This window comes from Oratosquilla oratoria, chromosome 7, assembly GCF_046742065.1.
Source record: "Oratosquilla oratoria isolate Oo_2021 chromosome 7, ASM4674206v1, whole genome shotgun sequence".
NCBI classification, from domain to species: domain Eukaryota; kingdom Metazoa; phylum Arthropoda; class Malacostraca; order Stomatopoda; family Squillidae; genus Oratosquilla; species Oratosquilla oratoria.
The window spans coordinates 35,317,675-35,379,448 of NC_134783.1; the positions used below are offsets into that span (position 1 = coordinate 35,317,675).

General features: G+C 39.5%; 4 protein-coding genes across 6 annotated transcripts in view; all 4 read left to right on the top strand.

Moving 5' to 3' along the window:
* The window catches only part of mwh (multiple wing hairs), an 88,328-nt gene extending 74,528 nt beyond the window's left edge, over positions 1-13,800 (top strand). For both annotated transcript variants that reach the window (XM_076187958.1, XM_076187957.1), the window contains exons 2-9: positions 3,677-3,860; positions 5,074-5,204; positions 5,333-5,427; positions 5,885-6,087; positions 6,748-6,887; positions 7,226-7,349; positions 10,346-10,522; positions 10,627-13,800. In XM_076187958.1, coding sequence (XP_076044073.1) covers positions 3,677-3,860; positions 5,074-5,204; positions 5,333-5,427; positions 5,885-6,087; positions 6,748-6,887; positions 7,226-7,349; positions 10,346-10,522; positions 10,627-13,365 — 3,793 coding nt within the window. In that variant the 3' untranslated portion in view covers positions 13,366-13,800. The remainder of the gene's footprint in view (positions 1-3,676; positions 3,861-5,073; positions 5,205-5,332; positions 5,428-5,884; positions 6,088-6,747; positions 6,888-7,225; positions 7,350-10,345; positions 10,523-10,626) is intronic.
* Positions 13,801-36,054: 22,254 nt separating this feature from the next.
* LOC143027063 (cx9C motif-containing protein 4-like) lies at positions 36,055-44,406 on the top strand. 2 transcript variants are annotated; one of them, XM_076187962.1, is made up of 3 exons: positions 36,055-36,334; positions 42,240-42,388; positions 42,485-42,618. In XM_076187962.1, the coding sequence occupies exons 1-3, from the start codon at positions 36,280-36,282 to the stop codon at positions 42,491-42,493; spliced, it is 213 nt and encodes a 70-aa protein (XP_076044077.1). In that variant the 5' UTR covers positions 36,055-36,279; the 3' UTR covers positions 42,494-42,618. The 2 variants fall into 2 exon arrangements, with proteins under 2 accessions (XP_076044077.1, XP_076044075.1); XM_076187960.1 differs by lacking the exon at positions 36,055-36,334 and adding an exon at positions 44,119-44,406.
* A 274-nt stretch (positions 44,407-44,680) lies between these two features.
* On the top strand, positions 44,681-48,879 carry PIG-M (Phosphatidylinositol glycan anchor biosynthesis class M). The gene has a single exon (XM_076187959.1). It carries the CDS (start codon positions 44,681-44,683, stop codon positions 45,914-45,916), a length of 1,236 nt encoding a protein of 411 aa, XP_076044074.1. The 3' UTR covers positions 45,917-48,879.
* A 5,281-nt stretch (positions 48,880-54,160) lies between these two features.
* LOC143026786 (uncharacterized) lies at positions 54,161-55,840 on the top strand. Its single transcript, XM_076187560.1, has 3 exons — positions 54,161-54,518; positions 54,681-55,338; positions 55,585-55,840. The coding sequence occupies exons 1-3, from the start codon at positions 54,161-54,163 to the stop codon at positions 55,838-55,840; spliced, it is 1,272 nt and encodes a 423-aa protein (XP_076043675.1).
* Positions 55,841-61,774: the final 5,934 nt, after the last annotated feature.

Here is a 61,774-nt window from a genome sequence, read left to right on the forward strand (position 1 = left end):
AGGCTTCGGTGAACCAAGAGAGATGATTCGTCTTTTCAGTGGCGGGGGCGGGGGCGGGAGGGGGTTGGTGGTAGGGTCAACGGACGGGAGGCGCACTCGTCAAGCCATGTCATCTTCCACGCCATTTCCCGTAGATATCATCGAGTCTACGTCTATTATTCTCGGTGTGTTCGTTACATGTATGCTCCAAGCTACCTCTTCATAGTACTTCCCTGTCCCGGATTGGAGAGCTATTTCTGTTCATATTTCTCATTTGCCCTGTCCCCGGTAAACGCTCAATAAAAACACCACCAGATCGCTCGCTCTGCAGTATTGCAACTGGCCACTCTTATAACCCCACTCCCACCCCACCCACCCACATACCTCCCCCAACCCCACCCCACGTTCCCACTCCCGAGTCATCAGTGGTGCAGCCAGTCTTGCGTTTGCCCTGGTCCATCGTTCACAACAGTGAAGCTCCCTCGCGCTTCCAGCACCTCCTCTCCCCTCCGCCCTCCCTCTTCCGACGTTCGCCATGCCACGGAAGACCCACAGGATCGCCAACAGCAGTTTCTACCCTGGAGCTGCGCTTCGCCCAGCTGTCGTCACTGTGGGTGTCCGGTTTATCGTTGCCTCACAAGGTGGTGGTGTGGCGGCGCGGAGGGACGGGACGGGGGGAAGGGGGAGGGCTGCGGGCGCCGCCAGGAAGAAGGCAGACGGCTGGCAAAGGAACCGCTATACTGTACATCCTGTCCCCCCACCCCCAAGACACACACACACACACACACACACACACACACACACACACACACACACACACACACACACACACACACACACACACACACACACACACACACACACACACACACATACACACACACACACACACACACCATCAAACATCGTCTCCACAACACAAGACGCGATGACCAATCAGCAAATACCTCAGAGAACCATTCATCAGATTCAACTGAAATGACAAGGGAATAAGATTATTTAGCATACGTGTGTATACATATTTACATGGACCTATATGGTTGATGGTGTACGTATGAGGACCACTCTACTATCACATATTCTAATTTGGGGCCGAGCTATTCTCTGTCTCACTCTTTCTCTTCTTCTTTCTCTCTCTCTCTTTCTCTTTCTCTTGCTCTCTCCCTTTCATTCCCTCTCTTTCTCTTTCTCTCTTTCAATGTATTGAAATAGAAAAGAAGGCACAAAGGTTAAGTTACATCAGAAGACTGTTTCGTTACCGAAACCATGAAATAATCTTGACACTGCAATTCTCTAGTTTGCCCCCATCTGGAATACGTCCAGTTCTGGTCGCCGAACTTGAGGATGGACGTGCAGAGGCTAGAACGAGTTCAGGCACGAGCAACGAAACTTATTCCCGCCATTAGACACATGGGCTACCAGAGGCGTCTCAAGGCTTTGGGGCTCTTTTCTCTAGAAACCAGGAGATTGCGAGGACAGTTAATAGAGGTTTTCAAAATACTTCAAGGATTTGATAACATTGACTATCGACATCTCTTTAGCTTGAACGTGAATGCCACTCGCAATCATGGGTGGAAGCTCAATCCCCCTCGTTACTCTTGTGACAAGGTTGGTGACTTTTTTACCTATAAAATCTGCAACACTTGGAACAGACTGCCAAAGGACGTGGTAAACAGTTCCTCTGTTGAGCAGTTCAAAAGTCGATTAGACAAGGTGCTACAAACATTAGTGTAAGTACTAGTGTGAATCCCCGGTAACCTTTTAACGGTACCTCCTCGGTATGGGTTGTAAAACCTTTTGAGGTACTGAGATTCCTTGTAACTCCTTGTAACTCTCTCTCTCTCTCTCTCTTCCTCTACCTCTTTCTCTCTCTCTCTCTCTCTCTCTCTCTCTCTATATATATATATATATATATATATATATATATATATATATATATATATGTGTGTGTGTGTGTGTGCGTGTGTGTCATTTTCTCTCTTTATCTCTCTCGCTATCTCTCTTTATCTCTCTCTATTTTGTCTCTATTTCTCTCTCTCTCTTGTCCATGTAGTGAAAAGCCAGTCTTACGCTTTGAAGGATTCATATGCACATCCAACATTTTCACGCTCGTTGCGGGTGACAAATTCTCCATGACCAGAACCCGGAAGTCCTTTCCCCTCACCTGTTGATGTGATTGATTTATTTCCCATCGAGTAATTCAGTAATAGTCTCATCTTATTTTTACGCATTTCCTTTTTTCCCATTTGAATTTGTTTTCCAGACTTGGACCCAAGTCCAGCCTAGATGTTCCTGCAGCAATGTGCAACCTTCCTCATTTTGTTTTCATGATCTAAGTATTGTCTGCAAATAGATTGGTGTAACTAATGGTCCCATCCATTGTGTCATTTACGCCTAACTGTAGCATCACGGATGCCAGTACTGAGCCCTGTGGGACTCCCCTAATTACTTCCCTTCATTCTGACTTCCTGTCTTTCAAAACTTTCATCATGAATCAATCATCAAATCTGGTACACTTCAGCAGTTTTCCTTTAAGTCTTGTATATTCCAGATTTCTTTTTTCAACGTTTGTGTGGTACTGTATCAAAAGTTTTCTCCTGATCCAAGCATCTTTCATATAAAACATCAATTTTTTTTAGTAAAACTTAACAAAATAGAGACGTATGACTCTTTAATATGAATTGGTTATCTGCTAAGATATTCATCTCCAGATATGTTATTCATTTGTCTTTCACAATTCTCTCTCACGGTTTAGCTATCATCCTGGCCATAGACCAGTATCGTTGTTGACTGCGTTTCTTATGCAATCTATATTCTAGGGCCCTTTGTGACATACCTACGGAGCAAGTCAATCAGAGTTCTTTAATAACTGAAGACTAAGAAAAAAAAATGCAGATTACTTTTATTTTCTACCATTCTTCCATTCTGCCAGTATCTTCCTTAGATCTTTCCACAATGACAACGCCTCTCAGGTGCGATGCCGTTCCCAAGGATAGAAGCGCTGTTCATCGGTGGCATACAGGGGATCATCTTTCTTCCTTTATCAATTGGAACCACATTGGCCATTTTTCGTTCTCGAGACACTCTTCCCTCTTCTTAACACACAATGACCTCATGAACCTTGTTCAGCAGCTGTTCTCTGCGTTCTTTGAGTATCCGATTAAAGATACCGTCAGCCTCTAGGCTTTTTCTTGCATGTAGGGTCTTTAGCAATTTACATAACCTCTGCACTTCCACTTCTTTGCTATCTAACACAATGTTTCTAGTTGATTCCAATGTTGCAAGTAGTTTCCCTTAGAATACATTGATTAGAATTCTTTTATTCGTTATTTCAGCTTGGGTTTTTACATCATCATAGACATTTCCAGCAACTTCCACTTTAGTGACTCCAATGTCTCAATCGTTAAAAATTATAGAACATTTTAGGTTCGTTCATCAGTTATACTTCAAAGCTTTGGTCTTCCTTATCGGATTGGTACACATTCATTTCTAATTCTCTTGCAGTCTCCCTGTGTTCTAATGTCTGCCCTGATACCGTTGCTAGAATGCACAATGAAAAAAAGTTGGTCAAATGAATGACTTGCTCTTACCTGTTCTCCCCTCGAATCATAATATATTATCATATTGAGGCGTGGCATTAATTTGCCCTATTTCGGCTTATTTATTTTTATCAGTAACTTAATCTCTTTCATTCCAGTGTGGAGGACGAAGTGGAGATGCGTATGTCTGAGGATGAGGGGGTGGTGGAGCCAGAGGATGCCTCGTTGCCTCTTCCACACCATCGGCCACCGTTGTACAACACCGAGGACTACGCTCACGCACTCTACAACTACTCCAGGATGACGCACTTGTACCTGCCAGAACCAGTCAAGGACAAAAAGGTAAAATTAAAAGTGTTTTGCTTTTTGGATCATCCCACTGGACAGTCGTACATGTTAAGATGATAATGGATCATAATAGTAACTGAGATAACAATTGACTGGGACAACACCAAGAAAATGCCAGATACATCATTGAACCTTCTTACTTTAAGAAATATTTTATCACAGTGTCAGCATGGGATTGAGTTCTGTGTGTGACCTCCCCATGTTCATTTAATGTTCTCTTGTCTATAGATTGTTTATCAATTTATTTATAATATGTCTATGTTCTCTGAATATATCAATATAGACAAATGTTTGAACTACGTCTGGTATTTCACACCGGTTTTCAGAAAATTTTACATTTTCTTTAGTGCACACGCAGTTGTACACAACAACATTTTCACAATTATTCATCTTCTTCCACACCATTAAGTGTATCCTGCGGACAGCTGTGTAGAGATGAAGAGGCTGAAGACCTGGAGGTTCTTGTAATGGTAGAATAAAACTCCAGGCTGTAGAAATAGGTTCATTCTAGCTCAGTCATTACATACCCATAGAGATGTCAACTGTACACAACCCAGTCGGCTACTGAGGAAATTAAACCGTTCTCACCTGGTATTCTCGCCTGGTAGGGCCACTAATCAGCCAAATGAGGCTCTGATGAGCAACCCAGTTTGGAAAAAGGCACACCATCTAGATTTATAAAAATGTAGTAAATAAGAACTGTAATCAGGCTGGTTTTTGTGCCAAACGTGAAGTTGAACATATACATTCTCGTGTTTTTTTAAAGCTCAATAGAAATGTACTCCATGAAGGAACTGAGTCTAGATTTAAATTTCTAAAGTAAGAACACTTCGACAACATCATTTGGCACGGCGTCCCAAGTAGAGTATGGAGCGTGAGAGAATATGGGCCCATGTAATGTTGTCATACAGATAGCATTGCATAAATGGACATCAAACATATAACTGAAGAGAGATGCATGCACGGTACTTGACATAGTAATATTACACTGGCACACAACACACTATGGTACAATATCATTTATCCACAATCTGGAAGGGGTTCCAGTGGTACGTGTATGCCACTGATATCGCTGGGCAGTTTGGGAGGTAGTAGCTCTACGTGAAAGTAAACGTGTTGCAAGGTTATGTCGCTACCACCTACTGCTTGCACTATCTCACGCCAAAGACACCACTCCGACTGTCTGAAACTGAACTTATCGTTTCAGGCAAGAGGTAGGGAGAAAGAGAAGAACAGCGGTGTTCGAGAGGCAGTGCCGGAAATGTCGATGAAACAGTTCAATTCCCTTCCTGAACTACTCCGAAAACTTCGAGAAGACCTCAAGATGTCCTATCTTAGGTAAGTGACGCTCTTGCATGAGCGAGCCTCCCTCTCACATTTTTCTAATGTATAATTTTGTTATATTTGTGTACGAGAGACTGTCCTGCGGTAACAAGGTGTATGTATGTGTGTGTTTTTTATCGCAGTTTTGTCAAGGAGTTAGTGCGAGATCCTCATGATGGTGTGACGCTACTTCTCGACGTGCTGAAGATGATACAGCTTTCCCAGACTGACATCTCAGGTGAAAATCGAACTTCTTTCTAAACATGAACAATGTACAATAAGCGTTGGATATTTGGGTCTTGTTTCCATTCATGTTCTGTCATTTATTCTCACTGCAACAACCTACCATGTATTGAACTCATTGTAATATACGGGACAGGAAGGAAGCTAAACTTGTGGGGTCCTTTTTTTCCTTTCTCCAACTGACATGCCTAGTCTTGATTTCACTTGTGCTTTTAGCTTGGGCTACACCAACTATTCCAGGAATTGATGCATCTGTATGAAAAAATGTATTAACATTTTTGAGACTTTTTTTATGACATCATGATTCTCCTGTCCCAGACCAACAAAATTTGACAGTTTTATTTATTCCCTTCGGTGACCTCTTTCTATTCTTTCTCTGGGTGATGGTAGGTCCACAGCTTTCATTATTCTTTCATGCGGTTTGTGTAACCAATGCCTCATTCACTCCCCAGCTCTTGGCCTGCACCATAGCCGCGAGCACCAGACGGCTCTCCGCCGCGCTCTCATCGACGAGCACGAGTGTTTGTCCTGCCTGAGGTACTGCCTCCGCTCCACCGACGCGGCCCTCAAGGTGGCTCACTATCCGCACGGCCTTTACACACTCGCTGTGGCCACCATGAGCAACCTGGCCAGGAGCAGGACCCTAGCCTTGCAGGTGAGTACTTCTAATACACCGTCTGTAGATACCTAAATCCGAATAACTTTGGAAACCTTTCTGATATGTCATGTCATGTTATATCCAGAAAGATTTGGTTGTACCATAAATTTGTCTCTGCACTCGCTGTTGAGCAAAGTCAATGTGTCCGATGGTCATGCATTTTCGAAGATGTCCGTGTTTCTGATGACAAGTACAATTTATCCTGATCTTAAGGGGCATATGTAAGAACGGTTTTAATTGTGAGTCAGTCATGATTTTAGACAAACCCGAGCTTTTAATCATGAGTTGATTTTTATTGAACCTAGATATCTCAATTTTACCAATAGTGGTTGTAACTACAGTTGCTCTAACCTGGAAACGTGTTTATCCAGGAATGACTATGTTCCTTAATTTTTCACAAGGGTGTTGATATTAAATATCAGAGAATGTGGGTTTCTTTCACATTCTCCCTTCAGTCACTTCTATCTTTTGCACCCCCTCTTTCTTGCTCAACAAAAAATACATGAATAAGCAGATAGATAAGAAAACCTACTCTGACCCGTTCAGAAGTGTTGTCGCACGGCTGTCACCAAATAATATCATATGGCGTGAAGAAAAATCCATTATTCAAAGGATTAAGATGCAAATTATAGCGAAAACTGTCGACATTTCTTGCAGTTGCTCACCCGAGCTTGTGAGACGTCCCCAAGAGGACACCGGCAAGTCGTGGAGGCCCTCGCCACTTTAAGACTTCGCTTTGCAGAACCTGTCAAATGCAAGTTTCTTGTGTCGATGATGCACTCCCATCCACACCCAAGGTAAGTTTGTTTATATTCCCTTGATAAAATTGTATTCGTCTCTTAGGTATGATGATACACAAAATCTGGTGAAGTGGATTAAATGGCCATTTACAAGAAGTAGTAACCAACTGAAATATAGAACTATTTATATCTGGAACTAGTTTTCATCTCGTCCATCTGATGTAACTGATACCACCCAACGGTTCAGTCGCTTCAATTTCTTGCCGTTCCAGGGCTTAGCAGGACCAGTGTTCTAGCCATCTTCTTTACATATGTCAGTTACACCTCACCTTTTTAAAAGTTTCCTTTTTGAGAAACAGCACATGTAGTGATGTAATCATCTTATTTTTTCACAGCTTTCAAATGTGGGCACTTCGGTTCCTCAACGCTCTTCTCTTGTCTTGTGAGACACTGAGAGAGAAAGTGTATCTCCAAGAGGAAATGGTGGAGGCAGGCTTCGATCCGAACGCTCTGAGAAAGGTATTTTTCTATTCTACTTTATTTATCTATTTATTTATTTATTCATTCATTCATTTATTTCTTTATCTATTTATTAATTGATCTACATATTTGTTTATTTATCTGCTTTTCTGTTTATGTATTCATTTATTCGTATATTTATTTATCTATTTGTCAGTTTGTTTGTCCTTGGGGACGATATCGCAGTTAAGAGGTGGATTCGTAAAAAATTCAAAAGAAAGATTACGGATTACGGCAGAACAGGAGGATTGTAGAGCTTAGGAGATTTCAGCATTCTTATTTTGAGAGGAGATTTGTCTCCAGTTATAAAATATTGCTAAGTGACTCTGGTCACTTAGCAATATTGACTGCATGAAACTTGCAGTCAGTACCCAATACAGCAATGGGTCATAAGCTTTTAATACAGCAACCAAACATCCTGTCCAAATCGACCATGACGAGCCATACCCTCATAAACATTTTGTTTGATTAAAAATTCAAAATAACTTATTCTAGAAATGCGTGACAGTAAAAAAATAGAATAAAGGGATTTTAATTATTGCCCATGGATATTAGTGATTTAGGTATTCTGATACAGAATAATTACTTATAATGATATTCTTAATAGGTATACTGGGAAAATAAAACCACAAATCCTTAGCGACCCAACTTTGGGTCGTGACTCAGAGGTTAAGATCCAGTGTAGCCTAGAAATCACAACTTGTGTCACGAAGCTATAGTCTAGTCATTATCAGGTCTTGTATTTATCATAACCGTATTGCAACCTCTTGAGCAACTGTTTTATTTGAGTTATAACAAAGATAATTCTGAACACAAAGGGTGCTGTTGTTACTATCCCTTGCTGTGTTTGGTTAAAAAGAATACACGTACAGCGAAACGTAATTATGAAATTATGGTTGCTAGTCAAGCAAGATCCAACCCAAAGGGTTTCTTTCATCTCTATAGAACAAAAAATAATGAAAGAATAGGATAAATTAAAAACGATGAAAATGTCATGATAGAATCGGAGGAAAAATTAATGAGGAGTTTAACAATTATTTTCTTTCGGTGTTTACTAGTGAGAGGTTAGATAAAGTACCTCACTGTGATCCGATTTTCAGAGGGGATGAAGAAAGTAGTCTATCTAATATCAGCATTAGTAAAGAAGAAGTAGTCAAGCAGATTGAAAGACTTAAAGCTACAAAATCCCCGGGACCAGACGAAATTTTTCCGAGAATGCTTAAGGAGTGTAAATTTGAAATCTGCGACCAGTTAACTGAAATATTTAATAAATCGGTAGACACTGGTTTTGTGCCTATTGCTTGGAGGCAGGCAAACGTTGTTCCTGTTTTTAAGAAGGGAGATAGATCGTCTATATGCAACTACAGGCCAATCAGTTTGACATCGGTTATAGGAAAAATGCTTGAATCAGTAATAGTAAATAGACTCAGAGAACACATCGAAAGACATAATTTAATTCGCGATTCACAGCATGGTTTCTCCAAGGGTAAGTCATGTGTGACTAATCTTCTATCCTTTTACACTAAAGTATATAAGGCGTCAGATAACAATGATAATTACGATGTTATTTACCTTGACTTTAGCAAAGCGTTCGATAAGGTGCCACACCAGAGACTACTAAATAAAATCAAAGCCCATGGCATAGGAGGAAAAGTGTTAGAATGGATTAGAGCTTGGATTAGTAACAGAAAACAGCGAGTTACCATTAATGGAGTAAAATCTAGGTGGGACAATGTTACTAGTGAGGTCCCCCAGTGCTCGATTTTGGATTCCTTGTTGTTCATTATGTACCTAAACGACTTAGACGCTGGGATAAATAGTGATGTTAGTAAGTTTGCGGACAACACTAAAATAGGACGCCAAATTAGGTTAGGAGACGACGCAGAGATTCTGCAGGATGATCTTAACAAATTGTACACATGGTCGGTAAAATGGCAAATGAACTTCAATATCTCTAAATGTAGCGTGTTAAACGTAGGGCTACATAATCCCGAAAATAGATACAGCTTAACACGCTTTTAGAGAAAACTGAGTGCGAGAGAGACTTGGGAGTTCTAGTGAGTCCGGACCTCAAAACCAGGAAACAGTGCATTAGCGCCAGGAATAAAGCAAACAGAGCATTATGTTTAATAGCTAGGACGGTAACAAATAGGAGTGCAGAGGTAATTATTAAACTCTGTCTTGCGATAGTTAGACCCATCCTTGACTATGCGGTACAGTTTTGGTCTCCGTCCTACAGAATGGACATAGATTCACTAGAATCAGTACAGAGAAGAATGACCAAAATGATACATGAACTCAAAAATTTGCCTTACGAAGAGAGGCTTAGGCACCTTAACTTATACTCTCTGGAAAGACGCAGAGTGCGGGGTGATCTAATAGAGGTGTTCAAGTGGATCAAAGGCTTTAACAGGGGTGATGCAAACAAGGTCATCCTATTAAAACAACAGGGCAGGACTCGCAGTAATGGTTTTAAACTGGACAAATTTAGATTTAAGAAGGAAATAGGCAAAAATTGGTTTACTAATAGGGTGGTCAACGAATGGAATAGACTTAGTAACCATGTAGTAAGCGCTGAAACTATCAGTTGTTTTAAGAAACGATTAGACAACTTTATGGATGGGGATGACAGGTGGTGATGGATACGGAGCTGCCTAGTGTAGGCCTTATGGTCTTTTGCGGTCTCCTTCATTCTTATGTTCTTGTGTATGTTCTTATGTTCTAAATAAAATAGCTCAAAGCGAAATATTATGTGAATCATGTGCTAGGTCGAGGTGAAATCTACTCCCATTAATAAATATGACCAAAGAGAACATTGAAACATATGTACAAGCTCAAAGTTGATAAAACGCCATGGCCTAATGATTAAATATTTATATATGCATATAGTTATTTTAACAGCCAATATATACATGCATTGTGTACACGTTTTTATTGTAGTATAACATATTTTGAGCTGCAGTTTTTCAGTCTACTGACTCAACAAATCTTTTAAGGTAATGGAACGTGGAGGTGTAGGTGGATCAATGGACACACAGGAGGCCATGAAGGAATTAGACCGCTGGGTTATGGGCTACGTAGACCTCAATTCTATGGATAATGAGATGCGGGCACTCAAACACTCTAATACTAACCTTCACGACGAACTAAAAAACCTCCGAGAAGCTAATATGGTGAGTAAACTAGAGTAAATTGTCTGTGAATTTGTGTTGATCACTTCTTTCTGAGAAAGGAACGGCATTTGTAAAGAATAATGACTAATTCGTTTTCTTTCCAGAAACTTTTGGAGGAGAATGTGATTTTGAAAGCTGTTGGTGGTGAGGTGGAAGAGCGCTGTGTAGCCCTTCAGCGTCGCTTGGAAGTGAATGGACTCCCCACTGCACCCTCCCCCGCTCCCTCCACAACAGACTCCGACTTCTCCTCCTTCAGTACCATCAGGAATCTAAATGACAACAGACCCTCTTCTGTTTCCTCAAACAGTCTTATCACCGGACCTACCATATCACCTCAACGTAAGATATCTTCCACGTCTTCAGAAACACCACCAGAAGTACCACCTCGCACAACTTCAATGATCCAGGCGTCAGAAAATATAAGTTCTCATCTGTTAACCCATAACTCTACTACTCCAGAAGGATCCCAAGGTCTTTCTGCTGGAGGTCGACGACATGGTCTTCCTCTCAATACTCCTCCACCTATCCAGCAGGCGTCACAAGATCCCACTCATGATGATCAAGAACAGATTGTTGGAGTTCCAGATGCAATTAAGGTAGCTCCTGAATACGAGAACAATAGAGTATTTTCATCTTCTGAAGATCGGTACAATGAACATATGCCGGTAACACATATTGATATGACCTTCCGGAACGATAGTGATCGACATCGTTCCCTATCGCCAGAGTCACATAAGACTTCACGATCCGATAGCCAACTGGACGAGAGGGAAAGTCGTTCTTCGTCAAGAGACTCCCGACTTTCTGTCAACAACGACAAGCAGAATATTACTGGCCATCCAGACAGGATGAACCGCCACAACAGGGATAAGAGTAGGTCCTCGCATCGAGACACAAGTAGCAGTGGTAACTCGAGCAGCTCCACCTCGACCTCGAGGTCGCCATCATCCAAGGCCGTTTCACCTTCCACCGTCAAGAGGAAGGCTCCCAAGTCGTCACCACCTTCTGGATCAAACAACTCTTTCTCCTCCTCTTCCACTTCCTCCCTTTCCTCGTCATCCTCCACCTCCTCCACAGGAGGGGAACGGAAGGACCCGGAATACATGAACGTGCCACGTAGTAAATCTCGGAATGGAAGCGGTGAGGACGGCGAACTGGACTACGAGAGGGATATGATTGTGTATGAGGCCATAACACTTGGTAATGATACTATAGTTATTGATAAGTCGGCAACTAATAGCTCCAAATCATCTGATAAAAGTGTTGAGACAATCATCGATTTGAGAGAAGCCACAAAGACAAACAGTCGTAATGAAGGTCCATCAGTTAGAAAGTCTGTCCAGCACTACGAGAATCTTGTAGTCATGAATGAACAGCACGAGGCCAAGGAGGAACATTGGTATGACGGCGAAATGTCTGCTGATAGCTTAAGTGACATAGAAAATCGCAAGAGATCCAATGGAGACTACCAAGAGGTTAGTGAAAGGGAAGTAGAGGCTGTCATGTCAGGGTTGGAAAACGTCCTTCGAAGTGCAGAGTCGTCCCTCAGCTTGGCGTCTCAAGAAACTGTCAAGGAAAATCCTTTGCTCTCAAAAGAAAAGTTTGAGGACAGAGCAAGCCCAGATCGCCAAGCCGACGATGAAATCGAGATTGTACCTACCCGAGTTCCACAGCTCCCGGCCAAAAATAGATCTAGAACTTCATCCAACCATCCCCCTCCTCCACTGAAAGACCCCGTCCTTTTCCTCGAATATGAGTCACCTGCAGAGACGAGTGATACTGAAAGTATCTTGCGCAGTAACCAACCTCTTTCAAGTCCACGCACTATTGAAACCGAGTCCACAAAGTCCTTTGGGTTTGTCCGCCCTGACAAATCCATTCGCCGCCACGAGACATTTATGGAACGGGGACACAGCGCAGAAAAAGATCTGAGGGAGGAACGGCGTCGCGGCCTGAGAAGGAGCGAAAGCTTCCAGATGGGGAAGAAGACAGATTACAACAGCCACCGCTCCTACTCACCGCGACGGAGAGGTTCCATGGAGGTGCTCGTTCCAATGGAGGAAAGGGAAGTGCACATCAGTGGACGAATCTACACTAAGCACACACCGCACGAAGTTGAAAGAAGAAATCGTGTTAATGAACTTATAACAGCGGAGTTGAACAGAAGAAAGAATCGTAGCATGGAGGAGCGCCTTGACGAGTGGTTCGATGGCCAAGGTGATGATGAGTGGACCCTTAAATGGAAATATCCTGTGGTGAACTTGGAAAATGGAATAGTCTTTGACGAGTCAAAGTTGAAGAAGGGTAAATCAAAACAGCAGGAAAGGCGTTCCTCTCGAAGAAAGCACGAGAGCAGGTTACCTGAAGAAAACGATCGTAAGTCACCCAGGCATCCTGATGGAAAATCAGTTATTTCATCTTCTTCGTCGTCGTCCACTAAATACGTGGAAGCTGGTAGGCCTGTGTCCAAGCCCACTCGACCCTCCACGTCGACCAAAACTTCGAAGTTTACTCCACAGGAGATAACTGCCTTCGGTGGCTTTAAGAATCCCAATGGTTTTCGGGAAAGTGATTATGGTCCAAATTTCATGCTCAACAAGCCAAGCAACCGTTTAGGTGACTTCGGTGACTTTGCTGATTACGGAGGACCCGACTACCAATCACCTAGAAAGACTCGAGGAAGTGAAAACGGGGGGCGTGATAAAAGATTAGGGAGGGAGAAAAGGAAAGAAATGGTTGATCCAGATATTCCTACTCCTGACTATTCCTCAACTCCTGCAGGTACTCTCACGAACAACGCCTCTGCAAAACATATTCTGGACATGCCCTCGGGACTCTACTAGTAGTTGATGGATTTGGTGTAATGTCGCGAACTCCTCCAATCAAGAGGTTTGGACGGTGCACCTTGCAGAGGACTTTGTAGTGTGGAATTTAATGAACAATGCCCTTGGCCCAACTCATTGGTGGCAGGGGTCGAACCGCCGTCACCTCAACCTCCGCCGCAAGTAGTGACGCTCTAATCTGCTCGACTAGGGATCATCCTGTACGAGTAGAACCTCTGAGAAAGATGGAAAACTCCCTTTTTATGCATACATTGCCTGGATAAAATCAATTATTTTTCCTTGCCTCGGGGCTTATACTCATTTAACCTATACCACAGAAGCCCCACTTCATCATTCAGTCATTATATGACTGTCATCCTTCATATATGAAAGAACCAGAAATAGATATAGTGAATTTAGTTACAATGAAAACAAATAATGAAAAAGCTTGTATTTTCCACGTTTTTTCTTTCTCCCCTCTGTCTTGTGATCTTGGTCATAACAGCTTGATAAGTTGGAAATCAAAACCTGCAGGACAGAAGTGACACAATGATTTAGTTTGATCTGTCATGAAACTTTGTATAGCACCTTACTTATAAGTCATTCATGTAGCTTTGATTTATGATCCAAACAAGATATGGTCCCAGTGCCTGGCCGTCGGCCAAAAACTCATAAATCAATCAATCAATCCAAACAAGATATTATTCACGTCGAGCAAAACCAGCAGATTGGTCGATATCCGGCTTCATAATGAAGTGTGGCAAGGTTGGATGGGTGATGATACATGTGGCAGGATGATCTAATCTCTTCTTGGAAACATCTCCAGTTGCAGTTGAACTTGTTTCACCCTGACTGAATAAATATCACAGGTGTGATCCATTAATTTTTAAATGGTTGTACATTTTACTAAATTACTCTACATCATATATGATGTAGTCATGGGGCTGTGGGATAGTAGAAAATGAAAGTTAACTGTTGATTTCGTGATTTCAATGTGCTGATGTCTTGCTGAATTACTTCTGACCCAGGCATGGGCAGGAGACCGGGATGACCTTTCAGCCATTAGGAGCTAAGATGAGAGGGCAATAAATGATTGGTGGTTAGTGGCGGATCAGGAAGAGGTGGCTGAGGGTGTTGAACCCACTCCTATTACATATGTACACACACACACTTATTATGTACAACGACTGCTACTCATGAACCCATCTTTACCGCACCACACTTAGCAACACACCATAATAGCTTTCACAGCAGATTAAACCTACTGTCAGTGTACACCTAGACCCTTCCCAAATTAAGAACACCCTAACACAAAACAATCATAATCTAAACACACTAAAATAAGCATAAATGGAATCACAAACAAATAGAACTATACCCCAAAACGAGGGCTTACAATGAAGCTAATTACCAGAAAACTTTATCAGACACGTCTATCCTAATACAAATATTAATGAACAAAGTGAAAATAAAGTTCTTGTGGGAGACTTTAATTGCAAAGAGGTCAATTGAGAAGAATGGGAAGCATGTGGTTATGAGGATCCCTTGGGAAATACACTGTTGAATATTACAATGGACAACACAATGGCCCATTGTGTAAAAGGCATGATTTGTGTAAGAGGAAGTGGCACTCCAGTGAGACTAAACTTACTTCTAATGTTCCTTATAAAAGGACTAGACATTATTGGCTCCATGAAATACCTTTGTCTTATAGGAAAATTAACCATGTATCACTTGAATTCCATTTGAAAGTTCGGGTAATATAGCTTAGGAATGAGTTGTACAAGCAAGGCAGACCCATTTTTCAAAAGATTAACTTCTCTGGTTTGATAAGATACTTTGAGGAAGCTAATTGGAATAAATTCATGAATACTCTCAACACTGAAAGTTAATGGTAAATATTTTAATACCTTTACAACTTGGAAGTAAATGACCATTTGCTGAGGATTGGTGGGAGAAAAACGTAAAAATGGCTGGTCTAGTAAATAATGAAATAACTATAGAATCCAGAGACAAGGCTTGGGATAAATGGAGGAAAAAGAAACCAATAGGGCAAAGGAAGAATACAAACAAGCTAGAAATTATTACACAACCCAGAGAGAGGTAGGAAAAAAGTTTGAAATGTGTATTATTGATAAATGCGAAGATGAACAAAAACTCCTCTTTATTTTTGATAATGATAATCTGAGGCATAAGAAAGAAATCTCCATGCTGATGGTGAGTAATAAGGTTTTTGAAGATCCATCAACGCAATCTGAAATAATGAATGCATGTCTCCAATCTGGTTTAACTAAGGAGAGTGATTTTGTAGATATGTGAAGTAATAGTTGGTTCTATATAAATGCGTGAAGTAAAGGAAGTGTGAATACTCTAGAAATCGCTGGATGTGAGAATCTTAGGGCACTATGGGATCTCAAACTTAATACTTAGAGGATGCAGAGAGTAATTGGAAGATGACGTTAAGAGTGGTACACTGCCAATCCATGAAGGAGGAAATAAAATTATAAACTATGAGACCGGTGTCCCTGACCAGCACGATAGTGAAATTATGCTCCAGACTAGGAGTGTTGAACCTTTTAAATTTTTACGGTTGGATGGATTGTATGTACTTAGATCTAGAGAAAGCCTTTGACAAAGTACCTCACTCATGGAATAACTTAAATGATATAGCACAAGCTGAAACTAAACATGAATTTAAAGGAGTGAGGGTTTCCCTAATTGTTGTGAGTCTTGTTTCAAGGCTTTGTAGCCCTCCGTTTCGTCTCGTAGCTAATAAGAGGGAAGCAAGATCTCTGGGCGGAATTGCTGCATCACCGCCAACTTCCTTTGGTGCCCCCGGGTTCGACTCCCAACTGGGACTTGATGTCGAGAATGAGGCAGTGACTGAATGCATGTCTCCAATCCCCACAATGTTTCTCCCGCTAAATAACAACAATTTAATTCTTTCGACTAACAATCAAAAGTCCCTCGGAGAAGACACATGGCGGGTACAAGATATGGTGATTTCAAGTTTTCAGTCACAAACCACACAGCAGCTGGTGTAGGCCCAGTAGTAGTCGCCTTGTGATAGACCTGGAGAGGTGTTCCTGTTGTATGTGGAATCCTTCCGAGGCGTAGAGTTGTAGGCATGTGGCATTCCAGGGCTATTGCAATGAATTGCAGGCTGGCAAAACATTGTAAGGCCAATGGATGGGCATTTGTCGACAGCTAGGACCGCACAGGTAGTGCAATGTAGTTCAGTTCGAAGCTTTAAGAATCAGTTAGATAAATACCTAAGATGCTGTAATGATTATAATTTATCTTATATTATTTGTTTTTGTTTTGTTATCATTTGTCTGTCTGATTTTCATTTATTATTAGTTATATGTCAATTTATTGTTATTTACTATTTACCTGTTTGTTTATTATTTAACTATACCTATGCATTTATTTATGTATTTTATTTGTTATTTACATTATTATAGTTTTTATTTATTGTTTTATTATTAATATGATTTTTTTTCGCATCCGACCTAGATATGGATCAAAAGGTCTCCTGTCGGCATGCTCCGCCTTTGTAATCCTTTGTGATCCTTTTACGGTAGGAATCATCTATATACAAGAGACGGGGTGCACTTGTCGCCCAGAGGATTTCGGCTCCTTGCTGAATCCCTTGATCGAGAAGTAGGCATCCTTCAGGAATTTTTCGGGTAGATTACGTGGGAGCAGGGGGGTGGAAATATCGGAATATAGTTTAGGCAATAGAAACAACTTAGAGAGGGACTGTGAAAAGAATCACCAAAGCAGGTAGAGGGAAGATAAAGTTAAAGTTTACTATACAAATAGCAGAAGCATAATTAACAAAATTGATTTGCTGCGAGGTAAAGCATGCGTAGAGAACTTTCATGTTATAGCTATTACTGAGTCCTGGATCAACATGGCTGATAAACATTTCCTTCCGGAAATCGAAATAAAAGGATACAAAAAAAAAAAAAAAAAATCACAAGGATGGGGTTGGCAAGAGTAGGGGAGGTGTAGCACTTTTCGTTGAAAATACAATAAACTGTATTATCAACAATTCGATTAAGGAAGAGGATTGTACGCAATCCATTTGGGTAGAGATTATAGGCAAGAATAAGGAAGCTATTATTTGCGTCTTGTACAGACCTCCTAACCTCAGCATTGAGCAGAATGATCCCCTGATTCATGAAATTTACAGAGCGTCCCAGTACAAAACCGTTGTGATCACGGGAGATAAAAATATTGACTGGGAAACTTGAATAGGTCAGGAAACAAAGAAATTCCTAGATATGGTGCAGGATAATTTCCTAAAACAAGTGATTACCGATCCAACGAGGGGAGTAAATACCCTGGACTTAGTTTTAACTAATACTGAGCACCTAATGAGTAACGTAAAAGTGGGAGATAGTCTAGGCTCTAGCGATCATCAAGAAATAAGATTTAATATTATTTGGGAAGAATTAAAAAGTACGAATAACATACAAGTACCAGACTTCAGGAGAGCAAACTTTGACAATATAAAAACCTATTTGAAATTGAATATGAAATGTCATGCGGACGTTTCGGACATTGTCGAGTCTCGGTGCGTGACCGGGGGTCAGGTCATGCCCAGAGGTCGGGTCACGGAGGGTAATATGCATACCTTGGGTCAGGTCATTTGGAGGCGAGGGCTCAACAGACAGGTCAGCGATTTGGATTAAATGTATAGCAATCTAACTGATTTAATTATCAATGCACAAAATACATTTATCCCCCTGAAGTCAATACGGAAAAATAATAATACTCACTAATGGATGATGGACAGATTGAAACATGAGATCGGAATGAAAAGAGGACTTTACGTAAAAATAAAAAAACGGGGAAACGATTTGGATTAAATGTATAGCAATCTAACTGATTTAATTATCAATGCACAAAATACATTTATCCCCCTGAAGTCAGTATGGAAAAATAATAATACTCCCTAATGGATGATGGACAAATTGAAACATGAGATCGGAATGAAAAGAGGACTTTACGTAAAAATAAAAGAACGGGGAAACACCCCTTAGATCAAGATATAATAAAATGGCAAAGCTGGTTAAAAAGAATACGCGTACAGAGAAACGTAATTACGAAATTAAGGTTGCCAGTCAAGCAAGATCCCACCCAAAGGGTTTATTTCATCTCTATAGAACAAAGAATAAAGAAAGAATAGGACCAATTAAAAACGATGAAAATGTCATGATAGAATCGGAGGAAAAAATGAGTGAGGAGTTTAACAATTATTTTCTTTCGGTGTTTACTAATGAGAGGTTAGATTAAGTACCTGACTGCGATCAGATTTTCAGAGGGGATGAAGAAAGTAGTCTATCTAATATCAGCATTAGTAAAGAAGAAGTAGTCAAGCAGATTGAAAGACTTAAAGCTACAAAATCCCCGGGACCAGACGAAATTTTTCCGAGAATGCTTAAGGAGTGTAAATTTGAAATCTGCGACCAATTAACTGAAATATTTGATAAATCAGTAGACACTGGTTTTGTGACTACTGCTTGGAGGCAAGCAAACGTTGTTCCTGTTTTTAAAAAGGGAGATAGATCGTCTATATGCAACTACAGGCCAATCAGTTTGACATCGGTTATAGGAAAAATGCTTGAATCAGTAATAGTAAATAGACTCACAGAACACATCGAAAGACATAATTTAATTCATGATTCACAGCATGGTTTCTCCAAGGGTAAGTCATGTGTGACTAATCTTCTATCCTTTTACACTAAAGTATATAAGGCGTCAGATAACAATGATAATTACGATATTATTTACCTTGACTTTAGCAAAGCGTTCGACAAGGTGCCACACCAGAGACTACTAAATAAAATCAAAGCGCACGGCATAGGAGGAAAAGTGTTAGAATGGATTAGAGCTTGGATTAGTAACAGAAAACAGCGGGTCACCATAAATGGAGTAAAATCTAAGTGGGGCAATGTTACTAGTGGGGTCCCCCAGTGCTCGGTTTTGGGTCCCTTGTTGTTCATTATGTTTATAAACGACTTAGACGATGGGATAAATAGTGATGTTAGTAAGTTTGCGGACGACACTAAAATAGGACGCCTAATTAGTTCACAAGACGACGCAGAGATTCTGCAGGATGATCTTAACAAATTGTTCACATGGTCGGTGAAATGGCAAATGAACTTCAATATCTCTAAATGTAGCATGTTAAACGTAGGGCTACACAATCCCGAAAATAGATACAGCTTAGATAATACGCTTTTAGAGAAAACTGAGTGCGAGAGAGACTTGGAAGTTCTAGTGAGTCAGGACCTTAAAACCAGGAAACAGGGCATTAGAGCCAGGAATAAAGCTAACAGAGCATTAGGTTTCATCGCTAGGACGGTAACGAATAGAAGTGCAGAGGTAATTATTAAACTCTATCTAGCGATAGTTAGACCCATCCTTGACTATGCGGTACAGTTTTGGTCTCCGTCCTACAGAATGGACATTAATTCACTAGAATCAGTACAGAGAAGAATGACCAAAATGACACATGGACTCAGAAATTTGCCTTACGAAGAGAGGCTTAGGCACCTTAACTTATACTCTTTGGAAAGACGCAGAGTGCGGGGTGATCTAATAGAGGTGTTCAAGTGGATCAAAGGCTTTAACAGGGGTGATGCAAAACAACACTATTAAAACAACAGGACAGGACTCGCAGTAATGTTTATAAACTGGATAAATTTAGATTTAAGAAGGAAACAGGCAAGAATTGGTTTACTAATAGGGTGGTTGGCGAATGGAATAAACTTAGTAACCATGTAGTAAGCGCTGAAACTATCAGTTGTTTTAAGAAACGATTAGACAACTTTATGGATGGGGATGATAGGTGGTGATGGATACGAAGCTGCCTAGTGTAGGCCTTATGGTCTCTTGCAGTCTCCTTCATTATGTTCTTATGCTCTTATATTCAGTTCAGTTCGGCAGCAGCCTACATGACTGAGCGGCCCTATACAGGATGATCATTGCTCACCCAACACGGAGAAGAGGCTAGAAGACGTACTCCAAACACAACTTTTCCAAATCTAAACTGACTGAGAAGCCACTCCCTGTAGATTACCTGAATGTGATATGAATGATAATAATAACCAAACAACAACAACAACAACAGGGAAGGAGCATCGGCCCACCCAAAACCAAAGTCCCCCTGTTACACTCCCGCCCTGTCCCACTACACCTCCCTGGGAATAGAACGACACCCTTACCTCCCCAGACTTGGGAACAATCTACAGTGGTAATTCTAGGGTAATTTCTCATCTTTCCAGAGAAGACAAAAATCGTCGTTGTCGACGTTATCAACAAACCCAAGCATCCCAAGCAATCACTGTAACCTAGGCGACCCGTATAAGCAACAATGCAACCCTGAAACATCGCCTTGTCCCATACCTTGTCTTGTTTACATATCTATATATATCATCCTCTGTGCCCTGAAAATGAAATAGACGAAAATTTGCCCTCAGCCAGGCCCACGTCCCCTACATTCCTGAAAATACGAGTATACATATATATATATATATATATATATATATATATATATATATATATATATATATACATATACCAAAGGTTCTTTACCCCTTACAAGGGAGGTAGCCAAAAACAAAGGCATAAAATCCACTCCCACCCATTCCATCCTCACATACTCCACTCCCATTCATCACCCCTACCTACCTCTGCTCCTCCTGGATGATGGGTCATCCCTGCATCTCGCCCACTACCCTGGGTAAAAAGCAATGTAGCAATACACGGCACATCTACAGCATGGCCGATTCATTTAATCAGCGACCCCCTCTCTCCGTCCCCTCATGCGAAGAAAAACAAAACAAAACGGAAGACGGGAAGAAATCCCTTTGGACTACGTCAAAATATCATTTACACATCCTCCCTCACCCCCCATCCCCTACCCACTCCTTTCTATGCATCATAGCATCATCCATACACAACCATTCTCCACTCACCATTATCTTCTGTCTTCTCCCGTCCTTCCTCAACAGACACCCTATTTCTTAATGCCCCTTTTACCCCATCCATCTATCTTATACTTGGTCACCCCCTCATGTTCACTCCTTCCACACCTCTTTTACTAATCTTCACTCATTCTTTCTATGTGTCCAATCCATCCCAAGACCCTTTCATCACCCTATCTCCCAGCTCCCTCTCCACCCAAGCTCTCCTCCTTACCTCCTCGTTTCTCACTCTATCCAACCTAGTAACTCCTACCATACTTTTCATGCATTTCATCTCAAACACATTTAAACTCTTCCTCTCTTCCTCGCTTATGTTCCAGGTTTCTACCCCATACAGTGCTGTTGGCACAATCATTCCTTCATGCAATCTCCTCTTAGCATCCATTACCAAATGTCTAATTCTAATTACACTCTTTAATCCTCCCAGGCACATTTAGTTGCTTCTCTCAATCTAATAAAGCTATCCACTTCCTCCAGTCTCTCTCCCTTAATACTCACTTCCAGTTTGTTGCCACATTCTCCCCTTGCAATCTCATCACCTTAGTTTGAACCACATTTACCTTCAGCTTCCTTCTTTCGCAAACACCTTCCCAAACTCCGTCACTAACTTCCTCAATCCCTCCTCTGATCCTGCAATATATATATATAAGCAATATATATATATATATATATATATATATATATATATATATATATATATAATATATATATATATATATGTATATACATGTGTATATATATATATGTATATATAATGCATATATATGTATATATATAAATATATATATGTATGTATATATATAAATATATATATGTATGTATATATATAAATATATGTATGTATATATAAATATACATATATATATATATATATATGTATAGATGAATAGATAGATGGAGATATATATTCGTATATTTGGGTCATTATGACATATGGAGCTGTATTGCATAAAAAAATGATACAATACAGTACATACTGTGTCATGCGAGCGCCCCCCAGTGGAACAATCAGGCCGTGAACTAAGTCACTCAGGCGAGGGCTCGAATCCTAGTATATATATATACATATATATATATATATATATATATTTATATATATATATATATATATATGTAAGTATATGTATATATATGTATGACAAAAGAAACAATATAGATTTAATATATCTAGACTTTGCAAAAGCTTTTGATACCGTCCCACACGAAAGACTACTTACTAAATTAGCTTTGCATGGAATAAGTGGTAGCCTATTAGGTTGGACTAGTAATTGGTTGAATGGTCGAAAACAGAGAGTTGTTTTAAATGGAAAAACTTCTGGATGGAAAAGTGTTGCAAGTGGAGTTCCTCAGGGTTCCGTTCTTGGGCCACTTCTATTCATAGTATATATAAATGATATAGACCATGGACTAAAATCTACTGTTTCCAAATTTGCTGATGATACAAAACTGTGCGGAGTGGCAAATTATCACTCAAACCAATTAGATATTCAAGAAGATTTAGATCAATTACAGCAATGGTCTGAAAAGTGGCTAATGAAATTTAACACAAGTAAATGCAAGGTAATGCACATAGGTAAAAATAACAGTAAGTACGATTACAAGTTATTTGGAAATTCGTTAACAAAAGTGGATAGTGAAAAAGATCTCGGCGTAATTATCAGTAACGACCTCAAATCATCCAAGCAATGTATTTCAGCCTCTGAGAAAGCAAATAAGATTCTAGGACTGATCGCTCGATCTTTTGATTTCAAAAGTCCATCACTCATTAACAAGCTATATAAATCGTTAGTTCGTCCACATCTGGAATATGCTGTTTCCGTATGGTCACCGAATCTCATTAAAGACATTGACAGACTGGAAAAAGTACAACGGCGAGCCACAAAACTGATTCCAAATATAAAAAATAAATCATACGAAAATCGACTAAAACACATGAATCTGTTTTCCCTAAAAAAGCGTAGACTCAGAGGTGACTTGATACAGGTCTTTAAGATTTTAAAGGGAATTGACAACATCAAAAGTGACCAAATTTTCACATTGAATGAGAATCAGACAAGAAACAATGGTCTCAAACTGTCCGGAAATAGATTCAATTTGGAAGTAGGTAGAAACAACTTTGCCAACCGTGTAGTTAATGAATGGAATAAACTTCCTGCACAGGTAGTGCAATGTAGTTCAGTTCGAAGCTTTAAGAATCATTTAGATAAATACTTAAGTAAGATGCTGTAATGATTATGATTTATCTTATATTATTTGTTTTTGTTTTGTTATCATTTGTCTGTCTGATTTTCATTTATTATTAGTTATATGTAAATCTATTATTTAGTATTTACCTGTTTGTTTATCATTTTAACTATACCTATGCATTTATTTATGTATTTTATTTGTTATTTGCATTATAATTTCTATTTTTTATTTTATTAATATGATTTTTTTTTTTTTTTTTTTGCATCCGACCTAGATATGGATCAAAAGGTCTCCTGTCGGCATGCTCCGCCTTTGTAATACATGCACACACACATACATACATATATATATATATGTGTGTGTGTGTGTGTGTGTGTGTGTGTGTGTGTGTGTGTGTGTGTGTGTGTGTGTGTGTGTGTGTGTGTGTGGCGCGCGCGTGTGTGTGTGTGTTTTTTACCTAGTTGTATTTTGCAGGAAGGGAGCTGTGCTCGTGGTGTCCCGCCTTTGTACCTCGCAGTGTCTAGTTTACTTTTAAACTCATGAATGGTTTTTGCGCATACTATTTCATTATCCAGTTTGTTCCAAATGTGCACTATATGTGGAAAACTGTTTTTCTTCAGTTCTCTTCTGTAGCTATGTTTTTTTCTTTCTTTCCATGTCCTCTTGTGTTTCTCTTGTCCCAGTTTAGTAAGTCCTCTCTATCGAGTATCTCTGTGCCTTTCATGATTCTGTAGATGGTCAGTAGGTCACCTCTCTCTCTTCTTTGCTCCAGCGTCGGTAACTCCAGTTTAGCCAATCTCTCCTCATGTGATAGGTTTGCAAGTGCAGGTGCCATTTTTGTTGCTACTCTCTGTATTCTTTCTATTTTCTTTATCTTCTTTTTGGTACTGGGGGACCACAATGTCGTCGCATACTTTAGTCTAGGCCTTATCAATGTAACCAATATTTTTTTATCATGTCTTCGTCCAAGTATGCAAAAGCCACTTTTATTGATCTTAGCAAGTTGCAAGCCTCCCCGACAATTTCGTTAATCTGTTTATCATAGGACAAGTCATTTGTGATAATTACCCCCAAATCTTTTTCGGATCCTGCCTTCTTTACCTCCTTGGTTCCAATTGTATATTTTCCTGATATTCCGTTTTTGCTTTTTCCAAACTCCATTATGCTACACATCTTAGTATCAAAGTCCACTTCCCATTTCTGACTCTAGTTCCATACCTTATTCAGGTCTTCCTGCAGTGCTTCACAGTCCTTATCATTTTTTACTTTCCTTATGTGTGTATGTATGTACATATGTATATATATATATATATATATATATATGTATATATATGTATATATATATATATGTATATATATATACACACATATACATATATGTGTGTGTATATGAATACATATATATATATATATATGTATACATATTGATGTGTATATATATATATATATATATATATATATATATATATATATATATATACTGTATATAGATAGATAGATAGATAGACTTTATTTGGCAATGAATCAATGTACATGAAGTGCAAATAATGACAAGAACACATAGTTCGAAATAATATATGCAAATTGTCGAGGATAACACAAAAAGCATGTACGCTTATTTCCATTGTGGTCCTCAAAAAAAAAAAAAAAAAAAAAAAAAAATTATATATATATATATATATATATATATATATATATATATATATATATATATATATATATATATATATATATATATATATATATATATATATATATATATGAGCTGGGTGCGTTCCTAGGAGTGTTTCTCGGTGCGTTCCACTTTAGTTTGGCCGCGGTCAGCGCTCCCAAACTATTAAAGCAATATATTGTAGGTACCTGTGTAGTATGTGCCCTAGTTTTTGGATGTGGCCTTTTCTTCTTCTTCTTCTTCTGCTTCTGCTTCTTCTTCTTCTTCTTCTTCTTCTTCTTCTTCTTCTTCTTCTTCTTCTTCTTCTTCTTCTTCTTCTTCTTCTTCTTCTTCTTCTTCTTCTTCTTCTTCTGCTTCTGCTTCTTCTTCTTCTTCTTCTTCTTTTATTTCGGTATGAACCTTTCCCTTAAGCTTTAATAGTTTGGGAGTGCTAACCGCTGCCAAACTAAAGCGGAGCTCGCCGAGGTTACTCACCCAGCCATGATATATATATATATATGTATATATATGTATTTATATATGTATATATATATATATGTATATATATATGTACATATATATATATATATATATATATATACTGTATATATATACATATATATATGTATGTACATATATATATATATATATATATATATATATATATATATATAAATTGGTAGGAGGCCATGTTGTATACATGATTTCAAGAAGTCTACAGCGACAATGGCGTTGTTGAGTTTATATTGGAGCTTCAATTTCTCTCGTGCAACAAGTTTCTGTGTTGGTTCCAAATAGCTGAGGTGTCCAAAAGACATTAGGGGCGGTTTTCTCTTTTTTAATTTCTCCGATACGTATTTCGGCCTTACTCGGTCATCATCAGGGAGGGAGTAACAATGGTTGGTGATTACATGGGTTTAAATAAGGGCCGTACATTGGCCGAACACTGGGAGAGGTCATTTCTAGTAGCCGTGATCCGTAGCGCTGTGTACGTGGAAGTAGCAACTTCCTTGTGGATTGTGGAAAGGGGTGTTATTGCTTGTGTTATGTGCGTCTACTGCTTGGGAGTGTGGTTGTGGACATGAGTTGTATGTTAATGGAAGGTTTCTCGATGTTTATGTTCACTGCTTCGGCCATCTGGCGAAGGGGGTCGTGAGCTTTGTAGATTATTTTAGTGTTTTCGTTTAGTGTTTGTGTGGTGATGGTGGTTTTGTGTTCTTTTGTCATGTGTGTTTTGATGGCGCCATTCTGGAGGTGGTATGTGAGTCTTTTGGAGAGGGTTATTAAGAACAACAGCCACCCCCCAACACTCCTCTACAAGAAGTCAACGTCGCGTATAAGTTTGATTGCCCTGTCGGTGATTGTCAGCACCGCACCTCCTCATACATTGGCATGACTTCTATGACCCTCTCCAAAAGACTCACATACCACCTCCAGAATGGCGCCATCAAAACACACATGACAAAAGAACACTGCCCTCCATGGCACTCATTTTCATTCCTGCGTCTATTTCCGGTATCTGACGGCTCCTCCCTCTCCATTCCGTACTCGAGTCACGTATCGCTCCAACCCTCGTTTGTCCGGCGAGAAGTGTGACTTCTCCAAGCTGTGTAATTGCATCAATTCCCAGCACCACTTCAATTCCCTCAATGACCGTTCTAATAACAAGCACTCTTAGTTGTATCGGAATGGCCTCCACCGTCATTTCAGCTTCCTGGTCGCCTTCGCACTTTGTCTTTCTCCCGTCAACTGCCATCAGGGCCATATCTCCCTGTCTCAATCCTTTAATTAGGTCGGCCGTTACAACCGTGGTTGAACAGCCGGAATCTGCTAGTGCTCCTGCACGTCTTCATTTCAGCCAGACATCTACAACTGGCATACAGTTAGGGAGCGTCCTTGCATTGATTGGGCGGCAGCTCGCACAGCAGCCGCCCCTTGTCCGTTTCCCTGCTTGCATTGTCGAGCGATATGTCATGGTTCTCTACATTCGTAACAGATAGGCTCTGAGACCCCATAATCCCCCGCGAGATGGTCCGAGCTCCCACATATATAACAATGCATCCTAGGTGGTCTCCTCCATCCGCTGTAGTGAAAGGATTACAAAGGATTACAAAGGCAAAGCATGCCGACAGGAGACCTTTTGATCCATATCTAGGTCGGATGCAAAAAAAAAAAAAAAAAAAAAAATTATATTAATAATAAATTAAAACTATAACAATGTAAATAACAATTAAAATACATAAATAAATGCATTGGTATAGTTGAATAACAAACAAACAGGTAAATAGTAAATGATAATAAATTGACATAACTAATAATAAATGAAAATCAGACAGACAAATTATAACAAAACAAAAACAAATAATATAACATAAATTATAATCATTACAGCATCTTACTTAGGTATTTATCTAAATGATTCTTAAAGCTTCGAACTGAACTACATTGCACTACCTGTGCAGGAAGTTTATTCCATTCATTAACTACACGGTTGGCAAAGTTGTTTCTACCTACTTCCAAATTGAATCTATTTCCGGACAGTTTGAGACCATTGTTTCTTGTCTGATTCTCATTCAATGTGAAAATTTGGTCACTTTTGATGTTGTCAATTCCCTTTAAAATCTTAAAGACCTGTATCAAGTCACCTCTGAGTCTACGCTTTTTTAGGGAAAACAGATTCATGTGCTTAAGTCGATTTTCGTATGATTTATTTTTGATAATTGGAATCAGTTTTGTGGCTCGCCGTTGTACTTTTTCCAGTCTGTCAATGTCTTTAATGAGATTCGGTGACCATACGGAAACAGCATATTCCAAATGTGGACGAACTAACGATTTATATAGCTTGTTAATGAGTGATGGACTTTTGAAATCAAAAGATCGCGCAATCAATCCCAGAATCTTATTTGCTTTCTCAGAGGCTGAAATACACTGCTTGGATGATTTGAGGTCGTTACTGATAATTACGCCGAGATCTTTTTCACTATCCACTTTTGTTAACGAATTTCCAAATAACTTGTAATCGTACTTACTGTTATTTTTACCTATGTGCATTACCTTGCATTTACTTGTGTTAAATTTCATTAGCCACTTTTCAGACCATTGCTGTAATTGATCTAAATCTTCTTGAATATCTAATTGGTTTGAGTGATAATTTGCCACTCCGCACAGTTTTGTATCATCAGCAAATTTGGAAACAGTAGATTTTAGTCCATGGTCTATATCATTTATATATACTATGAATAGAAGTGGCCCAAGAACGGAACCCTGAGGAACTCCACTTGCAACACTTTTCCATCCAGAAGTTTTTCCATTTAAAACAACTCTCTGTTTTCGACCATTCAACCAATTACTAGTCCAACCTAATAGGCTACCACTTATTCCATGCAAAGCTAATTTAGTAAGTAGTCTTTCGTGTGGGACGGTATCAAAAGCTTTTGCAAAGTCTAGATATATTAAATCTATATTGTTTCTTTTGTCATAATTCGAGACAACTGTGTTGTAGAATTCGAGTAAGTTAGTCACGCAAGAACGTTTCCGTCTGAAACCATGTTGGCTATCATTTATCAAATGGTTACTTTCTAAATTATGTTCGATAGCATCTCTGATGATAGTTTCAATTATTTTTCCTACGATTGAAGTCAAACTTATAGGCCTATAGTTATTTGGTTTCTTTTTGTCACCTTTTTTGAATATGGGAGTAACGTTAGCTAGTTTCCATTCTCTTGGGACATCTCCGGATATGATGGATTTCTTGAAAATAATTTCTAATGGAACAACAATCTCATTTTTCATTTCCTTTAAGATTCTCGGATGCCAACCGTCAGGCCCTGGTGTTTTATTAACTTTGAGATTGTCTATACACCTTTTAATTTTTTCTTTTGTTATATTTACCGTAGTGAGTAAGTTTACCCCAGACTTTTCACAGGTTTCAGTTTGGAATTCACTTTGAGGTGTTTCGTTTACGAATACCGAGCTAAAATAATTGTTTAAGAGATTACACATTCCTTCATTTGAATATTCAAGTTGACAGTCAGCAGATAATAGTGGACCAATGTGATTCCTAACAACCTTTTTATCTCTAATGTAACTATAGAATTCTTTGGGATTCTCTTTGGATTTATCAGCGATGTTCATTTCGTATTGTCGTTTTCTTTTTCTTATTGTCTTTTTTAAATCTCTCTGTATTGATACATAAGTTTCATAGTCATTAGATGCACCCGAGCACTTATATTTCTTATAAGCCTGTCTCTTTTTAGCAATACTTTTTTCAGTTTCTTTGTCGAGCCACTTTGGGCGAGCCTGATTTGGGGGACGTCTGTCCTTAAAAGGAATGTAAGTTTGAATCATCTCAGTGAGCGTATTTTGAAATATTTCCCACATCTGATCTACAGGTCTTTCGTTTAATTTTGCCTCCCAATCTGTAAGCTGAAGCTCCTGACGTAGTCCTATGAACTGAGCTTTACTGAAATCGGGTATTTTAGAAGCACAAGTATCTATTCTAAAATTGTTTAGGAGTTTGAATCTGACTAAGTTGTGATCGCTATTTGCAACAGATTCACCGACTTCTACATCACTTACCATGCTTTCGCGGCTAGTGATCAATAAATCGAGTAAGTTTCCATATCTTGTGGGCTCTTTTACATGCTGAATTAAGTAATTGTCACCAAGAAAATCAATCAAGCGACTACCTATATGGCCATGTTCAAGGGTCATCCAATCAATGTCAGTAAAATTGAAATCACCCATTATCAATAAATCCCGGTTGCAGAAACTAGACAGTTCTTGAAATAACAGTTTGTCGTCTGCTAATGATAATGTCTTTGGCCTATATATTACACCTATATTCATTTTTTGTCCATTTGTTTGGGTTAACTCAACCCACAAACTGTCATATGCATCCTGTTTCACTTTCTCTAAAACACAAGCATGAACATTGTTTTTAACGTACAATAGAACACCCCCACCTTTCTTGTGGTTTCTATCCTGATGAAAGTGTTTAAATCCCGCAATATTAAATTCAGCTTCGAACTCTGTACCATTTAACCATCTCTCAGTTATTCCTATCATATCGAGATTTTCGCTTTTGACATACGCCTGTATTTCTTGAAATTTGTTCCTAATACTACGAGCATTAAAGTACATAGTTTTAAGAAACTCCTGATTATTTCTTTTTGACACATTTTGAGTTTCAATATCATGTCTTATATTATCATTTTGTTTTTTATTTATGCCTTGCTCTATATTATTATTATTTGGTCCTTCATAGACATTCAATGCCTCATTAACATTTCTCCTATCAAAATTAACATTTCCCCCATCACGGACATCTGGTCGATTACGGTCATCCGATCTATTTTGTACATTTTGTCCCCCTACGTCACCGTGATTCACGCCGGCCTCCCGTCGTTCAGTGACATTATGTCCGGCATCCCTTTCTAAAATTATATTTTGTCCTCCAGTGACATTATATCCTACCGTGATATTTTTTCCTCCACTATAATTACATCCCATCGTGATCTTTTGTCTTCCACTGTCATTACATCCTATCTTGATATTTTGGCCTTCATTGACATTCTGTCCGGTATCTCTTCCTAAAATTATATTTTGTTCTTCACTGACATTATATCCTACCGTGATATTTTCTCCTCCATTATCATTACATCCTATCGTGATATTTTGTTCTCCACTATCATTATTTCCCATCGTGATCTTTTGTCCTCCACTGTCATTACATCCCATTGTGACATTTTGTCCTAAGACATTACATCCTAATGTGTCATTTCGTCCTCTAGCGATATTACATCCTATCATGATATTTTGGCCTTCATTGACATTCTGTCCGGTATCCCTAAAATTACATTTTGGCCTTCAATGACATTATATCCTACCGTGATATTTTCTCCTCCATTATCATTACATCCTATCGTGATATTTTGTTCTCCTTTATCATTACTTCCCATCGTGATCTTTTGTCCTCCACTGTCATTATATCCCATTGCGACATTTTGTCCTATGACATTATATCCTAATGTGACATTTCGTCCTCTAGCGACGGTAGATTCTGATCCAGTATAGGTCTCCCTTCTTCCCAGGTGGGTCATCGAAGTGGCATCTCGAACCTCGGTCTTGTGCAAGGCCTTTTGATTTCTCTGTCGTTATTGCAGCTAACGGCCTATCCTTCCGTGTCCTTGTGAGAAGTCTAGCACGGATTACCAACACGTCCATGCTCGCAGACACGGCATTATCTCTTTCCTGTAGCCCAGCGGATACGTGATCTAGGAAACCATTCACAAACACCATTCTAAGTACTTGTTCCAAACCTTCGCCTTTAAGTCTCGAAAGTCCCACAAATCTCCTAATTTCATTGACAAAAAACATCGACCTGTTCGCCGGCCCAGCGCATTCTTTGTAGCCGATTAAGCGATTCGAACACACTCTCAACGAATGCCTCTTCAATCCTCTTTTTCGGCTTTTCTGCATCTTCTTGGTCTCTCTCTTTCATTTCTAGGTAGATGGCTAATGCGTCGCCTTCCAGATTAAGGGCGATATAGCTCGCGACGTCGCTGACACCGGTTAATTTTGCCACTAATTAAGCCAAGCGGCGACGTCACTATTGCCATCAAACGGCTTTAGGGTTATGTTACTCATCTTGAACGGTTCCCTCCTTGTGCTAGTCGCCTCGTCCATGCCTAGATAGCTTGTGGTGGCGGGGTGTGGAGAATATTATGACTTCTGACAAATTTCCCATCCCTTTTGATAAGTAATGCTGACGGTGTAAGTTTAATCTAGGTGACCGCCTTACCGATTTTATTATTATTATTATTATTATTATTATTATTATTATTATTATTATTATTATTATTATTATTATTATTATTATTATTATTATTATTATTATTATTATTATTATTATTATTATTATTATTATTAATTATTATTATTATTATATTATTTATTATTATTATCATTATTATTATTATTATTATTATATTATTATTATTATTATAATAATTAGTATTATCATCATTATTATTATTACTATTATTATTACTATTATTACTACTCTTATTATTATTATTGATTATTATTATTGATTATTATTATTGATTATTATTAATTATTATTATTAATTATTATTATTAATTATTATTATTAATTATTATTATTATTATCATTATTATTATTATTGTTATTATTATTGTTATTATTATTATTATCATCATCATCATCATCATCATCATCATCATCATCATCATCATCATCATCATCATCATCATCATCATCATCATCATCATCATCATCATCATCATCATCATCATTATTATTATTATTATTATTATTATTATTATTATTATTATTATTATTATTATTATTATTATTATTATTATTATTATTATTATTATTATTATTATTATTATTAAAACATCATGTTATAACTTACCATGGCCTTGGGGCCAGTTTGGGATTTTCTTCGTCTTTGTTCTGGTGGTGGTGATGTGTGCGTCGACTTCGGGAGTGGCATGGGGGATAGAATGGGAATGGGGGAAGGATGAAGGTATGTGTTGAGGGGAGACTGGTTCTCTCATAGAACGCGTCCCCTCACTTTGGTTTAGCACACGCTTCGTCGCATTTACACTTCACACTATTGGGTTTATATGAGGTCTGTGATTGGGGTAAATTTCATATCACTCCCCAATCACGAATCACTAACACTTCTGGTCAGTTTCAAATCATGTCTCGGACTGCGTAAAAAGGGCCCGATGTCAAGCCGAAAGTCTAGTGACCTTTGACCTCTCGTTGCCAAAGGTCTATGGTAGGTACAACTTCACCTTAACTGAAGTGAAAATGTTGCACGATACATGTAATAGATAATCCCCATACATGGGAATTAGAGATGGATAATACACCAGAACCAATACTAAAGACGAAATCACCAGGTGGTAAATAAAAATATTAATAATAAAAACGATATATAGGTAACTCGACATTCCCTTAGTGGGTTTACTCACCTGGTTTACTCACCTGGTTGGCTACCCCGTTCTAGACCAGCATATTACTCGAGAGAGATAAGCTTTGGGTATACAGGGATAACCCACATCTTGCTGGCACGCCAGCCCTTGTTCAATATACATCAGAACAGAAAAGTACAGGGTAAAAGGCTGAGTTGTGTGCCATGTGCACAGAAAGTAGACAGCTAGGAACGAATATCTGGGTAATGATTAATCAACATATTCAAAGAGTGTTTGGCCCAACTGTATGTGACGGTGTTTTTTGAAAGATGTAATTGAGTCACAGCTAACAGCATCATCAGACAGGGAGTTCCAGAGGTCAATACATCTGACGCTAAAAAATCTGCGTCTGCACTCTAGAGATGTATGGGGTTTGGTTATCTTAAATCTGTGACCCCTGGTGTGTGTTATTGGAGATAAGGAAAAAAGATCTTGGGGTGAAATAGAAGACTGCTTGTGAAAATTTTTCCAACATTTTATGAGATCAGCCCTGATTAATCTGCCACGGACTGAATAAAGATCTAAAGTTAGCAGACGGTCTGCATAGCTAAGCTCTGCCATTCCAATTATTTGTTTAGTCCACCTGCGTTGCATAGATTCCAGGAGCGTAAGGTCACCTAGGTATCCAGTGTTCCATACAGTGGATCCAAACTCCAACAGTGGTCTGATGTGGGATTTAAACAGGGTGATCATGAAGTCCTTATCACGACAGTGTTGATTTTAGTAAATTATTTGCTAGACCTGCTGCCTTCTTTACAGTTTTTGATATATGAGTATGGAATTTCAAGTTACAATCAACTGTGATACCCAAGTCTTTATGTGCAGTCACAATAGAGAGGGTGGTGGTGTCCATTATATAATGATGTTGGGGACCTGGGTTGATGTCTGTTGAGCCTCTTTGGTAACGTAGTACAGCACACTTGTCCAGGTTGAAGCGTAGGCCCCAGGAGTCAGCAACTCTGTATACTGTACCTATGTCCCTCTGGCAGATTCCTATGTCTTCGGCTGAAGGGGAAGTGGAGTCTCTTCGTAGCTTAAGGTAGATCTTCATATCATCCGCGAAGAACTTGCAGTTTGAGTGGATATAAGTTGGCAGGGAGTTAATGTACACTAGGAACAAGAGGGGGCCCAAGACTGAGCCTTGGGGGACCCCACTGAGGACATTTCTGGAGGAGCTGGTAAACCCTGAAACTGAGACTTGCATTGTGCGACCAAGTAAAAAATCTATGATCCATGACAGCAATGGACCGTGTACTCCCAATAGTCTCAGTTTGTCTATGAGTATAGAGTGGTTAACTACGTCGAAGGCTTTACTAAAATCGAAGAGCACAACATCAACTATATATCCAGCATCCAGCCATACAGTGACATCATTATATACAAGTAGTAGTTGGTCATCGACTGTTCTGCCTTGACGGAATCCGTATTGGTCATTTGAAAGAATACCATTAGAGTCCAGAATATTGTACAGTGCTTCAGAGATAAATCTTTCCAGTGTTTTATAGCAGACAGATGTGAGACTGATAGGTCTGTAGTTAAGTGGAGTATAGCGGGAGCCCTTCTTGAAAATCGGTATGATGGTGGAATTTTTCCAGTCCATTGGTAGTTTTCCTATGGTGAGAGACTTTTGAAATAGTAGGAGCAATGGAAGAGCGATAGCGGGACAGGATATAAGAAGAGTGGGATGTATACCGTCTGGTCCCATGCTGGAGTCCCATGCTGGGTCGAGTGCCTTGAGCCTATTCTGAATTTGCTCCAGATTTAAGGAAATTCTGTCCATAGTCCCATTGAAGATTTGATGCGGAGAAGGATTGTTATATTATATTTGGTCCTATGGCGTCGAGTCTTTTATATAATATTTCCGTATATCTGAACAAAAATGATACGCCATTCTATCTAAATGGAAAAAAGTAACGTTGTAATTTGACAGACATGCTTTCATATACTAAGCATTCTAGAATACAGATTTCATACAGCTTGATATGCTTCATTGCTGTATTTCAATCTTAATCCTAATTCTACAGCTACCAATTCACTAAATTAACTGAGGCCGTAATCACAGATGTGTATGTTAATTTGTAATGATAACTTATTTACTCTAAAAAATGCCTCTGTCGGGATTTATTCCCGACAGCGGGGCGACGCGACGTGTCACTAATTACTCCATATTATTTCCTGCTTCTTCGATCCCGATGACGAAGACTATTTTAACTATTTTTTCTTTGATCACTCGTATCGCCTATCAGTCCTACCTTAGCTAATTATTCTCTACATTTTTCTTCCACTGCACTTTTCCCCTCGTTCGCTCTACATACAGACTGCCCATACGCAACAACCAATACCCGTTCACCCCTTCTACACAGTGACCTTTGATCCCGTGCCGGGGGTGTCAATTGCACACCCATCCTCGGACCACATTCATATCACATATACCACTAAACAAGATATATTAGGAAAGGTACTTCAGTCCGGCAGGTGTAGGTTAATTTCTCCTTGGCGCTACGTGGGATGCCCCGAATAACTCCAGGGTTCAACACATATTTAGTTATATGTTTATTGCTGGAAGATAATTTATTTTCAACTCGGCTTCCAAGCATTTTAATTTTCTCATATTGATATTCTTTGCTATTATGATTATCATAATACTATTGTTCAAATCATACCACGATATGCTCGTGTTATGTACTTGGTACGTGAGACAAAGTATGAGTTGTGTGGCCAATATACTCTTCATTGCAAAGCACATTGTCTTTATTGAAAACATTTGAGTATTTGTATACAACTTTGTTTTAATTTATCTTTTACTCCCGCCAAGTTATTTTTAATAACTAATGACGAAGTTCTGGGATAGCGATCATAGTCAGAGGATCCTCTTGCTTCTTAGGTTTACATTTCTTATGCACGATTTCCTTATATTTTGTCGTCCTTTTTGTGTGTTAATCTATACGAACATCTAGAGATTCGAACAAACAGTGGTTGGAGCAGACGACAAGTATCCTCATAACACAGGAGGTTTACACGCAAGATCCCTCACAGCCTCCGGGTTGTGGTGTTACTTGTGTACCGGTTATAGTATTATTATTTATTGATGAAGGGTGACCCGTGCCAAAAAAGAGCTTGTGCAATACAGTACTGTTTGCAGGGTAAGTTCAGAATATGATTATGATATGCTAAGTTGTTAGTAATACAGGTAAGATATTTTGTTGTGGTACATGAAGAAAATCATTACTGAAGATTTTCAACAGTGTTACAGTGAAACTCAAGATATGCATTTACAGAATACAGACTATTATAATTATAATTATTGTTAATTTTCATAAGATATGGTGAAATGAGACCTTACATTTGTAACAGACAATGTGTGTATATATATACATATATATATATTTATATATATATATATATATATATATATATGTATATATATATATATATATATATATATATATATATATATGTATCATTATATGTATATGATAAATATATATATAAATGTGTGTGTGTGTGTGTGTATGTATGAATTTAACTGTATATTCATCTAATTTGAGTCTACAGGAAAGGAGCAATGCTTATTGGGTCCCATCTCCTGCTCTCCAGTTTCACTCCTAGCGTCCAGTTCTTGTCCAGTTGTAATTTAGTCGCTATTCTTGATTTCCAGTTATATTTAAATTTGAATTTACATGTTGTTCCAGCTTGGGTTATATCACCTTCCAACTTATTCCAAATATGTATGCTTCAACCTATATGGAAAAATGTATATTTTCACATTGTTTTACCTTTACACATGCAGTCTTCAGTTGTTCCCATGACCTCTTAGAGCCCTACTATCCATAGTTAAGTCTTAAGAGATCTCTTCTGTCAGTGTAATTGTAGATTCCTGAAATAGCCTTCTGAATGACATTATTGAGTCAGCGTTAAAATTCTAGAATCATGTGAACACAGATGTTTAACATTGAATTTACATTGTCCAATAGTTCCTAATTTGATATATCATAACCTTACCTAACCAAATGTAACAATTCTACAGAAAAATTACTCTGAAATTCAAAAATGAATGAAGTTAAAAATGTGTGTGTGATACTAGAATAATACTGAGGCAGGAAGGATTATGTCCTTTGAAAAGCGTTTAGACAAATTTTTGGCCAACCAACCTATTAAATCTTTTGTGGAAAAATAGGTAGCCATTCCTGGTCACCACTTAAGTATAAATTCAGTTAGTGATGAAGATCTGGACTTACAGGCCTAGTTTGGCCTGTACCTTATAAATGTATAAAGTGACCTTTCAAAGTTGGCAGACCAAATGCTATTAGTCTTTCATCATATGATTCATCTGCCAGGCTGGGGCAGTTTGGTTATTGCCCTGTTTATTCTCTCAATCTTGCTTATATCCTTGATTCTGTGGAGTCCATACCACTGATGTATATTCCAGCCTCAGATGTGGAATGTATGTGTATGTGTGTATTTACCTAATTGTGGTTTGTTATATTTCAGAAGCACGTATGATGACACCAGTAGGTACACTAGGATGCTGGTATTGGCATCTTGATTATATGTATTTTTTTGTAGTTGTACATGAGTTACCCCGGATTCTGTGAACTGGTTTGATCATGTTTTCTGTGTTTATTATTACTCAGAGTAAAAGAGAATGAGTAATAAAGCAGTGACTTTATATTTTATAATGAAAGTAATGTGATGAATTGTATGTTTGGCAGCCGATGCTACACGTGAGAACTTGAGTTGCATTGAAGTGGTTAATGTGAAAATGACATCCAATATCTCCTAACCTAACTTAACTAAACCTAACCTGACCATTCCACAAAAAAAAAAAAAAAAAAATCTCGCACACACTCCACCCCCCCACCCACCCCACCTCATGCATCACAGCATTTTCCATATACAGCCATTTTTTGTTGTACCAGCACTTAATGTACACCTTTTCCGTTTTTTTTTTTTTTTTTTTGCCATTCCTTCATTATAAATTTCTTTTAATATTGTCCATTTCTCTTCCACCAGTTTCTTTGTTAAAGAAGTTTCCCCAACTCTTTTTGAAAGAATTTTCTGAATTTATCAAAATCTGTTTTGTTATACATTAGTCTTCCTTTTCTGTGTTTCTCATTTCTTCCCAATTAAATTTCCTCTCTTAGTTCGAGCTCAGTTAGTATGTGGTCATTCTTCCCAATTGGTGCCTTGTATTCCATTTTATCCACAATTTCAGGCTTTGACATGTGTGTGTGTTCTGTTGGTGGGCTTGTGAAGTGAAGAGTGTGTGTTGTGTAGGATGTAGGATTGTGTTGCAGTCATTTTTATGTGATGTTCTGTTGGGAGGATTTTGGTTTTCTGTATATAGGTGTCCTATAGGTGTGATGTTGGTGCATCCTATAATTATTCTCAATGCTCCAATATGCAGTGTTTGTAAATGGTTTGTCTTTGTTTTGCTGATTATTGTGAACCATACTGTGGAGGCATATTAAAGGGTGGATCTTATGAACTGTGTAACTGGGTTATTAGTTTCTTTTTGTTGTCCAAAGTTAGTGCTAGTGATAATTTTTTTATTTAATTGTTTTCATGTTGATTTCCCTGTGGTGGGGGAAAAGAATACTGCCACCAAGTTTTCCCACTTGGATCGTAAGAGGCGAGAAGAAAGGGACGGGGAGAGGGACTAGGCATCCTTCTCCCTGTAGCCCCACGGGGCACACATCCTAAAGACAAAAGTGAAGGCATAAGGGGTGCTGGCGGGCCTCGGGCCAGCACCCTAAGGTTTGGGTCTTTTAATGTGCGTGGATGCGGTACAGATGAGAGTAAAAGGGAAGAGATAGGTAGTATGTTTGTGAGAAGAAAGTTGGATGTGTTGGCTTTGAGTGAAACTAAGTTGAAAGGGAAGGGTGAGTGTATGTTTGGGAGTGTAAGTGGGAGGTTATCAGGAGTGAAGAGAGGGCGAGGGAGGGAAGGGGTGGCTATTCTTGTAAGTGAGGAGATAGGTAAAGGGGTAGTGGAGTGGAAGGAGGTTTCCTCAAGGATAATGTGGATGAAGGTGAAACTGGGAAAGGAGATGTGGGTCTTTGTAAGTGCATATGGGCCGGGCAGTGAGAAGAGCATGGAAGAAAGGGAGGCCTTTTGGATAGATTTAAATGAGTGCATAGAGGGTTTAGGAAGAAATGTCAATGTAATAGTACTGGGAGACCTTAATGCTAGAGTGGGAAATGGTCCAATCGATGGAGTGGTTGGGAAGTGTGGAGTTCCAGGAAAGAATCGTAGTGGAGAGTTGATGGTGGAAATGTGTCTAGAAAGAGAGTTGATGATAGCAAATACAGTGTTTCGGAAGAAAGTCAAGCATAAGTACACATGGGAGAGGGTGGTGGAGGGAAGGGTGGTAGATAGAGCGCTAATGGATTATGTAGTGGTAAATAGGATTATGATAGGAAGAGTTAAGGATGTACATGTGCTAAGGGGAGAGGGTGGGGGAATATCAGATCATTTTTTGGTGGAAGGTAAGTTGAGAGTGGAGGATAGATGGAGAAGGAGGAAAGGGACAAAAGGTAGGGAGGTTCTTAGAGTGAACTCCTTGAATGAAAAGGAAAAGGAGAAGGAGTACGAAAAGAAGCTGAAGGAGGAGTGGGAGGGAGTAAAGGATAGAGCAGAGATGGGTGTGGAGGAGGAATGGGGATGGTTCAAGGAGGGAGTCTTAAAGTGTGCAAGGATGGTGTGTGGAACAAGAAGGACAGGGGGAAATAGAAGAAAGGGTAGTGAATGGTGGGATGAGGAAACAAAGAAGGTTGTAGAAGAGAAGAAGCGAGCATTCACAGATTGGTTACAAAAGAGGACAGGGGAGTCATATGAGACGTACAAAGAAAAGAAAAGAGAAGTAAAGCAAAAGGTAAAGGAGGCAAAGAGGAGAGCAGATGTGAAATGGGGTAGGAGTATGACAGGAAATTTTGAAAGTAATAAAAAGATGTTTTGGAAAGAAATTAAGAGAGGAAGAGGAGGCGAATCAAGTAGGGAAGAAAAGGTAAAAGGTACAGATGGAGAGTTGATAATGGAAGAGATGGCAGTGAGGGGAAGATGGGCAGAATATTTTAGGGAGTTGCTAAATGTGAAGGAGGATAGGGAAGGAAAGATAGCTGCAGTGGGAAATACGAAGAAAATGAGAGTGATGAGTGAGGAGAACGGAGGAGAAATAAGGAAGGATGAGGTGACTGTCAAGAGTTTTTATGTGAGTAGTAGAGCATGTGTTAGGATTGGAAATGGAGAGAGTGAGTGGTTTGAAGTAAAGGTGGGACTTCGTCAAGGATGCGTTATGTCGCTTTTCAACTTATACATGGATGGGGTGGTGCGAGAGGTGAATGCTAGGGTAGTGAGTCAGGGATTGGAGATGGTTAAAGAAAATGGAGAAAAGTGGGAGGTGAGCCAGCTGTTGTTTGCGGACGACACTGCGCTTGTGGTAGGGTCAGAGGAGGGATTGAGGAAGCTGGTGGCAGAGTTGGGAGAGTATGTGATAGAAGAAAGCTAAAGATAAATGTGGGTAAAAGTAAGGTGATGAGATGTACAAGGGGTGAAAGTGGCAGTAGACTGGAAGTGAACATTAAGGGAGAGCGACTGGAGGAAGTGGATAGTTTTAGATACTTGGGTGCAAGTGTAGCAGGAAAAGGTGGAGTGAAGGTGGAGGTAGAATGTAGATTGAGAGAAGCGAGTAAATGCCTTGGTGGTTTAAAGAGTGTAATGAGGAATAGACATTTGGGAATGGATGCGAAGAGGAGACTGTATGAAGGAGTAATTGTGCCAACAGCACTGTATGGGGCAGAAACGTGGAACATAAGAGAAGAAGAGAGAAGGAGTTTGAATGTGTTTGAGATGAGGTGTCTGAGAAGTATGGTGGGGGTTACTAGGCTAGATAGAGTGAGAAATGAGGAGGTGAGGAGGAGAACAGGGGTGAAAAAGGATTTGGGAGAGAGGGTTGATGAAAGAATATTAGGATGGTTTGGACACATGGAAAGAATGAGTGAAGAAAGACTAGTAAAAGAGGTATGGAAGGCAGATGTGGAGGGAGTGAACATGAGGGGACGTCCTAGGATGAGGTGGATGGATGGGGTGAAGGGGGCTTTGGGGAAGAGGGGAATGTCTGTTGAGGAAGGAAGGGAGATGGGGGGTGGGGTAGTATGTGTGAGTAAATTTTGACGCAGCCCGAAGGGATTTCTCCCCGTCCTCTCCTTATATGCAAAGGGGGACGGAGAGGGGGGGTCGCCGATTAAATGAAGCGGCCTTGCTGTGGATGTACTGTGTCTTGCGACACTGCTTCTGACCCAGGGCGGTGGGCAGGGTGCAGGGATGACCCGTCATCCAGGAGGTGCTCAGATGAGAGGAAGGGTGGGAGGGGTGTGGAGTGTATTTAGGGATGAAATGGGTGGGAGTGTTTTTATGCCTTTCCTTTTGTGGCTACCTCCCTTGGAAGGGGGAAAAAGCCTTGGTATATGTATGTATGTATGTATGTTGATTTTTGCTGTTGTGTCTATGATATGTGAACTGAATATCATGTGGGTATCAAATGTTAGGTCCTATTCACTGCCCAGTCACAGGGCAATGGGCAGGAGACAGGAATGACCCATCAACCATGAGAAACTAAGATGATGGGGAAACAATAGGTGGTGGATGGTACTGGAATGGGCGGGAGTGGGTGTGTACCTTGATTGGCTGCCTCCTTTATAAGTGAGAAGAAGCCCTTGGTATATAAAATAGAATAGTACACCATTAGATATTTTGATATGTAAAGTGTTTTCTAATTGATAAGTAGTGGACTATATTGTTAATGATAAATTTGTTTACTGTTTACTCATGTGTTGATTTGTAATTGTGCTTGAAGCCTCACTCTGCCCAAAGGTGCTCACAGCCCATGTATGTAGATCAGCAACTATATGAATACTTACCATAATACATAACATGTAAACAATTCATGCCTCCATTGGCAACCAGTGTAAATCAATCAATGTTGGGGGTAATCCTCTTTCTCATTGGCAGGGCTTTTATTAATCTCTCCTCTTACTCATTTTGACACAGCAAACAAGTATCAAGAGGCATCTTGCAAAGCAGAACTAGAAGCATTAGCCAGGTGTTGTGAAAGGTGGGGAGAAGTATCAAAAGTATGTGATGGTATCAAGAAGCCAGTGGAAAACAAAGAAGAAAATAATGAGAAGAAGCCAGATAAGGTAAAAAAAATGTCCATTATGTAATCTCATTGTTTATATTTTCCCGTAAATATTTTTTCATATATAGAACTTTCTAATTATTTGTATCTGTCACAGGCCCAATAATGTCAGGAAACTCCTCTACTAAAAACACCTCCAAAATATACCAAGAAGGTTCCAGACTTGGTTATGATGTAAAGTCGAAGCAGGAAAGCTACAAGTACAAATATGAGCCACCTCCAAATATTTTTGTATGTATAGAGTATTGGATTTTTTTTTTTAACATAAGAAACATACTTGTGGCATCTATTTTAGATTTGATTTATAAATACTTATAATTTATTAGTCAATTCTTGATAGTAGTTTTATAGGACCAAGACAAAAAAATTTTGATATTGTTATTCTCTCTCTCTCTCTCTCTCTCTCTCTCTCTCTCTCTCTCTCTCTCTCTCTCTCTGTCTCTCTGTCTCTCTTTCTCTCTCTCTCTCTCTAGTAACATCCATTGAACTTTAATAACTCCCAAGATCTCAAGTTGACTTGAATCAGTCAATCTGTTGTCCCAGGTCTTTCTTGCATGTGATCCATAGCTCCCTGGTGAACAGTAATGACCACCAGATCACTCGCTCAATCCGTTGTCTCAGATTTCTCACACAGGAGATCCATGGCTGTCAGGTAATCAGCAACAGCCACTGGAATGGCCCATGATTCACTCAAAGAAGAAATATTGTGTTGTTGGGTAGGCATGGCCAGGGTGTTCAGTGTCTTCTGTGTGATTGTTGGATCTGGGGCTTGTTTCTATGGTCAGGCCTCTTCTGTGTTGGTAATGTTCCAGTACTGGATGGTGATTTGAATGTAGTTATGGTATTGTGGTTCTTGCTTCTTGCCTTTATGAGCTGGCAGATAGGGATGATGAAAGGTTATTGGGATGGTTTGAGCACATGAAAAGAAAGAATGAAGAAAGATTAGCCAGAGGTGTGGAAAGCAGTGATGGATAGAGTGAACTTGAGGGGACGATTGAGGATGAGATGGACGGGTAGGGTGAAAGGGGCTTTGAGCAAGAGAGGTATGTCTGTTGAGCAAGGAAATGAGGTAAGGGATAGGGGCGAGTGGAAAAAGGTCATGTATGGATGATATTTTGATACATTCCAAAGGGATTTCTCACTCTCTTCTCTATTTTCTGCATGAGGGAACAAGGAAGGAGGGTTTCCATGTAAGGAAAGGTATTATGCTTTTGATGTATTGCATTGCTTCTGACTTGGACAGTGGGCAGGAGACAAGGATGACCCTTCGTCCACAGGTAGCTAAGATGAGAGAGAAACAAAGGTAGTGGATTGGAGTGGGTGGATACTTTGACTGGCTATCTACCCTGTACGGGTAAAGAAGCCCTTGGCATAGAGAGAGATTATTTTCTGGATGATTTTTACTGCCAGATCTTTGACAGTTGGTTGGAGGTCATGTAAGTATCAAAAGTGAAGCCTAGTGTGTAAAGGTTCCATGTATTTGTTTGTGATACCATTTGTAGGATATTAAGGGTAGGTTTTTCTTTTAGTGTGATTTTGTGGGTATGTGTTGGATGGGGTGAAGGGGGCCCTTGGTAAAAGGGATATGTATGTTGAGCTGAATAAGATTATCCTGTGTTAGCCAGAAAAGAATTTTTATATCACTAGACTGAAGAGATGGATTTATGTAACTTAATGAGATTACATTTGTATGAAAATCCAAGTCTTTTAATAAAAGAATCTGAATTTCAGGTAAAGAAGGTAAAACAGCATGGATTTTTTGGCCGCTGGATCCGTAGCAACCCAGTAAAGTTTCAAGTGATTGCCTTGACACTGGGACTGAGCCTCTACTTCAGTCGACCCTTGTATGATTGCTTCTTCCGTGAACATTTTGAAGGCCCACTGCAAGTGCGAGAAGGAAGAAAGAAGTAACTTAATCATGTTTATTTGTGTTGACCTTTGAAAAGAAAAATGGAGTCTGTTAAGAAAGCAAAGTCTCGCCTTCGTTTGTATCCCAAACTGATTAGTGAATGTGGGGCTCCAGCAAAAGAATATGCAAGGTGTGTGGCCTTGCATGATAATGTTCTGAAGGGAGACTGTGCCAGGGAATTTGACCAGTTTAAGAACTGTTTGATAAAGGCTGCAAAGAAAATGGGAACAAGACTATAATAATAAAGAGAGTGAAATTATAAGAATTTATGGGATTTATGAGGTAAAGAAAAAGAGCAAAAATAATTCATGTAAGATTGACTAACTAAAGTATTTTTGAGATTTATCAGTTGTTGAAATAAGAACACATAACTAGTTGAACAAGATGGCAATCTTTGTCCGGTCATCCAAGTCACGTTACATGGAGGGCATCCGTATGCACCTTTTCTTGGGCTTCTTTGTGAGGTTGATTTTCATCGCTTACGGGGCACATCATGATAGGATTAATGTTCTAAAGTACACAGATGTTGACTACCATGTCTTCACTGATGCAGCCCGGGAGGTCATGGAAGGCAACTCTCCATTTGAGAGACATACATACAGGTATACACCTTTCCTGGCCTGGATGATGATTCCTAATGTTGCCTTTCACTTTCTGTATGGTAAATTTTTATTTTCTCTACTGGACTGTGTTGCTGCCAAAATCATGTACCAAATACTACTTCTTGAGGGTCACATGAAGAGTACTGCATTGCAGTGCAGCTTCCTATGGTTATATAACCCTCTTGTGATTGGAGTATCTACTAGAGGGAGTGCAGAGTCCCTAATGGCAGTTTTGGTATTGCATACTTTGTTTCTTATGAAGTCAAGGTATGTTTTTTTGGCAGGTCTAATGTATGGCACATCAGTTCATTTTAAACTCTATCCTATCATATACAGTATCCCTTTGTATTTGTCTCTCACTTCAGATGCAAATTCTAATTCTCTCATAAAAAGACTGATGCCAAATAAAGCTAAGATGAAGCTAGTGCTAGGAGCAGCATTTTCATTCTTTGGATTGACTATATTAGGCTTCATACTCTATGGCGAGCAGTACATAGAAGAGGGTTTTCTGTATCACCTAACAAGAACAGATACACGTCATAATTTTTCTGTGTACTTTTATCTTCTATATCTTTCAGCAGATTATCATATTATGGGTATTAATTTTGCAATATTTGGCCCCCAGATGCTTTTGCTAGTGATTCTTGGTTTCAAATTTGGTAATAGGCTAGATTTACCCTTTGCAGTGTTCACCCAAACTGTAATATTCGTTACCTTCAACAAGGTTGTCACATCTCAATATTTTTTGTGGTATTTGCAGCTGTTGCCCATCATTGCTCCAAAAGTGGCGATTAGTAAGATGAAAGCATGTGTCCTGACAGTGTTTTGGGTTGCAGCACAAGCATCTTGGCTCTTGCCGGCATATTTGCTGGAGTTTCATAGCATTAATGCTTTTGTGCCCTTATGGTTAGAAGGAATTGCATTTTTTTGTTGTAATGTTGGCATATTGATGGCACTCCTGTCCGGATATACAATGCTCCCCATAGTTCAGCATCATAACACCAGAAAGAATCGCTGAAAGCTCTGATGTTTTGCTATGTGTGCAAGTTAGTAGTATGTTGTATTGAATATGTTTGACATAGTTGACTGAGCTACTAGATTCATCTCTGAGTTTTAATTTGTATTTTATGATACTGGGTATTCTGTACCACGTTCAGAATTTTCCTACCCAGTACATGCTGTGGAGGTGTCGTGTTGTACTGCATTGCTACTAAACCAAGCAGTTGGCAGGGGACAGGAATGATCCTTCATCCACAGGGTGCTAAGAAAGAGACAGCAAATGGGTGTGGGATGGGACAGGTGAAGGGTAGGTAGGTCACCCTCCTAAGGTGGGGAAAGGGCCTTTTGGTCAAGTATGTCTGTAGCACAGCTGCTGACCACACAAGGAGCTTATTTGTCTAATTAGTGTGTTTGCTTTTGACATAAAGGGATCCTCCTCAGTCTTTCCGAGTAAGGTAGATTTCCGTCATTTGTGTCATCTCACTTAGTAGTTGGCCACTTACTTTCCCCCCCCACCTCTCTCTCTCTCTCTCTCTCTCTCTCTCTCTCTCTCTCTCTCTCTCTCTCTCTCTCTCTCTCTCTCTCTCTCTCTCTCTCTCTCTCTCTCTCTCTCTCTCTCTCTCTCTCTCTCTCTCTCTCTCTCTCTCCTTCTCTCTACCTAATTGTAATGTACAAGGAAGCTATATTTGTAGGGTTTTGTCTTATATTCTTCATTGATCTGAGTGTTTTAAATTCATATATGGTTTCAGTTTTTGTTATATCATCTAGGCTATTCCAGGATTTATGCAACTATATAGAAATATCCTTCAGACATGTGGTCTTGTTCAACTTGTTTCCATGACCTCATGATGCCCTCCTATCCTAAATCTAGAGATTTCTGTAGATTCTGTCCACCCCTTCCAATGGTTTGAACACCACAGTTAAGTGTGTGTGCATGCACGTGTACACATATGACAAAAAATGTATAGTGCTCAACATTTAAGTGTTAGTGTATGTCGTCATCCCCCCCCCCCAACCTAAAAGTTATGGGGAAATGCTGGAAAGTTTACCAACGCACAGCCATTAACATGATATTGCATTTTTTGTAGCATCAAATTTAATTCTTGGTGTTAGCTAATCTATTCTAAATGACAGATTATTGTGTATGACCACACACCCTTTCAGTTTCATAATTTTTGTTTCTTGGTGGACTATGGGCAATAGCTAGCAGTATAAAATTGCTTAACAGTGACCAATGGGCAAACCTTGGGCCTCATATTGGAGCCATGGCTCTCTAGCAGAAGAGAACCCAGCCATCTAATTGATCATTTCAGTGTGGTTGTGTATAGGTCGTCATATATTTGCTGTATATACCTATAGCCCTTTCCCCAAAATACCCACTTATTACCCCTCTTTCCAATTTAGCACCTCAGGGATAAAGTACCACCACATTGTTTTGGATTTAATGCAGTGAAGTGAGACCTCTTCCATAACAGGGTCCTAGAACTCGAGCTAGTTTATATCCACTGTTTTACCATACACTGACCCCTGCTGTCATCTATTCACTATTTCCCTCCACATATTCCTATTTATTGCACCATCTCCTCCCAGACACTGACAAATCCTGTTGTTCTCTTTGATTCCCAGCAATGACTCAATCTGTCCCAACAGTTCAAGCACACAGAGCAAAGGTGATAGCTATGGTCATAGCTACATGCCTCATGGTTTAGGCTCCTCATCTTTTTCTTCACCTCCTAGACATACATCCAAAGATCTTTTCACACCATCCATCTGTCTTATGCTAGATCTTCCTCTCAGATTCTCCACTTCTGATTTCCAGAAGTGAGATGTTTGACAAAGTGGGGATGTATTAGGAGCTAAATATGGAATAAATGGAATAAATGTAGTGAGTTACAGAATAAAGGAAGTAAAAGTGTGGGTGGAATGAAAAATGAGATGAGTGATAAGTACTTGGGAATGAATGCGTAGAGAAGGTTGCATGGATTGTGTCCATGGTGCTATATAGAGCAGAAATGTAGAATGTAAGAGGCTAAAAGGAATATACAGAATGTTTTTAAGATGAGATGTTTTGAGAAAGATCGGTGTTTCATCAACAGATGGATGTGGAGGTGAGGTAGAGAAAGAATGATTAAAGAAAGTTGTTGTTGTTGTTGTTGTCGTTCCCTAGACTGTCTGTCCGAGCAGTCCCGTCTCCCCAAGGAAAGCCACAGCCGAAACTGGGTTTTCCCACAAATCCTTTATAGAGTGTATGTTGTGTTGTTTAAAGACAGTTGTTGGATTAGGTATACCAGAGTTTGTTGATATGGTTTGGGTATATGAAAAGCATGAACAAGGAGAGACCATCAAGGTAGGTGAAGTGAATTTGAATGGTAAACCTAGAATGAGATGGATGGATAGATTAGTTAAAAAGAATTTTGGATATGTGTGATATGCCAGCAGTGGAGATAAGATGGAATACAAGTGATAGGGATATGTAGATGGAATACAAGTGATAGGGATGTGTAGAGAGACCTTGTGAATAGATGACACAGACCAAAGGAATATTTTTTACATTTGCTTTGGAGATGAGTAGATGTTAAAGCAGTAGGGGTAAATGAGCTTCAGTTGTCGAGCCTTGCTGTGGAAGAGCCGTGCACTGCATTGGTTTTGACTCTAATGTGATGGGGAACAGGGTAACCATTCATCCCTAAGGTGCTAAGATGAAAGGAACAACAAATGGGTGTGGGATGGGTGGAGGAAGGATGCATGCTTTTGCTGGTCCCCTATAGAGGGAAAGGTGATGTATATTTTTTTTATTGTGGTTCAATTCGGTAGGACCTCTTATAATGGGAAGAAGGACTTTGGTACATACATTTATAGAAGAATGGTCTATATTGACTGAATAAGATCCCAAATAAATATATCTATAAATGCAATGATATATGATTGTGTACATTTACTTTGTCAAGGAGTCATGACTGTAAATAAAATGTATATACACTTCTAATGTTTATTTTTGTTATACATACATATACTATGGGCTTTTCCCCCTTACCAGAGAGGTAGCCAACATCAAAAAGGATAATTCCACTCCCACCCATTCACCACCCCTCTATCTTATCTTTGCTCCTCCTGGGTGACAGGTCATCTCTGCATCTCACCCATTGCCCTGGGTCAGAAGCAATGCAGCAATGCAGCATACAGAAACATTGAAGGCAGGGAGAAATCCTTTTGGTCTGTATCAAAATATTGTTCACACAACCACTCCCCATCCCCCACCTACTCCCATGTATCATAGTATCATCCATACACAGCCATTCTCCACTCACCCTTATCTTGTGTCTTCTCCCTTCCTCAACAGTCATCCTCCTCATGCTCAATGCCCCTTTCAACCTATCCATTTATCTTGTCCTCAGTCACTCCCTTATGTTTACATGTCATACCTTAGTTTTATCTGTCCATATACCAAGTCTGTGCACAGCCCTTTTAATGCTTTACCTTTCTGAATAGTTTCCTCTATTTCATCCATTATTCTCTTTTTCTCTGATCTCTGCCATTGTTTAGTTCTAATTTGTTTCAACTCCTGCTTTTAATCTGCATAGTCCTTTTAATTAGGTCATATGTACTTTGGATTTTTTTTTTTCCCACTTCGTACTTTCTCTGTCCATTCCCTGATGATATTCATTCATAGCAAGTTGATACCTTCAATGGTGTCCTTGTTATTTCTTAAAGCTTCAAATCTGTTTTTGACTTCTAACCAAATTTTCTTATCCTTAACCTTCACAAGGCTTTTTATTTTTCAAAACTAGTTTATTTCTTTTGGCTCTTAAATTTAATTTAGATGGGCAACCTACCAATCTATGGTCAATATTTATATTTACTTTATTTATAACCTTAAAAATGCTAATGCTCTTGGTCTCATTTCTTAATATGAAGCCTTTTTCATTCTTTGTTACCCAGCGCTTGGCCTTCGAGCCAAAAATTTCATAAATCAATCAATCAATCATTCTTTGTTACTCCATCTCCACTTCTTCAGTTCCATTTACAACCTACAATTTTGTTTAAAGTGTACCTTATTTGCATGTAGTTTTATGCAAAATTTAATACTCATCTCTATTGTTTCTCACAATTACTCCAAACTTTCCAATGCATGACTGATTTCCCATCTTCCTGCCCACTTTAGCATTGAAGTCACCTGTTACCAATGTGTATTTATTTTTTCTTGCTCCATCTTGTATTTATTTTTTCTTGCTCCATCTTAAGACTCAATATCATTATCTGAACTCTGAAGTTGGTGCATGAAACTGAATTATTTTTTAATGTACCTTTTACATAGCCTTATCACAATCCAATCTACCCATTATGGTATACTACTGGACTTTATTATGTTACCAGCAACCTCTTGGTTTATGAGGAATCCTATTCCACTAGATTTTTCCTTTGCCCTACCTTAACAGGTGGTGACTATCCTGTAGCTGTATCAGCTTTTCCTCCTTGGGACTTTATTCAGTCTTATGATGTCCCTCTGTCTCTCTCTCCTTCATTCCCTCCCCTTTCCCTCACCAAATGATTTGAACTTTGGCGCCTCACAATGGTGGTGGCTTAAGGTGTGATGTCATAATGTGCATACACACGAAAGGGTGCCACATAGAATGAAAAAGGCTAAATACCAGAATAATTACATGAAGTTAATGTAAAAGAAGCTTGTTGCAGGTGATCTGAGGCATTGATATGAATGACAATTTAGTTCTGAGGATACAATTGACCCTCCATTCAACAGACCCCAATGCAATGTATCCTCAATTTAACAGACAAAAAATCCTGTCTGTTATAGAGCCGGATGATGGCCCAATTGTCTGTTGCTGCATAAAATTGTCTGATCCAAGTCATTCATCCATTGTTGCGTGATACTTAACAGAGACATGTCAACCCATACCTGCACCATGCTGCCCAAGAAAACTTTATTTTTGTTAATCTATTTTATATTTACCTGTTGTGTGTTAAAACTTATCAATAATACAATATTACCATATTATTTTCAGGTATGCCATACCAAATTGCCAACAACAGTCATTTGTCTTTTATTTACTGATCCAATCTGTTCTGTTTACATTTGGCAGGAATGTTCCTTGCATGTATTTGTTCATTAAGTGGAGAGTCAAGTGTACAATAATTTGAACTTCAGCACCGTGCAACAGTGGCAGCTTGAGCCATGACATCATAATGTGTTACTCAAAACCATTAAACCCAGACAGATGAACATCAGTATGCTTGTTGTAATGGTGCTGCTATGTCTGCATAGAAAAGGTATCCATACTCCATGTTGGTGATACATTATATGATATTTGCAATAACGAAGAATGGGGTAAGTAAGAATTACCAATATATACTTAATGAGGAAATTTTAATAGAAAATTGAATAATCTTGAGTTCTCACCTGGTAGGGCCACCAGTCAGGTGAATGTAGCTCTGATGAGCAGCCCAGTATGGAAAAAGGCACACCAGCAAGATGCATAAAAATGTGATAAATATGAACTAACAACCGGGCTGGTTCATGTGCCAAGCATGAAGTTTAACTTATATAATGAGGGCACTGCAACAACATCAGGTGGCAAGGAATTCCAGATAGATATTATGTGGCAGGGAAAAAACATTTGTGAGCTTATGTTGAAGTGTGAGGAACAGCAGTTTTATATTCATGACCACTGGTTACATGAGGTGCCAGTGTGAATTTTTTTTTATGGGAGACAGATTATGAAGTATTTTGTAGCACTGTAGTAAATCAGGCCAGGGGGGGTGATTAGAGTGCACACGTCTTAGGCTAAGCTATTCTTAACCTTCCTATTGCCTCTCCTCCTAACTACTTACATGCTATCTTCCCGTGGTCCCCCCTGTTTATTACAGAATGCATGTAAGTGACCGAGTGTCAGACGGTATAATCAAACCCCCATGCTGCCTTGTAGGGTATGCCTCTTTAGATAAAGGCTAGGAGAAGGAAAACTCCAAAATAAAATCATGCCAGTCGGTCTGGCTGCAAGGTGAGATCTGGTGGACTATATTATTGGCAGACTCATGCAACTCCACACCACAATCTTGCACATCACACCAGTGTGCCACAGGAGGAAGGTGTGGAGCCAGAGTGTGTGGGCATCACTCTGACAAAATGTTGTCCACCCTAAACAAAGTCACGCCAACAGCCTTTTCAATCTAACTACTGTCTCTAACACCCTTCTTATTTCCTTTCTTTTTCTTTCCTCCTAACCCTACCTAAAAAGACTAGTGGCGATGGGACAAGGGTGGTGGGAGTAGGCATGGTGTAGCTGGAAGCTCTTAGCCTGGACCTGCACACTGGTGGCAGGCATGTGATGGCCACTTCTCCTGTGACCGTGACCACACTGGAACTTGGTCCTGCACCTGTGACTGAGCAGGCCTATTCAGGAGTGCCACTGCTCACCCCAACTGGGGAAGACCCTATAAAAGGTGGGCTAAACATTGGTGGTCACACCATCCCAGTCATTGGGCAGCTGCACCCAATGACGCACCATATATGCAGCCGTGAAAGAAGGAATGATTATAGTAAATTGTACCTCAAAGTAGGTGCATGGAATGTGCGCACCCTTATGGATGCCAGAGACACAGACCACCCTGAAAGACAAACAGCCTTAGTCTCGGGAGAACTCGCCAGATTCAATGTTGATGTGGCTGCTCTCAGCGAAACTAGAATACCTGGCAAAGGGCAAATCACAGAAGTTGGGTCAAGGTATACTTTCTTTTGGAAAGGGAAAAAACCCGGAAGACCACGACTCCCAGGGTGTTGGCTTTGCAGTTAAGACCCAATTAGTAAAAGCCCATAACCTGACACCACATGCGATTAATGAAAGAATCACCTCATTAAGACTACCACTCCTGAAAAACCAGTTCATCACACTAGTATCAGTGTACGCCCCAACACTAGGTGCAGAAGACCATGTCAAAGGTGCCTTCTACCAACAGCTTGACACTGTCATATCCCAAATTCCAGATTGGGACTGTCTCCTTCTCTTAGGGGATTTTAATGCCAGAGTGGGGCGAGAACATGAACTCTGACACAACATAATTGGCAGGAAAGGTGTGGGAAACTGCAATGATAATGGCCTACTCCTCCTTGGCCTCTGTGCTGAACAGGAGCTGTTCATCACAAACATGCAGTTCAGACTCCCAAATTGATTTAAGACCACCTGGAAACATCCTAGATCAAAACACTGGCATATGAAGTTTTGATCACAAGAATGCCTGGAGCTGATGACTGTTGGACAGACCACTGGCTGCTCATCACAAAATTAAAACTAACCATCAAAAGGAAGCTACGTAACATCCAACAAAACGATGCCAGAAGAAGGTACGACACTGGTAAATTAAAAGATCCTGATACATCTCGAGCTTTCCAAGCAGCAATCCAACAGAACCTACCAGCCATGAAACCTTCAATCCATGCTGAATGGACTAACATACAAGATGCCATCAATGAAGCTGCAAGAACTGTAATCGGCTACCAGAGCAAACAGCACCAGGACTGGTTTGACTACAACAACGAAGATATTAACCTGTTAAGCGTCTGCTACTGGAAGGCTCCTTTCAAGATGTCTCTGACTTCATATCATGTTTATATGTATAGAAAACTATAGGAACATCATCTGACAACATTCTGAGTGCATCTTGAAGTTTGTGGCAACTTTTGCTGACTCGCTAGAAGGTAGCAAAGAAACGTTTTCAGTACATGGTGAGCGTTCATCATAGAATTATATTTTTATATTTCCTTGAGATATTACAAAAAGGGACAGTTACTTTTGTTTTTCTGGATTTTTCATGTGTGTGTGTCATTTTCTCCATTTTCTTGTCATTGAATTTAAAAAAAATTAAATACAGGTTAAAAGAAATCAAATAATTTTTTCTTTTCCCTAATTTGTTCATTATTCCAACATTGACTGAATATGTATATTTATGTCAAAATAGACAAATGAATTGTTTGAAAAATACAAAAATTATAAAACAGAAGCAAACAAGTTCTTAAGAAATAAGTAATAGAAAAAAAAAGCATCCTGAAGTTGAAAGAGGGTGATGCTGCCAAAGCGCCAATGGTCGCGGAGGGTGACGCTTAACAGGTTAAGTCCTTCATTAACACCAAGCAGAAAGCCCGAATATCCCTTGACCAAGACCCTAAATCCCAAGCAAAGAAGGCTAAATATGCACAAAGTCACAATGTCATGCCAGGCTTCGGGAAATACAAAATGAGTGGTGGTAGCAAATGGCGCAAGACCTACAAGGTTATGCCAACAGCAGGGACCTTAAAAGCTTCTTTGTTGGCACAAAGAAAATTTTCAAACCAAAGCAAACTGCTGCAGGGACACTTTTGGCAGCAGACAACACCATCCTCATGGAAGACAATGAGATCCAGAACCATTGGGTAGAACATTTCAACACCCTTCTGAACAGGAACTCATCAGCCCAACAAGGCTTCCTCCAAAATGTGCCACAACATCCACCCCAACTATGGATGTCCCTACCACTGACATTTCAAGAATTCGATGCAGCATTAAAACAAATGCACCAAGGGAAGGCCGTGGGACTGGACAACATTCCCACTGAACTTCTGACCCACGGAGGTTTAGTCCTGAAGACGTGTCTTCTCTCCCTCATACTAAAAGCATGGGAAGGAAAACAGGCTCCCAATGATTGAAAAGACACACTCCTTGTCACCATCTTCAAAAAAGGAGATTGAAGAGAATTTGGGAATTATAGAGGAATATCCTTGCTATCTATTGCAGGGAAGGTCTTGGCAAGGATCCTACTAAATAGATTACAAAACGTAGCAAAAACAATCCTGCCAGAATCCCAGTGTGGTTTCCGCCCATCTAGAGGAACCATAGATATGATTTTCTGTGCTCACCAACTACAGGAAAAATCAAAAGAACAGCAAAAACCCATATTCCTAATTTTCTGTGATCTCGAAAAAGCATATGACAACGTACCAAGAACAGCCATGTGGTCTGTCCTCAATCGCTTCGGAATCCCTGAGCCTTTTGTTGACATGGTTAAAGCCCTACATGATGGGATGACAGCTAAGGTAATCCACCAAAGCAACCTGTCAGCCCCCTTCCCAATCACATCTGGATGTGTAATGGCACCAACCCTTTTCTCTTTATACTTAGCTGCCATGCTATATGAAGTACCCCACAACAACCCAGGGGTTGAAATAAAATACAGATTAGATGGAGGAATTTTTAAACTGGCCAGACTCAAATCACAGCACAACACCAACACCATCAATGTGACGGAACTACAGTATGCAGATAACAACACTGCCGTGACCCACACCCAAGCAGAACTCCAAGAATCGGTGGATAATTTCCATGCTGCGTACACATGTTTTGGCCTAACGGTTAACAAGGCCAAAACTAAGATATTGGGCCAACCAAAATCAGGGTAAAATCAACCAGTAACTAACATCACCATGGATGGAACTACCATTGAATGCATCAAACACTTCTCATACCAGGAATCATCCTTTCCATCCAGAGCACCTCCTCCAAAGAGACTGAAAACAGGTTACAAACTGGCCACACTGCATATGGGAGACTATCCACCAGGGTGTTCAAGAACAAAGACCTAACCACCCACCATTATAGTGTCTACCCTGTTATATGCATGTGAGACTTGGGCCCTTTATAGTGGGGACCTCAAAAAACTGGAACAATTCCACCAGAAAAAACTGAGAGCAATAATGAAAATCAAATGGAGTGACTGTGTGCCCAATATAGCAGTCCTTGAAAGAGCCAACGTCACCAGCATCGAGGCCATGATCATGAAACACTGCCTAAGATGGTCTGGCCATGTAGTGTGGATGGAGGACACAAGACTACCAAAGAAAATACTCTTCAGTGAGTTAGATACAGGTGATCGCCCTAGAGGTTGCCCTATGCTTTGATTTAAAGACTAACTCAAGAAATCCCTCAAGGAAGCTAACATGGACCCAAAGACCTTCGAAACTTCAGTGAACAACAGGAACAAGTGGAGAAGCAAAATTAAAGTGGGCACAGACCTCTTTGAAGAGAATAGAAGAGCCAACCTGTTAGCTAAACGATAGGAATTGGCAGAAAGAACAAATGAACCATAACCACCTCCCACAATTCAGTGTGATCAATGCCCTCGATTATTCAGGGCATGAATTGGTCTTACAAGCCATAAGAAGGCTCACCACCCTAACAATAACTAACCTTTTATGACCCCCTCCTCTATTCAACCTTCTATTGGGACTGAAAACTATGATATTCAGATAGTACATGCCGACGACGATGAGTAAGTCAGGCCTGAGTAATCTTTCCTTAATTGAAAATAGGTTGAGCTGACCAAGTCCTGAGTAAGGAAGGGTAGACATGTTAGTTTGTTAAATCCATCAATGCTGAACAAACTCCAGAATGTACAAGTCTGTATTCCACATGTAAGGCAAAATCAATGACCAGAAATATGTTGGAAAGAAAGAGAGAAATCATAAAAAGGGTGCAACACGTGGATTTTAGGTTAGAAGCAATGCCTCTAGCTTTATGGAAAGTGCTGGCTATGTGATTGAATCTCATTAGTAACAATCATGACATCAAAACCATTATAAGATGAAAGTATTGATAGGGGAATCATACAATAGGTATTGGCACATAGTCCACCTGGCCACACAAAACAAAGGTGGACACATTTGTTAAGAGCAAATGAAAGACCCTAGGAGGAGGCAGTAGCAGAAAGAATATTGATACTATCTTGAAGATCTTTTGTTGACCATGAGATGATTTGATTTGGTGGATATAGAGCTTTAGGTTGTTAGCAAAAGGTTTGTATGCACAGGTTAAATTTTATCCAAGGTGATCCCACTAGTGACAGGCAAGGCTTTACTCTGAGCACCCTTGATGTTGACACTCATAGTTTGGTGAAGGAGGAAGTTCCGTATTGAAGTGAGCAGGATGCTTCCCATTTCAATTGAAGTAAGTCAATCAATTAAGGTAAGGTGGTGGATGCAATCAAAGGATCTGATAAAAATCAATATCAAAATAGTTTGGCTGATGTCATACCACCAGGTAACATATTCAGATGCGAGTAGAAGCTGTATGCATAAGCACACATACACCTGAGAAACATATAAATAAGATTTTTGGAGAAATTATAATTTAATAAGAACAATTAAAGTGGCATTTACATACCTGGATGAAGAAATGGTGAAGAAAATTCTAATCACTCTGATAAGACCAAGATTGGAATATGCTGCAACGATTTGGTCACCAAGTACAAAAAAATGTATAAAAAAACTTGAAAGAATACAAAGAGCAATTACAAAATTGGCACCAAGACTCTCAAAACTATCATATGAAGAGAGACTAGCAAAACTTGAGCTACAAACACTAGAGCAAAGAAGAGAGAGGAGATTTGATAGTTATTTACAGAATCATGAAAGGCATAGAAATTATTGATAGAGAGAATCTGATAAAATGGGATGATAGAAATACAAGAGGACACGGAAAGAAAATCAAGAAAGACAGCTACAGAAGAGATCTGAAAAAGAACAGCTTTCCTCACAGAGTAATAGACAGTTGGAACAAGTTAGATGAGAAAGTGGTGTGTGCAAAAACAATACATGAATTTAAAAATAGTTTAGATAAAATGAGATATGAAGACGGGACACCACGAGCATAGCTCCCCTTCCCATAAAATACAAGGAAACACCACTGAATTACAGATGCTCCTCTACTTACGTTCATTCGTTTTACGTTTTTTCGATTTTACGTTTGAACTGACTGTAAAAAAAATTGTAATTTTTTTTTTTGAGTGAATTTTTTAGTTTAGCGCGCTCTCTGTAGTTCAAACGATATTTACGCATGACGCTGCGTCCATTGTTTACATGGCACAGACGACAGACTGAACGTGCCTTGCCTCCTCCTCCTCCACCATCTCAATTTATGTTGCTTGAATTTAATTTACTTTAAATTAATGTTATCATTTTACAATGTTATGTGTATAATTAATGATTTAAGGGGTGTTTTATAAGATACGGTAATAGAATTTACAGATGTATGGTACAGTAACAACTTATGTTCATTTTCAACTTACGTTCGGCCGTTCGGAACGTAACTAAAACATAAGTTGAGGAGCGTCTGTATAGGTCAATGGACCAAATATCTTGAAAAGATGAACATTTTGACTGACTCCAGATCTGGAAGGTTATGTGTGTCGAACGTTTTAAAACTTACTCGAGAGTGATTGATGTGTTGCAAGAGAGAGAGGGGTGGGTGGATTGTGTGTATCTGGACCTAGAGAAGGCATTTGATAAAGTACCTCACAGTCAACTTATGTGGAAATTGGAGCATGTTGGAGGACTGAGAGGCAAACTACCAGAATAGATTAAAGACTTTGAAGGAAAGATACAGGAGGACAGTAGTAAAGGACAAGATGTCAAGCTGGAGAGCAATGACAAGCAAAGTTCTACAAGGTTCAGTGGCTGCACCAATAATGTTTTTTGTTTTTGTTAATGACATGATTGAAGAAACAACAATATATACCAACATGTGTGCAGATGATGGGAAAAAAATCATGAGAAGAGTGAAAAATGAGGTCAGTAGAATATTGCAAAAAGATCTAGATACTATTTTTGCATGGAGCCAAGAATGGGAAATGAAGTTCAATACCATAATATGCAAAGTACTGAAAATGGGCCATTCTTAAATGATTCCTTGGAGAGCGAACACATTACAAAAGCAAAAGAGGAGAAAGACTTGGAAGTGTTGTTAAAAGACAGCCTGTCACCTGACAGACATACATACATACATACATATACCAAAGGCTTTTTCCCCCTTACACAGGGGGTAGCCAATAAGAAAGTGGCATAGAAATCACTCCCACCCATTTCATTTCCCATATATTCCACTCCCCTCCCTCCCTCCTATCTTGGCACCTCCTAGATGATGGGTCATCCCTGCATCCTGTCCACTGCCCTGGGTCAGAAGCAGTGTCGCAAGACACAGCACATCCACAGCAAGGCCACTTCATAAATTCGGCAACCCCTCCTCTCCGTCCCCTCATGCAGGAAAGGAGAAGACGGGGAGAAATCCCTTCGGGCTGCGTCAAATTTTTCTCATACATCCTTCCTCACCCCCCATCCCCCACCCACTCCCCCTCATGCATCACAGCCTCATCTATACACAACCCTTCTCCATTCACCCCTATCTTCTGTCCTCTCCTGTCCTTCCTCTACAGACATTCCTCTCTTTTGTAAAGCCCCTTTCACCCCATCCATCCATCTCATCCTAGGACGCCCCCTCATATTCACTCCTTCCACCTCTGCCTTCCACACTTCTTTTACTAATCTTTCTTCACTCATTCTTTCCATGTGTCCAAACCATCCTAATACTCTTTCATCAACCCTATCTCCCAGCTCCTTTTCCACCCCTGTTCTCCTCACCTCCTCATTTCTCACTCTATCTAGCCTAGTAACCCCTATCATACTTCTCAGACATTTCATCTCAAACACATTCAAACTCCTTCTCTCTTCCTCTCTCATGTTCCATGTTTCTGCCCCGTACATTGCTGTTGGCACAAATACTCCTTCATATAACCCCCTCTTAGCATCCATTCCCAGATGTCTATTTCTCATTACACTTTTTAATCCACCAAGGCATTTACTCGCTTCTCTCAATCTACATTCTACCTACACTCCCACTCCTCCCTTTCCTGTCACATTTGCACCCAAGTATCTGAAACTATCCACTTCCTCCAGTTTCTCACCCTTAATTCTCACATCCAGCCTACTGTCACTCTCTCCCCTTGTACATCTCATCACCTTACTTTTGCCCACATTTATCTTCAGCTTCCTTCTTTCACACACCTTCTCAAACTCTGTCACTAACTTCCTCAATCCCTCCTCTGATCCTGCTACAAGTGCAGTGTCATCAGCAAACAACAACTGGTTCACCTCCCACTTTTCTCCATTTTCTTTAATCATCTCCAACCCTTGACCCACTACCCTTGCATTCACCTCTTGCACCACCCCATCCATGTAAAGATTGAACAGCCAGGGCGACATAACACACCCCTGACTAAGTCCCACCTTTACCTCAAACCATTCACTCCACCTGACAGACATATCTGCAGGATTGTGGGGGAGACATATGGACTACTGCAGAAAATTAAAGTGGCATTGCATTATATGGATGAAGAGATGATTTAAAAAAATCATAGAAACACTGATACATTCAAGACTGGAATACGTATCAGTAGTATGGTCCCCACACAGAGTGAAAGATATAAGCATGATTGAGAGAATACAAAGGGCAGCAACCAAACTGGTCCCCAGCCTGGCAGATAAACTATATGAGGAAAGAGTAAAAGTACTGGGTCTACCATTTGAAAGATCAAAGAGAAAGAGGCGATATGATTACAGTGTTCAGGTCACTAAAGGGGATAGATTGCAGTGATAGAAGAGATTTCTTGATTAAAGATGGGAGGACTTTAAGAGGTCATGGAAATAATTAAGAAAGACCACATGTTGAAAGGATATGAAGAACTACAGTTTTCCCTATAGATGTATGAATATGTAAAATAGCTTAGGTGATATAACCTAAGCTCAAACAATACATGAGTTCAAATCTAAATATGATAATTGGAAATCAAAGATATAGATTAAGTTGGAACTATACATGAACTTGAGTCTAGGTATGTTGGAAAATTAGAAAATAGGAGATGGGGCCCAACAAGTGTTGCTCCTCTCCTGTATACTACAATTAGATAAATACACCTGCACACACATATGCACACAGAAAAATAAAATTTTGACAAATGAGAGAAAAAATCTCAACATCATAGAGAAAAAGAGGATAGGAGATATAGAGTAACCTTTAAAGAGATCATGGAGCAACAGAGAAGAGATAGCCTGGGAAAAGAGAACCTCTTGTTAGAGATGTGTCTTACTCTGACTGCCAAGAAGAACACATCACCTCATGGAAGTTATGCCACAAACAAGAAATACAAATGATCAGGGAAACTGTCTCAATACCTCCATGGAGGGACTTGGTTGTAACAGACCAGACTGATAGCATGTGTAAGTTAGGTCAGTATAAGAGAAATGGCACACATTCAATGAAAATTAAGCTCAATTTGCAAGTCATGGCAAAGTAATCAGCATGTCTTGAAAGTTGGCTCTAGAAGATTTAGAAAATATTTGGATAAGGAAAGATGCTGAAGAGGAATGAGCAAAGACATGAAAGTTCTTAAAGGAAGCCAAAGCCAAAAACAGTAGGACAGAAGAAAAACGGTAGTTTATTTGACAAGTTGTCCATCAGGTGAGGAAATAGTTTTTAAAAAACAAAACAGGAAAGCAGTATTGCAAAGGAAACACTACAAAGAAACTTAGAGTAGCATATGCTAATGTTGATGGTTTACTATTGGCTAGGCTGGAGATAAATGATTACTTAAGGATAAATGAGCCTAATACTTTTGTGTCTAGTGGAGACAAAACACCCACAGTTGGAGAACAATAGATACACCTGGAGAAGAGGCAGGGAAGATAAATTGGGTAGAGGGGTAATGTTTGTGGTGAGAGGTAACATAAAGGTGGAAGAAGCAAATCTGAGTGAAGGCAAGGTTGAAGCAATTCACCTAAAAAACTAGTACTAAAGGGCTGAATAAAAGAGACTTCATGGTGGCATATGTCCTCTCAAGACAAGAGCTTGGAATGAAGCTGAATATCAAGAAATATTGAAAACAGCTCTTTTCCTAAGGAAAAATATTGAACAAAGTAGTAATAAAGTCTTTACTGGAGATTTTAATTGCATTGAGGTCAACTAGGAGGAATGTGAAGCAAGCAGCAAAGCAGATTCCTCGGAAA

Coding starts and splice junctions, on each gene's coding strand:
- LOC143026786 (XM_076187560.1), top strand. CDS start 54,161: ATGGCGCAAGACCTACAAGGTTATGCCAACAGCAGGGACCTTAAAAGC. Junction 54,519..54,680: donor TGAACTTCTGACCCACGGAG/GTTTAGTCCTGA, acceptor TATCTATTGCAG/GGAAGGTCTTGGCAAGGATC. Junction 55,339..55,584: donor TTGGGCCAACCAAAATCAGG/GTAAAATCAACC, acceptor GGCCCTTTATAG/TGGGGACCTCAAAAAACTGG.
- LOC143027063 (XM_076187960.1), top strand. CDS start 42,493: ATGTCAGGAAACTCCTCTACTAAAAACACCTCCAAAATATACCAAGAA. Junction 42,619..44,118: donor AGCCACCTCCAAATATTTTT/GTATGTATAGAG, acceptor TCTGAATTTCAG/GTAAAGAAGGTAAAACAGCA.
- PIG-M (XM_076187959.1), top strand. CDS start 44,681: ATGGCAATCTTTGTCCGGTCATCCAAGTCACGTTACATGGAGGGCATC.